Source organism: Vombatus ursinus, unplaced genomic scaffold, assembly GCF_900497805.2.
Source record: "Vombatus ursinus unplaced genomic scaffold, bare-nosed wombat genome assembly UNPS02010284.1, whole genome shotgun sequence".
NCBI classification, from domain to species: Eukaryota; Metazoa; Chordata; class Mammalia; order Diprotodontia; family Vombatidae; genus Vombatus; species Vombatus ursinus.
Window position 1 is genome coordinate 395,508 of NW_020950062.1, and position 72,089 is coordinate 467,596.

At 40.7% G+C, this 72,089-nt stretch overlaps 1 protein-coding gene across 1 annotated transcript; it reads left to right on the top strand.

Moving 5' to 3' along the window:
• The first annotated feature begins 10,094 nt into the window (after positions 1-10,094).
• On the top strand, positions 10,095-50,521 carry FBXO32 (F-box protein 32). Its single transcript, XM_027854066.1, has 9 exons — positions 10,095-10,521; positions 21,594-21,706; positions 23,115-23,164; positions 23,599-23,691; positions 40,882-40,975; positions 41,600-41,784; positions 46,792-46,974; positions 48,027-48,170; positions 49,228-50,521. The coding sequence occupies exons 1-9, from the start codon at positions 10,406-10,408 to the stop codon at positions 49,315-49,317; spliced, it is 1,068 nt and encodes a 355-aa protein (XP_027709867.1). The 5' UTR covers positions 10,095-10,405; the 3' UTR covers positions 49,318-50,521.
• The last annotated feature ends 21,568 nt before the right edge of the window (positions 50,522-72,089 follow it).

The window sequence follows — 72,089 nt, forward strand, 5'->3', positions numbered from 1 at the left end:
GAATAGGCTCTCCAACTTTGGTGTTGAACAACTACGGTCAACCTGCAACAGATACTAGCACAAAGACTCTATCTCTCCCAGCTTTTATCTGTGTCCTATAGGCATCCTCAGAGTAGGAGAAAGGCTATAGGCAATAGTTGGTGTCTTTCTGCCCCCACAACTGCTCTACTTCCATGATTCCGGTAACATAAAGCTAAAAAGGGAGGTAGTCTCAGATTGGGAATGACATCAAATGCCAACCTAAGAAGTTTGAACTGTTTTGCTATAGGAGGTCACTGAGGGATTTCGGATGGGGGAGTGGGGACGGGAAAGGGAGGAGGAGGAGGGACAGAGGGGGGATGGAGGGGGGAGGGAAGGAGGGAAAGAGAGAGAGGGAGATGGGGGGAGGGAGATAGAAGATGAGAGAGAGAGACAGAGACAGAGAAGACTGGAAGTAAAGCAAGATTGGAGAGGAGAAGGAAAGATTGGTTAACAGGCTCGATCAATAGTCCAGTACCTATATTAAGGTAGCGACAATGCTTAGCACAATAGCTGGCACATAGTGAACATTTACTAAATGCTTATTGACTGATCAAATTAATGAATAAGAGGGAATAAGAGTTTGATCTGATGAAAAGGATTAATTTGTGTCCGATATTTCAAATTTGTTATTCTAGCTTTACTTTTAAAGAAAAATCTCTACAGAAACTCAAAGAATTATTTTGTTTTTCTTTTACACAAAGATAAACTCATTTGAATTTCTATTTAATAAAATAATTTTTAATATTTCTATGGAATTCAAATTAACTTCTTACTCTAAATTAAACATGGATCTGTAGGCAACATTGTCCTAATCTTTTGTCCCACCCTTCTTACCCTACTCAGTTCCTTGACCATGTGCCTGTGCACTAGAAATGGCCCTGAAGGGCAAATCAGGAGAACCAGATCTTTGTGAACAAGCCATGTCACATAACCTGTGAGGACAGGGTCTCAGTTTCCCCATTTGTAGAATAGAAGAGGGCCACATTCTAGGATTTTTAAGGTCCCTTCTATCACTAAAATTCCATGAATAGGCTAAATTTCAAACCCAGATTTATAGGGAAATTAGAGTTTTTAATATTTTTTATTGAAGTAACATAATTATTTTGATCATGTTAATCTTATCTGAATAATGAATGACCCAATTAATAGAGCCATAGCACATTTTAAACAATGCCATGTAAACATCTGGATTTGCATAAAAATAAATTAGTGAGTAACATTCCTTTTGCAAAAGGATTTTTCACACACATTTTCTCCCCCTATAAAACATGAGCTCCTTGGGGGCAGAAATTGTTTCGATTTTATTTTTGCATCCCCCAAAACTAGCACAGCACCTGACACATAGTAGGCCTTAATAAATGCTAGTTGATTGATTGATTTTCAAAAGGGTTCACAATAGAATGTTTTAAATAGAAGCTCCCTTAAGTGTTCTTTAAATGTGATTTGTGTTACAAGATTATGAGAATATAATAGGTCAAGGGATCTTAAACTGGGGGCCTTAACCTATGAACTTTTTTTTATATTTGGATAGCTATATTTTGATAAAAAAATTATTTCCTTTACAACCCCATGTATTTTATTTCGTCCATTTAAAAATTATTCTGAGAGGTGTCCATCAACTTCACCAGACTGTCAAAGGCATCCAGGACACACACAAAAAACGGTTAAAACAATAGCTGCCATAGATCACACAGTAGTTTTTATCTATGGAAGGGACTTTCCTCCACCTTATGAGGAAGCTGAGGCCCAGAGGGGTGAAATGATTTCCCCAAAGTCACACAGGAAGATCCTGGTAGAGCTATGATTTGAACCCAGATTTTCTGACTCCAAAGCCTGCCCTCTTTCCATTGCACCCCAATGAATAGAGCAAAAAGGACATCTTTTATTTTGTCCCAGGCAATTTTTGAATCCTGGGACACAACATGTGAAAATGCTCAAATCTATAATTAGCTCATTCCAAGAACAGAGGATAGCCACTCAGTCTGTCTTAAAGACCTGAACACAGAGTTTTGAACTAAACTCATAAGCTTCAGCAGCACAAAAAAATGTGACAGACTCAAGTCTTTAAATCCTTGGTAAAAAAAACCGTTGGGAGTTTGAAGCATCGATGTCAGCTTTTGTGTGTTTTCTCTGCTTTTCTCCTTTATATGAAAGTTTACAGACTTGTGTCAGATGAATGCCGTTCGTTGAGTGCATGCAAAGGCCAGGGAGGGAAGAATTTTCTTGCAAACTGAGTGACTCCCTTTAGAAATAAGGAGGATTATAGCAAAATACCCTTGGCCCTCTCTAGAGAACAGATCAGGCCCATACGTCAGGAATGCCAAATGATTCTCATTAAAAGAATGAGCAGATTCCCAGTGACATGTGTCTGACCAACTTTAATTTAGTTGGCGGGACTTGGAGCCAAAGGTCCAAAAATAACACTCAGCTGGCAGGCTCTGCTCACCCACACCTAGCAAACACCCTGGGCACTGGTTCCAGGATGCCCCGCCCAGAACAGGGGATAAGGTCAGATGCAAATTGTTGTGACATTAAACATACATTCCCTGTAAGTGTTCTGAAGTGGCTGGACGTAATCTATTTACTCACTTCAGTTCCTCCTTTCTCAAATGCAGCCTGTTAGAACTGAGGGAGATGATGGATTTGGTCCACCCCTCCCCCTCCTCCCACACACACTCATGCTAAAGCTATTTTTAACCTACTACTACCACCATTAAATATTTTCATAATAAAATCCCCTTTGGAAAAAAAAAAGAAATCAAGTAACCATAACACTGCATTTCAGTGAAGAATGTCTGTACTTCAACCTGGCTATACATAAAAGACTCCCAAAGTTACTCCAACAGAATCAAATATAAAATGCTCCTTTTGGCATTTCAAGCCCTTCATAGCCTGATCCCTTCCTACCTTTCCAGTCCTTTTATACCTTACTTCCCTCCATATGCTCTGTGATCCAGCTACATGGGACTATTTGCTGTTCCTCGAAGGCAACCTGTCATCTCCACACTCCATGCCTTTGCACTGGCTGTCCCCCACACCTGGCATGCTCTCCCTCCTCACCTCTGCCTCCTGGCTTTCCTGGCTTCCTACAAGATCCAGCTCAAATCACACCTTCTACAGGCCTTTCCCAATCCCCATCCCCCTACCCTCTACTGCTGGTGCTTCCCTCTGAGATTATAGATCATGCATGGATCAAATGAGATAATCACTGTAAAATACTCAGCACAATGCCTGGCATGTAATCAGTGCTGTATAAATGGCAGCTATTATTATTATCATCATTATAGCACTTAGCACAGTGTCTGGCCCATAGTAAGCACTATAGAAATGTTAATCATTATTATTATTATTATAGCACTTAACACAGTGCCTGGAACATAGTAGCACTATATAAATGTTAGCTATCATAATAATAATTATTATTATTAATGTAGCACTTAATATAGTGCCTGGTATACAGTAAGCACTATATAAATGTTGTTATTATTAATATTACAGTTAGCACAGTACCTGGCACATAGTGCTATGTAAATGTTAGCTATTATTATTATCATTATTAGCACTTAACACATGGTCTGGCCCATTATACACTATAGAAATGTTAGCTATTATAATTATTATTATTATTATTATTATTATTATTATTATTGCATTTAGCACAGTGCCTAGCACAAAGTAAGAGCTATATAAATGTTAGCTATTATTATAAAAATAATAATTATTATTGCAGCACTTAGCATAGTCCCTGGTGCACAGTAAACACTGTATAAATGTTGCTATTGTTATTATTATTATTATTATTATTATTACACAGCACAGTGCCAGGCACATAGTCAGTGCTATATAAATGTTAGCTATTATTATTACTAATTTTTATAGCACTTAGCACAGTGTCTGGCACATAGTAAGTGCTTAATAAATATTCATTATTATTATTATATACAATATATTTTATACCCATATGGTATCTCTTCCATTAGAATATGAGCTCCACTAGGTCAAGAGCTATGTTTTTGTTTTACTTGTATCTCCACAACATAGTACAGTACGTGGCAAGTAAGTAAATGCCTAATAAACACTTTTTTTTTACTGACTGACATATCCCCTCACACTTCACACCAAGTATAGCACAGTTAGGGGAGATTAGTGGAATCCCTGATTTACTAGCCCTGGGGACCTCCCATGGAGTTGGACATTCCTCAGTAAAGGGCATGGACCCAACATTCACACTGCTACACACATTTTTCACCATTCAATCCAGCAAACATTTATGAAGCAGCTACAAAGTTCAAGGCAGCCTGGTGTAGTGGATAAAAGTCCATCCTTGGCAGCAGGAAGACGTGGGTTAAAGTCTCATCTGTAAAATATACTAGCAGGGTGACTGACCATGAGCAAGTCATTCAATTTCCCAGTGTCCTCATAATTTTCTAAAATGCTAAGTTTCAGATAAAATGCATGTCTGCTTTTATCATACTGGAAATTGTCTAAGGCAGCAAAATCATAGGTCTGGACATCCTCCTCAAAAAAAAAAAAAATTGTGCAAGATATTGGAAGTACAAAGACAAAAACAAAATTGGTCTTGCCCTTAAAGAGCTTACATTCTACCGGGGGACATCATAATCATGTCTGTGAGCGATTTTTCCAAGCAAGAAGAAATAGACTACTCAATAAATAACGAATAGTAACGTGCAAATTATCCAAGGTCAAGCATCAGAAAACATGGCAATGAGAAAGAGGACTCACAGCAACTTCTTTTTATTTTTTAATTAATTAATTTTAGTTTTAGTTTTCAACAGCGACTCCTAATATGCAGCTGTTGTTTGAAACATTATTAGGTCACACAAGACCCTAAGCAGAATATTGAACAATTTTATTTTGCGCTTGCGATCTACCTCTAAGGTCTAGAGAGGGCTTGGCCTGGTAGATAATGGTTAGACTTAGGGACAGGAAGGCCTTGATTCAAATCTGGTCTTTGAGACTCACCAGCTGTAAGACTACGGGCAATTAACAACCTCTCCCAACCTCAGGCAAATTCTCCAATGGGTTCTCACCTGCCTTGTGAAGTATATTTTGGCTGCCTGCCTCTGTGTTTTACCCTGAAACATATTTCACTGATCTGTTGCCTTCAGAGTGACTCACAAATACTGTACATACAAGATCAGACCCCAATGGCTGATCAGCCCTCCTCCCAGCAGAAGCTTTGCAAAACTGCCAACTTGTGACATAAGAGTCATTGTCCAGAAACATGACTGGGCATGTTTATCTCTTTGAAGGGATAAACATTACAAGGTCTTCTGATAGAAGGGAAGAGGGAACAGCCATTTCTTAAGCATCTATTATATGCCAATATTATCTCATTTAATCCTTACAACAACCCTGGGAAGTAGGTGCAATTATGACCCCCATTTTACAGTTGGGGAAACTGAGGCAGACAGAGTAAGTGACTTTCCCAGGGTCATATATCAAGTAAGTATATCTGAGGTCACATTTGAATTCAGGTCTTTCTCACTCTAAGCCCAGAGCTCTATTCACTGTGCCACCTGGCTGCTCAAGATAGCAGGAGTTTGAGGCTACCCTATAAAAACCTAAGAAGCAAAAGTTTTTAAAGATAAGTCAGAATTGAAGAGTTGAGAGTAAATGATAAAGAAAAAAGTAGTTTAAGGAAGAAGTCACAGATTTAAAGCTGGAAAGGACCTATCTGAGACGTTAGCTAGCCCAGCCCCCTCATTTCACTCTGAATCCCACGCTCTTTCCACTGTACCAGGCTGACTTAAAGGTGAGGTATAGGAAACATGATCAGGAACTTAACCTTGTTCTCTAATAAAGGCAGCTCCCAATTATACTTCCTCAAAGATAAATATTGTTATCTCCCACAAAGACTAACCTAGCAGGGTCTCATTTTTTAACTTGTCTGCAGCATTTAGACCTTTTTATCTGTGCGAATTGCTTTCAAGAGCTATTTTTACTCTCCCTATACAATTATATTATTTATGGTGGGAAAGCTGAGTCAGAAAACTGTGGCTATTTGAAAACAGTCTTCATCCAAAACGCTGCATTAAGAGAATCATAGCTTCCTGGAATAAGGAGGTGAGGGTGCAACTGTACTTCACCCTGCTCAGGATACATCTGGAGGACTGGGTTCAGTCTTGCTCATCAGAGTTTAGGAAGACTGAAAGCATCAAGAGAAGGGAAAGCAAGAGAGTGAGGGTCCCAAAATTCAAGCCATAGGAAGACTACGTGAAGAAATTAGGCATATTTAGCCTAGAGAAACGCCTTGGGGGAAGGTGCAGGGGACACACATGATTCCTGTCTTCCTTCTTGAACGGCTGTCATGTGCAAGAGGGATTAGACATGTTCTAATTTTATTCAAAGGCCTAGAATAAAAAGCAATTAAAAAGCAATTTGTGGAAAAGGAAAAAAGGAAAATCTAATCTTTATGTAAGGAAGAACTCCCTAATGGTGAGAGCTACCCCAAAATAGATTGGGCTACCAGTCTGGGAGGCAGTGGGTTATCCCTCTCATTGGAGGACTTCATGTAAAAGGCTAGACTGTTATATTAATTATGATGTAGAACAGGGGTGTCAAACTTAGTATCTGCTACCTCAAGCACTCATCAAAACCCCTAGTGCTGCAGGACCCAGATTAAAATGTAATTGGGAAATGTTTGAAAAAAGAAATAAAAATATAATATGACATAAATGATTTTGCTTTGTGGTTTTCTCAGTCAGTAGGTGGCCTACAGGCATCTGTTTCCATTTGAATTTGACAGCAGGGACACAGAGGAAATTCTTGTTCAGGTATGGGTTGAACAAACATAGGTCTAGCCACATCCCTCCCCTGCTCTAGAATCTGTAGGGGTTCCCTTTTGCCTCTTGATTAAAATGCAAACTCTTCACTTTGGCATTGAAAGTTCTTATGAACTGGCTTCAGCCAGCCTTTCTAGACTTTCTGCATTACTTCCTTTTACATACTCTCTGCTACAGAGAAACTGGCCCAGAAATTGGAGTTTCCTCTTTTCTATCATGCGTCTTTGCGCAGGCTCTCTCCCCTACGCCTGGAATGTACACCATTCACAACCTCTGAATTTTAGAATCCATAACTTCCTTTAAGTCTCAGCTCAGCTCTACCTCCTACAGGAAGCCTTTCCGGATTCCACTGGTTATGAGGGCTTTCTCTCTTCTCAAATTGTCTTGTATTTACCTATCTGTTTACTTGTTTGTATGCCCTAATAAGATACAAGCTCCAGGATGGTGGGGCTGTTTTTCATTTCAGTCTTTGAATCCCTAACACATAGCACAATGCCAAGGACATTCTTTCCTTGTTTTTGTCCATACTTATTATTTTGTTGGCATAGGGAATACCTGGTATGGAAACTCCCTCTATCAGTGCAGATCAGCAACTTGACTGTAACTTATATTCTTAAAGAGTTACAAAGTGCAAAGGATATTGGTTTTGGAGTCAAAGAATCAGATCTTGCCTCCATCACAGTTTCCTCATGTGTAGAAAAAGAGTGTTATCTAGATGATCTCTAAGGCCCCTTCCCATTCTAAATATACAATTCTAAGGGTTACCTGGGCTACTGAAAAGCTAAATGCCTGGTCACCCAGGTGACCATAAACAGGCCCATAGCTTCAAAGAATTTCCTCTGGGGCAAGGACACTGAGGTGAGTGTGATAGCAACCACCCCAACTACCTATGCAGTTGTGTTAGGAGAAGGAGTACTTTAGCTCTCTTCCTGAGTCACTAGTACTGTAGAAGGTGCAGGAAGGAAATCTGAGCTCTGAAGGAGTAAGTAAATTGCCCTTCCAATAACAGAGCCTAGGAACAAATTGCCTCTTGCTCCATGCTAGTGAAGGCTCTGATGAGGACTTGGACCCATGGTTTTCTACTTCCAGGTACATCTTAAAAATAGTATCATCTTAATAAATGCTTATTGAATTGAATTAACCTCAAGTTCCCCAGCTGCCTTCTACCTTGATGTTTCCTTTTAGGAGCACAGATTAGCAACTAGCAATCCAGAGAAATGGGCAGTTTCCTCATAAGTAGAGCTAGCAACAGTTGCCTAGAAGAAAGTTCCTTTGTCAGCAAGCTTTTGAAAGACCACCACCAGGATCACCTTGAAGCTAATTGGAAGCCACCTCCCTGCCCCCCCAAAAAAAGAAAGTCATGCCATAGCAGGCTAGGAAAGCTAGACCTTGTGAGATGCTCTGACAAGGCAGTCTGAAGTAAATGAGAAAGGTCTGTTCAGCAGTGGCACAAAATTGTGTTTACCTCTGGAGGAGTATAATGAGTGTCAGGCATGATTTGAGTAGTGTATGTTTTCTGTATTTGTTCTTGAGGGTTCTGAGTCCCTGTGGTGTTGTGTTAAGCAGTTTCTGTGGTAGAGGAAATAAAAATCCTGTCCCATTCACAGAAAGAAAAAAACATAGAAATTAGAGTGAAGTCTAAAAGTACCCTGGAAAGGAGGGGGTTCCGTAGGCCTGAAGTAGATAACAAGTCTCTGACTGTGTTGCTTCCTCAAGAGGCATAGTTTCACAAATCAGCAAAGAGCATAAGCTCCCCCACCCCTTGAAGACCTGTTCTGATTGCTCCAGGGAGAGGGAGAGGGACAGGGAGAAAAGGGCCCTCTTCCACATAGCTGCTAAGCGGCAGCACAGGACTCTTCCTGCTCCAACCTCTCTTCTTCCTCCTTCTCCTCCACCTCTTTTGTTTCACTTTTCAAGTACTGTTTCCTGTCTACCAAAGAGATAGGAGGAGTAAGAGATAGGGGAGAGCCAAAATAATCAGGTGTCCTCTGAGATCCCTTCCAACTATGGGAAGTTATGTGTAAAGAGACTGTATGAAGATCAAAATAATCCCCCATTAAACTAAGGGCTTCTCCAATCACGAGGGATACCCATCAATTGGGGAATGGTTGAATAAAATTGCAATGGAATACTATTGTGCTATGAGAAATGATGAGGGGGTGGTTTCAGAAAAATCTGGAAAGCTGTACGTGAACTGATGCTGAGTGAAGTGAGCAGAACCAGAAGAACATTGTACACAGTAACAGCAATTTTGTAAGGATGACCACCTGTGAAAGACTTAGCTTCTCAGATCAATACAGTGATCCAAGACAATTTAAAGGACTCTTGATGAAAAATGCCGTGCCCTCTCCAGAGAGAGAACTGATGAACTCTGAGTGCAGACTGAAGCATATTGTTTTTCACTTTATTTTTCTAGCCTTTTTTCCAAAATGGTTAATATAGAAATATGTTTTGCAAGATTTAACATGTTTAATGAATATCATATTGCTAGACTTCTCAATGGGTGGGGGAAGAACTGGGGGGGGGGAGAGAGAGAGAGAGAGAGAGAGAGAGAATTGGGAAAATTAAGAAAAAAAGACCATAAGACATTAGTTCCTGATCAAATTGAAGAATTCTCCCTAACCTTCAGAGAGTGGACACAGCTTGATGTTTAATATAGGCCATGAGTACGGGTGGCTGAACTTGAGTTTGCCAATCACTAGGAGTTGCTTCTGTCCTAATTGTTGACTTAAAACAATGTCCCCCTCAAAAAAAATCTGGACAACTTGGGAAACTTCTTTAATTTGATCTTTTGGTTGGAAAGATAGGGGAGGGAGAGGAAGAGGATCGGAGGAGAGGGGAGGAGAGGGACAGGGACAGGGAGAAGAAAGGGACAGGGCACGGGAGACGAGAGGCAGAGACCAGTTTCGTGGTGACCACAGGCGCAGCTGCCTCTCTGTCAGCAGCTGCTCCTTGAAGGGCCGAAGAAGAGGAGGAGAAGGAACCTGGGGGTGGAAAGGGGGAGAGGGGAGAAGAGATCTTCCTTCCTGGTTTAAAGTTTCCACTGGTGCGAGGTTGTGCAACTGCGAAGGGTGCTGTAGCAGTGGCAGCCACCAAAACAAGCCGAGCCCATAAACAAAGCCACGTGTCCTCCCAGGCCGGGAGGCAGGGCTAAAAGGCAGGCAGCTCTTCCGGCAACAAAGAGCAGCCGCCAGCGGGCCCTTGATAAATACTGCGGCCCCAGCGTCCAAGTCAGACTCCCTGGAAGGAGCAACGGACACCGAAGCTCCGTACCTCCTTCTTCGCCCCTTGCTGCCCCCGGTCTTCCGAAAGCCCACCAGGCCAAGGGCAGACAACTTTCCTGGCCCCCACACCCCACACCTCATCCTCCTCTTTCTACGCCCCCCTCCATCCCCAGGCCAGCACGACCCAGCGCATCCCCTAGCGTCCCAGTCTGCGGCATCCTCCGGGTACCTCCTGCCCGAGGGTTCTCCGAGCGCCGCGCGCTCTGCAGGCCGCCGGGCAAGTCCAGGTGCATCGCATTGCGTGTAGTCGCTTCTAGTCCCGTCCCGTCCTCCCGGCAGCCGCTCCCTGGCGCGATGCCATTCCTCGGGCAGGACTGGCGTTCCCCGGGACAGAACTGGGTGAAGACTGCGGATGGCTGGAAGCGGTTCCTGGACGAGAAAAGTAGTGGCTTCGTGAGCGACATCAACAGGTGAGGGGAATTCCTCTTCTCCAGCCCCCTAGCTTCTTCCTTCTATCCTATCCCATCCTGTCCTGTCCCGTTCCGTTCCGTTCCGTCCCGTCCCGTGCAATCCAGACAGCGCTCAGAACCTTGCTGTGCAAGCGCTCTTGTCTAGCCGGGACGTCCACACTCCATGATCCTGGTCCCTCATTGGAGCTGGGGAGAGGAAGGTACGATCCTGATGCGAGAAAATTGGGGGTGGATCTGGGACAGCGGGGACGCAAGGGCGCGCGGGGAACGTAGCTCAGCTTAGCCCTGTACAAGTGTTTGGAAGTAATGTGTAAGGTTGGAGGGGAGGAGGGGGTTTTGAGAGTCATCTGTGCCCCATGGAAGACATGAGATAGAAATCATAAAGATGGCATTTTTACTTGAAAGGCTTGACTCTCATGGCCTGAGAAGCTAGTTTAGATGAAGCGCAGATTTTGTCTGTTTGCGAGATCCAAGGCGCAGAGAGCAGCCGCGGGCTGCTCGGCTGTGCCCTGCGTTCTAATGTTTTCTGGGCTCAGTTCTCAAAAGAGATGTGACACCGCGGGCAGGTACGCGGGGCCGGCCTTGGCGGAGCGCGCCCGTCCTATCTCTTCTCCAGCCTTTTCTGCTCTTCGGTGCAGAGTAGGAGGCGGAGGAGAGGGGAGGAGAGAGGGGAGCCAGGAAGCAGCCTCCAGCCTTGAGGATGGAATCTGGGATGGCCAGCTGATCCCACGGGAAGGGGTGCTCTTAATGGCTGTGCTTGTAAAGCAGGGGGTGATTGGAGGGAGGGGCAGCATCTGCACCTGCTTCCTCAGCTACCGTCTTGTGTTTGTTTAATGTCTCTGTAGTGATTTAAAATATATATATCTATATATATATATATATAGATATATATATTTAAAAGGGAGCCCATCTGAAGAAAAAAAAAAGACCACTAACCTTCTGTAAATCTCTCTCATTCCAAGTCCACACCTCATTTGTTCTGGGGAGAAAAATATGCCATCTGTCTTCTGCTGAAAAGATTCACCTTGTTATACTGATAACCAGAAATCCTATTCAAATAGCTCCTTTTTCTCACCACATGTGAAGTGTAGGTAGTAAAGGCCTCTGTCTTACAGATGAAAAAACAGGCCCACAAAGCAGTGAAGTGATTTTCTCAGGGGTCATACAGCTAATGAGTGCAGGAGCTAGGACTTAATCCCAGATATTCAGACTCTGGAGTTCAGACTTCCCTGTGTTACAGTTAATAAAAAGGATTATAAGATCATAGATTTCCAACTGGAAAGAATTTTAGAGACCATCCTATCTCTTTGGAGGAGGGTGGGGGAGGCTGGATCTATGATTTCGGCAGGTGGGGAATTCCCAGTGTGCATACTCCCTACATCAATGAATATCTGCCACTCATCAGTCACTAAATCATCAGTTACTGGGTCACTAAAAGGTTAAGTGACTTGTCCATGATCACAAAGGCAGCATATGTCACAGGAAGGTCTTCCTAACTTCAAGACTGGTGGGTCCTTTTTTCAACTATGTCATGCCGAGGAAACTAAGCCAGAAAAGGAATGACTTGCCTTAGGTCCTACAGGTAGTAATGGCTGAGCCCATTTATGTGGCCTAGAATATCTTGGGAGCCCTGAGCCTCAACTGAATGTTTTCACAAACCATCCCACTGAACAGAAGGAAAAGAGGGTTGGAATTGAGCCTGTTGCCTGTGAAGAAGTATACTGCCTCAATATGGTCCCCAAGTTTAGTTATAATAGGTGATCTCCAAGGAACTCTGCAGCTCTTAAATTCTTTGATTCTGTTTTCACCTATCTTTCAGGATGGTTGTGAGGATAAAATGAGATATTTGCTAAGTGCCCCAAAAACCTTAAAGTGCTCTATAAATAAATGGCTATCATTATTATCATGATCATTATTATTATTCTTCCCTTTGCCCTTATGTTCAGTTAAACCCAGCATCTTCAGTCCTTTCCATCAGTTGGAGATGGGGAGTTGTCTCTCTGAGCCAGGTTTCTAATTATTCAAGCCTTTGAAATGGTTGTTTTGGATGAGTGCTTGGCACCCAATCCTAAGAAAACTATCGGGAAAATGTGGTTATTTTGAAGGCTTAACCTCCAGAGCCCCCCATCTGTTTGTTGTTTGTAACAGATCAACCTCTCTTTGTCTTGCAAGAAAGAAGGACAAGTTATTTAATCTGGGGGGTTAGAGAAAGCGAGAGGCACAAGCTATATTGATTTTTATTTTGTAAAAATACATGGGGGTAGTCACAAAGGGAGTCTACTTGGGAGCACGATTAAGAAATCTCTTGTTTATGAAAGATCCGATAACAATTTAATTACAAGGAAAACTATCCTAACTGGTGTCCTCTTTCTCTGATACCAAAGTCCATCTTATAGGAACTCAAGTTACAAAATGTGTGTTGTCTCACAATTTTTTCTTCTCATTAGATGCTTCCCTCCAACCCAGGAAACTTTCTCTTTGTCCATTATTTTAGCACTAGCTTCATTTCTGAAGAGTGTGTAAATTGACTTTTTCTTGAGGAGTAAAACATTCTTCAGGCGGTACCCATGGGGTTCCTCATCTCTCTAAATAGAGCCCTCTGCCTATATCTACCCCTCAGTGGAGAGAAGGCTGTTAGTTTCACCTGTCCTTACATTCCTGTGCTAGGTAGGTTTCTAGCCTCCGATTGAATTGCTCCGAGTGAAACTTTTCCAGTTTTTCTCCACCTCCACCCCCTCTGGTTTTTGTGAACGCTCTTACTGTACCTCGTCTGGAAGATAAGTTGGTATCAGTCTCCCTTAGGAAACAGTGGGTGCCTCTCTCCTATTGGTGTGGAGGAGCCTGAAGGGAGTTTCAGTTTACCAGAAAAGCTCAGATCCAGGCCAGGATCAAATGGCCACCCCTTAAGCCCACTTTGTTCTCCCTTTCTCCTGTCTTCCCCGTCCCTGACCAGCACCTTTCCCATTGGCCTGTCCAAGCCTGATGAGAAGGTGATCAGGCGACCCTGCTGAAGGTCCCTTGCATGAGTCAGAGCCTGGGATCTTTTTGGTAGCCCTAAAGCAGCTGGCTGTTAGCACTTAGCTGTTTGTTTTTACTTCTTTTTTTTTTTCCCATCTGTAAACAACTCCGGTCCTCCCTGCTCAGAATGCAAAGACTGCCAGCCTCTTAAAGGCATTTTTGGCCTTTAGGGGCCAGGCTTTGGAATCTCAAATGTCCCCACTGTTTTCAGGGCCCTACTGACTGAGTTATCTGTGATGTCAGGTTTGGGCTGGGTGCCTAGGCAGGTGATGGTTTCTTCCAGCTCCTGTAGAGAGGAAACAGAAGGTAATCCCTTTAAAAAAAAAAAAAAAAAGACCTATCTGTAGGGTGACACAAAAGCCTTGGTAACCTCCCCAATTCCACTTAAATTTTTGATGAGCAGATGAAGTAAGAGGCCATGCACGGTTGATGTGGTAACAGTACAGATTTTCTGGCCCCGGGTCAAGCATTCTGACAGTGTTCCAAGGGCCCAGTCTCACTCCAACAGCCAAATGCCAGTCAGTCAACTTACAAGCAGTTTGGTCTGGTGGAAAGAACACTGAATTTGGAGTCAGAGAACTTGGCTCCTGCAACAGCCCTTTAAAGACTGAGCCTCAGTCTTCTTATCACTTAAAATGGGACCTAAATGGTTGTACTGACTCATGGGGTGGTCATGAGAAATAGGTGAGTCAGTGGATGGGAAGAACCCTCTTAACCTGGTGGTGGCTCGGACCCCCTTCTAGACATGTGACATTATTTGAGCATTGGGAAGGAAACCTAAAGGGCATCAGAACCAATCATCTCAATTTACAGGTGAGGAAGTTGTGTCTCAGAGACATGATGTCACATGCCCTAGGTCATACAGGTAGAAAGTGGCAAAGCCTTTCAAAGCTAGATCCCCTGACTCCAAATACAGTGTTTTTTCCACATTACTATACTGCTTCACATCACTAAACAAATCTGTGCCTCAGTTTCCTCATCTGTGATATAGGGATAATAATATTGGCATGGCCTACCTCATAGGGTTAAGAGAAACATATTTTATAAATGTGAGTTACTGTTATGTTAGTGTGCCAGTTATGGGCCCAACATGATGTTGGGTCTTGGAGAGTGGTATATAACAGAAGTAACATGGTTTTTTGCCTATGCTACTCATGCCAGGGATACCATGAATATTCAAGTGACCTTCTATCTCTTTCCATTTCTTCAGTTTAATAATTATTAATTAGATTGATTGGATTGGATTCTTCTGTGATCTTTGCCTCATTTTTTGGCTTTGAAGAGTCAACTGGGCAGCATGGTGGTATTTGGATAAATTTGTCGGCAGTGCTTAGTGGAGTTAGGCCTCACAGGTTATAGCCTGGCCTAGACAATTACATATCTAAGTACATTTTAAAATCACACTGGGAGTTTGTAAAATGGCAGAGCAAATAGACAAAGGAGAAATGGGGCTTTCGTCAGGGCTCATTTTTTCCCCCTTACTTATTCCCCTTTACCTCTACAGCTGTAGTAGACTCATCTTGCCATCTTTCCCACTTTTCTCTAAAGTCTCCTTAAAGTATCCTGTCATGTAAAAAAACCAGTTGCCCTCATTATAGATCACTGCCCACAAAGGTTGGGAATAACTAATGCCGACGGCTAGCATTAAAATAGCCACTAAATCTGCCGTGCCTTCATTTACAACGCATGGAGAAAGAAGCTTTACACAATGGTTCTGCTGATTTCAGATTTTGGAAAAACAAATAAAAATACTGTGGTTCTTAAAGTGTGGTGTCTTTTCTTGGGGAGGGGGGAGGGAAATCCTTTCGTAATTTTCCATTGGCTTTCAATTTGCCTGAAACGGACATAATTGAACTCTTAAAATAGCATAGAGCTGAATATATTATTGCTTAAAATATAAGCAGGCAAGACAAATAAACCTCATCGCTTTTCCCATCCTGTCCCTACCCCCTGGAGTCCGAAAGCTAATACTGAGTGAAAATTGCAGGGTTGGTTCAATCTCTTCTATGCTCTGCAAAGGAAGATCATAATCAACTGTATTCTTAAACTTGCTTTTATAATGAGTCCCTCTGTCTTACAGCAGGTTATTTTATTTTCTGTGAGGGAGAAGATTCAAATACCTTTGGGGGCTGTTTTAAATTAAGAAGGAATAAAATGAAATATAAATATTTAAAATTTCCAAAGAATAGTAACAAGCTATGTCCTAAGCTTATGAAAATGCTTTGTTAGGCTTCGCCTGGGCGTTTCTGTGATGGAGCAGATGACAGCTTAGTTTTATGGTGCTCTTCACGGGGGTGGAATGTGTACTGCGGGTTTGTTATCGAATAATAGGACTTGGTGTAGTATCTTTGCATACACGGCGTTCTCAGTTTTCGAAAGCAATCCATGGACCATGCTTGGGACAGTATGGACAGCCAAGTGACCTTCCATCTCTTTCCATTTTCTTAACTTTGTATGGTGTGCCCAGGTTACTGCCTAGGACTCAAGAGTTCTAATTCCTTTTCCTACCCCCCCCCCACTCTCCTAGTCTTTGCTTCTGCCTTATTTTCTATTTATTTATTCACTTATTTATTGGTCTGGATGGAGGGTTTCATTGAAGTCAGAAAGACCTGAATTCAGATCCTGTTTGAGACACTATTTATGCAAGCCACACACCAGTCACTTAACCTCTCTAAGCCTCAGTTTTCTCGATAATAGCGCCTAACTCACTGAGGTGTTTGTAGGAATCAAATGAGATAATGTTATAAAAAGCACTAGATTAATATGAGCTATTATGGAAACAATTCACTCCCCACTGGTCGTCTGTAACTCTAGGCCTATGGAACTTATAGTCCTAGGCAGATGCTTGGGTACTGAGAAGCTAAGAGACCTAGCTTTGGTCACAGGGCGAGTATATATGTGAGAGAGGATTTGAACTCAGCTCTTCTTGACTCCAAGCCTAGTCCTCTACCCCCTATGCTATATTGGCTGGCTAGCAAAAACAAGAGAGGCAAGGTGTTACAGTAGAAAGAATACTGGATTTGGAATCAGAAGACCTGAGTTCGAATCACAACTCTGTCACTACCAGTGTGACTTTGTGCACCTCAGTTTCCCCCTCAATAAAATAAGAGGGGTTGGACTAGATAATCACCAAGGTCCCTTTTCTGCTCTAAATCTATGAATATGTGAGGTATTCAGCTCCATCTCTGAGCTGCTACTATTGTTCCTGTGAGAACAGAGTCAACAGCAGTGCAGGAAACAAAATTTATATTCAGTTCACTTGATTGATAGGCCTATAAGAAAGCAATCTGAAGGAATAGTTCTCCACAGCCGTCCACCTGGAACCTAAAAATAACCTCTCCATCCTGTATGAAAGGAAAAGGGCTGAAAAGATTAGGAGGCTTGACAAAGCGTATTTGAGTGGCATCACAAAAGGAGATTAAGTCAAACCTACCTCTGCCTGTTCAAAAATATATATATATATATATATATATATATATCAGCTGATAGGGCCAGTAGCAAGATACCTATTATATTAACTGATATGGTGGAAAGCCATTGACAGGACTGGGTACAAGAAAGAATCATTTATTTTGAAGTAAATACATATTTGTGTTTCTTCCTCTGCACTATGTATGGTATATAGAGTCTAAGGCAGGGGCATGCTGAAGTCAGCTTGTATTGAATTGAGAGAGCCAATTGTTAAATTTTCAATGGGATCATTTCCACCTCAGAAATCAGTGATTACTACAAATTAGGACTTAATTTGTTGTTTTATTGTTCTAGACTCGAGAAACTGATGGCAAAATGATAATAATGCATACAGAACTTTTTTTAAAAAGTGTCACATGTATATTTCCCCCCCTCAGACTGGCTTTTAAACATTTACCAGCACCCCCCTGGTCTGAGATGCCCTTCACAGGACAGGTATATCACATGTAACTCAGTGAATGAACTGACAAGTTATCTTTAAATCACGTCATATTTTAAATTCTTCCACTAAAGTCTCAGACTCACAGAATCTCAGAGTTATAAAGGACCTCAGTTATAAAGGACCACCAGATATAAAGGACTATCTGGTGTTGCTCATGTTAACCCAGAAAAGAAATCCCTGTTTGACGTGTCCAGCCAGTGGTCGTCGACATTTTGCTTACAGACCTCCAGTGAGGAGGACCTCCTTACCTCCCAAGAGATTCCCCTTCCACTTTTGAATAGCTCAAATCATTAGCATCTAACTGAACTGGCCTCAAAGTCAGGAAGACTTGAGTTTAAGCCTGTCTCTTACCTACTGGCTCTGTAACCCTAGGCAAATTCCTTGACCTCTCAATCCTCCAGGCGTATCTCTGAGACTCCAAGGTGTAGAGAAGATGCTGACCTGTATCGATGGAGAAAGTATCCTCTCCCTGGAGTTCCTTGTACCCATAAAATCACAGGTCCCTGTTCCTACAGCAAGCCTTATTTTCAGCCTTTGCTTTTTAGTTCTGCTCTCTCTCGAGTCAGAAAGGAAATTCTAAATTCCGTTTCTTAGTGACTGCACTTTAAATACTTCAAGTCAACTAACTGTGTGTCCCTTGAATCTACTCTTCTCTGTGCCAACCATCCGCAGGTCCTTCGAGTGATCCTCAGATGGGACCCACAGGAGCCTTCCATCCAGGTTCTCTGCTCTGGAAGCCCTCCAGCTTATCCATGCCTTCCTTATCCTGTGGCACCTCAAGCTAAATCCAATACTCCAAATATGTTCTGACCAGGACACAGTACAAGTAGAATTACTCGCCTTATTTCTGATAGATAGTTAAGGCTCTCTGAACAGAGCCTAAGGCTGCTGTATTACATCGTTGACTCTAGTTGAGCTTAAGGACCACTAAAGTCCCCAGATCTTTTTCATGTGAACAGCTGACTAGCTTTGCCTCTTCTTCTTGCTCCTATGAAGTTTCTTTTGTGAACCAAGCCCCATTTCAATGACCCAAAAGCCTAAGTTCTGTCGGGACCTGCCAAGCTGGACGGTCTCAGAAAACAGGACTGGTGACAGGCTTGTTTTGGCTGTCCAAAGACCAGCCTCGTTAATAAATTCAGAGAGGCTCCTTGCCAGAAGACTGGTCAGCCACCAGGTGACGATTTTGCGGGGAGCGACTGGGAGAGGCTGGAGCCATAACAATTCTTGAATAATATTTTTTTAAACTCTCATTTATATAGCACTTTTTGCAAAGTTTTTTTTTTCTACTCAAAACAACCTTGTGAGATAAGCGCTGTGAATATAATTATCCCCATTGTACAGATGAGGAAAGTGAAGCTCTGTGAGGATGTGACTTATGCCCATCTGGCTAGTAATTGTGTCTCCAGACTCCCAAATTCACCTCTTTCAAGACTTGAGGCCAGATGATGGAGAGAGTAACACACAGACAAAATCCACAAATCTTTTTAAATATTGGAAGTATTTTAAATTCAATTGGGGGAACTTGAACATTAAGGAACTCTGTGTGGAATCCTTTTGTAACATGACCAGTCACACCCCAATTCATCTTTTTTGCAAGTTTGAACTTCCATACATTCTGTTATTTAATTGTGGAACATATTGACAATAGCAGATCATCGTGCCTTCATCTGCCTTTAGGGAAGCAGCGTGTTAGAGAGGAATGAGTGCTGAACTTGCAGTCAGGAAAACCTGGTATCAAATCCTGTCACGACTAGCTACTAGCTGTAGAAACTGAGGCTCAGTTTCTTCATCTGTAAAACAGGGATCATAATACCTATGGGGAACAATTTATATAATAACAATAGCACTGTAAAAAACAAATAACTTTGAAAGATATAAGAACTCTGAACTGTCCAATGACCAACCATGATTCCAGAGGATCAGTGATGAAATGTGCTACCTTCCTCTTGTCAGAGAGTTGATAGACTGAGGATGCAGAATTAGAGAGAGAGAGAGAGAGAGAAAGAGAGAGATGTTTTTGCACGTGGCCAATTCAGGAATTTGTTTTATTTGACTAAAGATTTGTTTTTATTTTTTTAGTGGTGGGGGAAGGGATGTTGAAGGAAGAAAATAGATTTCTGTTAAATTTAAAAATATTTAAACTTTTAAAAAATAACAATTCTTACAGTATCTACATCATAGCACTGGGAGAATCAAATGAGCTAATGTACATGAAACACAACAAACCTTGAAGCATTATGTAAATGCTTTTGTTTTGTCTCATTCGCCAAAGCTGCCCTGTGACTTACTTACTGTACGGGAAATCTGGCTTGTCTCTGGAAATAGAGCCATTAATATCACCAGATGATGGTTAAAACTATCAAGAGAAGTCCACAAATGTGACCCAGCTGAACCTGCCGCCGCTGAGTGACATGTACGATAGTGCAGAATGTTCTTTCTCTTTCCACTCCTTACTGGAATTATCTTGTCAACATGCATCAGGGTCCCAGATCCTGAACTGGCACCTGCTCCTTATGCTTAATAACAGAATGCCCCTTCCCCTTTGGAGACCCCACTCCCTTACTGTATTCTATAGTTTTGTTACTCAAAAGTTGAGAACAAACCAATTTTTTGTAAGTTAAGTCAGACTTTAGATGAATGCCAGGAGAATCATTCAAGGAGCCCTGTGGTGAAGCCTTTTGTAAAGTGATGCCATTTTTGTCTTCTCTTGTGAGAGGTGGAGTGGCATTATGGATAGAGAGCTGATCTTGGAATTGGAAAGACCTGGGTTCAGGTCTTGCCTCTGACATGTATGTGGTAGCCATGTGACCATAGGTATATCACTTAACCTTTCAGTACTCCAGGTAAGGTATATCACTTAACCTTTCAGTACTCCAGGTAACTCCCTAAAAGTATAAATTACAAATAAGTTGTAAATCTCCACAGGCGAATGGAGTTCCTCATATCACAAATCTAGACTGTCATTCCGCCCCCCACTCCTTCCTCCCTTTTCCCCACCTCCCTTCAAATGGTAGAGACAGAGGGGCAGCTAGATGGCGCAATGGATAGAGCACTAGCCCTGAAGTCAGGAGGACCTGAGTTCAAATCCAGCCTCAGACCAAACACTTGACACTTACTAGCTGTGTGACCCTGGGCAAGTCACTTAACCCCAATTGCCTTAAAAAAACACACACACACAAACGTTAGAGACAGTAGAGGATAGTAGGCTGGCCTTGGAGTTAGTAAGATCTGAGTTCAAATCTTGACTCCTATATTTACTAACCGAGTGACTCTGGGCAAGAAATAAACTCTAAGATTTATGTTGACTAAGGTGGAGCTTACATGATTGAAGGGAGCTCCAACAGCTAAAACAACAGATCCTTCACTGATACGAGCAAGCCATCCTCCAGGTACAGTGAAAAGAGTGCAGGATTTAGTGTTAAAGAGCTGGGTTCAAATCCTAATTCTGACACTTGCTACCTGTTTTACCTTATGCATGCCAGTTTACATTGCTGAGCCTTTATTCCTTCATGTGGAAAAGAAAAGCATTGGATTGTATGGTATTTGAGGTCTCTTCTACAACTAAGCCTATAATCCTATGATATTTCTTTGAATCAAGTAACAATGTCGCAGTCCACCGTTTTCTCATTAAAGGCGCATTTGCTGAATACAGAACAAAGGGTTACTGTGGGCTAGAAGAAGAAAAAAAATTCATAATGAGAAAAGATGAGAAAGTACACTCCTCCTTGAAAGTGGAGGTATTATGGGGTACAAACTGTTTCATACACTGTCAGACATGGAGGTTACTGTTGGGGTTTCTTTATTAACAAGGTCAGGGATGAATAAAACCTAAAAGGCTTCTGATATAAAAACAAAATGCATCATTGCATTTTATTTTAAGTCAAAACTTTAATTAAAAAAGAAAGAGAAGCTCTTGACTCTGCTTTCTGCACAGATATAAATATTCTAAAAAGAGATTAGTCTGTGAATGTATGGAATTCGAGGGGGGGGAAGAAGGACAATTTGCCTTTTTTTTTTTTATCTGTTCCGTGCACATGTTTTATACCAGAGCCAGTCATTTCTAAGAACGGCTTACCTTGAAAAAGGATAATTGTTTACACTGTCCCCGAAATCATACTTTCTCGTCTTCCATTATTCATAGTTACTGCCCCAAAGACGTGCACAACAAGGAGAATCTTTTCAACAGTCTGAACTATGATGTTGTGGCCAAGAAAAGAAAGAAGGACCTGATGAACAGCAAAACCAAAATTCAGTGTAAGACACCATCTTTGGACTTGGGGAATGGGTTTGAACAGTTAGGAAAAGGTTTTAAGAACTCGCCAAGAAGAGAACATAGCAGCCCTCTCCATATTTACTAATGATTACTTCACTAACATATTCATTATCCCCACAATTGCTAGTGTTTCCCCTCCAACCCCAGAAAATTATTTTGAATTTACTTATCTTTATACATTTCTTGGGGCAGCTAGCTGTCACGGTAGATAGAGTGCCAGGCCTAAAGCCAGGAACACTCATCTTCCTGAGTTCAAATCTGGCCTCAGACATTTACTAGCTTTGTGGCCCTGGGCAAGTCATTTAACCCTGTTTGCCTCAGTTCTTCATCTGTAAAATGACCTGGAGAAAGAAGTGGCAAAACCCAGCTAAGAAAACCCCAAATGGGGTCACAAAGAGTTGGAACACAACTGAAATGAGTGAAAAATAACAACATACATTTCTCCCTTTCTCCCTTCCTTAATAGAATGTAAGTTCTGCGGGCGGGGACTATTTTGTTATTTGCCTTTGTATCTGGGGCACTAAGCATAGTGCTTGGAACACAGCTGGCACTTAATATTTGCTTATTGAAATGAATTTAGTTGCACCTTTTTTATGTTTATTTGGGTGTTCTTCAAAGGTCATTTGTGTCTCTGCATTCAGGTTTAAGCTAAGTGAGGAACCTGACTGCGTATTTAATAAGGAGCTGTAGACCCATTTTTGTTGTTAATTTCTATCAGCCTTCCTGCTCCCTGTGTTGTTGCTTTTTTCTTTTTTTTCTTTCCTTTTTTTGTCCTCCATGTCATTTGTATTTGGCAAAGCTCAAATCATTTTTCCTAGGGCACATTCAATAAAGACCACTCTAATGTTTTTGTTTTGAGTTGTGGTTTGAAAGTTTTGAAAAAATATATTCTGTTCTTTCTTCTTTCTTGTGGAATTGATATTTACATTCCGTGAAGTCTCAGATCCTAAACACAAAATATAAAATCTCTAGTTTAATCTTTACTGTGAGGTTTTGTACTTTGTAGTCTCATCTGTTTTATATCTTCTTTCTTGTGGCCCTTGGAAAAGCTTCACATTTGGCACTTAATACAAACACCCTACCTAGTGGAAGAGGTGTTTCGTTTTGTTTTTAATTCAATAACAATTCTGCCCTTTCGTATACTAAAGCTGGCTATCAGCCATACTTGGTGCCTGCAACCCAAGTAAATTGAAATTCTTCACTGTATTTATACACTGTAGAGATTAAACATTTACATAGTCATGGACTGAGTCAGTAGAGCACATGCCACTGCTTAGAATCCTGGCTTTTCTTTCAAAACTTTTGTTAAACCTGAGAACAGATGCAAAAGAAATGCACCTAAGATGTTGAGCAATTCTATAAAGTACTAATGATGTGTCCCTTTTTCAGATTTCCACCAGGAAAAATGGATCTACGTTCACAAAGGAAGCACTAAGGAAGTAAGTGCCCCCTCAGAAGGCAGTAGGTCTCCCGTCATTGGGGTCCTCAGGAAGAGGTTGGATGTCCACTTTCTGGGTGGATTGTAGTTGGGATCCTTTTTAGGATATAGGCTGGACTAGATAGCCAGCTGAGTTCGCTTCTAATTCAAATTCTGTGATTTGGGGTAGATAGAAAAGGAGGCAAAACGATAGCCTTTCAGGTTATGTTCTGACAAGTGAGTATCCGTCTTTCATGTGATGATCCAGCCGATATTTGAAGACGCTTAGCTATCATGCCTCTGTATTTTCTTTGCTGGAGACCTCTTCCAGCAACAAAGGAGCAGGGTGGTCCCAGGCTAGTTGAAGATTAATCAGAAATTGGTTCTGAATGGATTGCTGTTCAGAATAAGCTGTCTAACCAAAAAATGACTCTGGTCTTCCTCTCTCACTCTCAGCGCCATGGATACTGTACATTGGGAGAAGCTTTCAACAGGCTTGACTTCTCCACTGCTATTCTGGATTCCAGAAGGTTCAACTACGTTGTGCGGGTAGGCATCCAGGGCAAAAGGTCTTGCCCACTGATCTGCTATTGCTATTGTTCAGTCGTTTTTCAGACAAGTCTGATTCTTTGTGACCTCATTTTGGGGTTTCTCTTGGCAAAGATACTGGAGTGGTTTGCCATTTCCTTCTTCAGCTCATTTTACAGATGAGAAAACTGAAGCAAACAAGGTTAAGTGACTTACCCAGGGTCACACAGCTAGTAAGTGCCTGAGACCAGATTTGAACTCAGGAAGATGAGTCTTCCTGGCTTCAGACCTGGCACTCTATGCACTATGCCCCCTAGCTGCCTCAAACGGTTGTGTTAGAATTTTCTAACTGGTTGTGAATGCTTGTGGCATATAAACCAATAGCTTAAATGCTTTTATGCCTCTCTGATAGAACATTCCTTAGGTCAGGCTCAGAAGGGTGGGTCCAACACAAAATTTACCTAAGCTACTCTTTTTAGTGAGAGATTTAAAAATATTTTTTCCACTATTTTTCGTACTAAATCTGTCACACGGATAAATGGAAAACACTGATCAGGCAACCCAAAACTCATGGCAACAAGTCCTGAGCCAAAGATAACACTTAGAAAAAGGGGAAAGGCAAAGGTTCCTTTAGTACAAAATGAATCAACCACCCCAAAGACAGTCTTTCAGCAAAACTTAGTGAACTGAGTGCCAGTCTTAGAGCCAGAGACCTGGGTTCAAATCCCTCCTTAGAAACTTTCTAGCTAAATGACCCTGTTCAAGTCACTTAATTCCCCTCACCTCATCAAATCCTAATCTGTCAAATGGAGATAACAACCAGAGCACCTACTTTAGTGAGGTTCCCCCCGAGATGTTCTTTTGTGAACCTTAAAGTGCTGTATAAATGCAGATTAGTATTATTTCCAAAGAGTTATGCAATAATATTAAACAATATCTAGTCTTTTTAATGTAATTTCCTTACTACCTCTATTTGAATATAGTCAATGATGAACTATGGGCCATAGTGGCTAGATAACTAGACTTACATTCAAGGACATAGTGGCTGGAAACACACAGCATAGTATAGTGTGAAGACTAGAATCTAGTCACATTTCTTCACTAATTGTATGACCTTAGGCAGGTCACTTAGCATCCCTGAGTCCCAGTTTCCTCAATTAGAAAATGAGAAGGCTGGTCTAGATGGCCCCAGTGCCTCATCCAAGTCCAGTGTTCTGTGAGACTAACCAAAGAAGGGATTCAAGGGTAACCAAGTTGATATGCACCCTGATGACTTTCTCTGCCCTCCCTCTGGTCCCCTCTTCAATTTCAACTCTCAGCTGTCCTAGATACATTCTTGGCTGGGGCAGAAGAATTATATCAGAGTCCAAATCATATGAGTGTTTCTTCACCTCCACCCCATGTGATGCTGTATCCAATACCAGTTTTACCTAAAGCTGAAATTACCTGTTTTCGTCTGCTGCTTTCCATTCCAAACTGCCATTTGCAACAGTACAGAATACTAAGAATTTGATTTGCCTGAACTGGAGTGAATGATGGGTGGAAGAAAGCAAGAACATTTATTTCACTGAGCAGTTTCCAGGCCAGGTTGTTTTCTGTTGGTGGCATTTTCTGTTTTTGTTTGGGTCCTTTTTTCTCCCCCTAAGCTCCCTTTTGCATTTTTGTCAGTGGTTCAACCTGGGAAGCTGCAGCTGTTTGGGTTTTAGGTTCTGGGAGGATTTTTTGGCCGGCTCATCATGCTTCCCAGGGCAAGCTCATTGAGTCAAATGATTCCAAACAGCCAGCCAAAGAGATGACATTCAAGAGAGTTCAGCCTTGGATCACTCACCTGTTGTCTAAACAGATGCAAGCCAGGCCTCCTGCACAAATCTGATCAAACCTGGCTTTCCACTTTAGGTGCGGGCTCTTTGCTAAGGCCCTACAGTTTGGCCGAATGATTCTCTCTGTTTGACTCACTAAGACAGCATTCTTCCAATACAAGTGATTAACACAAGACGTGCTCTTGGTAAATAATACTCTCTATTTGAGTCATTAAGTTGTTTTTTCAGTACAGGTGACTAAAACAAGACACCTTCTCAAGCCCAGATAGTTGCAAAACTAAGCATGAATGTTGTTGGGCCAGGCACCGTCACTGAGGGAGGTGTAGACACAGTGCTCAGGGTAGTCTGGAGTCTAGCCTAGAGGATTGGTTTGCAGCAGCTCTATGACAGTCCAATATCTTCTTTGGCTTAGGGAGTGATAGTACCTCCTTTCTGGTTATTATATGAGGACATCCAACCACACAAAGTCCTTCCCTATAATATTGGAAGTGTGGCTGTTAAGAAAATTAGTATCTTCTCAGCATCACATTTCATGTCTGTTCCTCCCTTCCATACATATACTTTTGCCATCACACATGAGTACACTCAAGTACACACACACACACACACACACATACACACATACATACAAAATCATATAATAACTGCACATTCATGCTTTTGCCACCACAGGCCCCACACATCATCATGTATGGAAGAAAATAATCACAGATGACATGAGAGAGTAAGAGAGGGAGTACTTTAAATCCATCATCTCATTTGATCCTTATAACAGCCCTGTGCTGTAGATAAATATCCACATTTTATAGATGAAGAAACTGAAGATCAGAGAGGTTCACACAATCAGTGACCAATGTAGGACTAGAACTCATACACAAGATTGAACTTAACACATGCTAACTATGACATTGGTTTAAAGACTAGCTTGGACTCAAGGCTTGGACATCCCAATTGTTCACTGCTAAACTACAGAAAACCTTTCTGCTTTATCATGAAAGGGAAGAATACCTAGCCTGAGCAAACTGAAATTTTTTCTCTGTCCCTGCTGGCACCCTAGTTTCGGTGGGGCAGCGAGGGACATAGTATATAGAATGTTAGACATCATCAGGAAGGCCTGAATAGGAATCTTGCTTCAGACATTCATTAGCAGTGTGACTCTGGGCAAGCTGCTTAACCACCATTTGCCTTCTTTCCTCAACTGTAAAATGGGGATAAAAATAATAGCATCTACCCGCCATGGTTATTGTAAGGATGAAATGAGATAAAACATATAAAGCACTTTGCAAACCTTTAAAGCACTATATCTATTGTTGTTACCAATGCCTTGGATTTTTCTCCTCCTATTAAAATCCCACAAGTATTTATTAAGCACCTAGACAGTGCAAGTCACTGTGAATATGAAGCAGAACAAATCTTTTCTTTCCCTTAGGGAGCACCCATTCTACTGAGGGAGGTATAACATTTACACAGATAAGTATATTCATGATAATTTGAAGAAGGAGAGAGGGCCTCAGGAACGGCTTTGAGGAGAGAGCTGAGCCTTAAAGGAAGCCAAGGACCCTAAGAGGGAAGGAGGCTGTGCCTTCCAGCCATGGGGGAATCACAGAATGTCCACTTTTCTCTAGGTACTCAGTCCTTTCAAACGAAATTACTGTAAAAGAAGCCAACTTTTCTCAAGGAAAAACTGACAGTGACTTAAGATGCATTCACTAGCATGAAAAAAATTCTCATTCACTCCAGGACTCAGTAAAAGGAGTGTGTTTGCTTCTTTTACACCAAACCAGTGGCATTCTGGATGCAATGCTCCGTGGGACCTGCTCTCAACTATTTTTAAGGTCACAAAGGAAAAACTGCTGAGTGCTCACAAAGGTGTTTTGGTTTAGAAGTGTTTGAAGAATATTTTTATTTTTATTTGGAGAAGGAAGAATTTTTTTTTTCTTCTGCTTAGACCCTCAGCAGCTTTTGGAATACAGTGTTATTTGATTAAGACCCTTAGAACATTTTCATAATAAGAGGCACTATGTTTCTGTTTTGAAGTTTGTTTTTTTCGTTTGGGGAATTAAAAGCATTTTACAGAGGGCCTCTTTTGAGTCATCAAACTAATCCTATGAGATAGATATGACAGTTAAATTTCTTGAAGTCAATTCCCCACCCCACCCCCACTTCCTAATTGCTTAAGGCTAACTAGCTACATGACCCTGGGCAAGTCACTTAACCCTGTTTGCCTCAGTTCCTCATCTGTAAAATGAGCTGGAGAAGGAAATGGAAAACCACTCCAGTATCTTTGCCAAGAAAACACCAAATGGAGTCACGAAGACACAACTCAGCGTATGACCACTCCTAACACACATTACCCACAAGGTGGCGCCACAGTGGGACTACAGTAAGGAAGACCTGAGTTCAAAAGTGAACTCAAACACCAGCTGTGTGTAATCACTATTTATCTCAGTTTCCTCATCTGGGGGTAATAGTAGCACCTCCTGCCCAGGGTCACTGTGGGGATCAAATGAGATAATATTTGTAAAGCATTCAGCACAGTTCCTGGAATATAGTGGGTGCTATGTAAATGCTTATTCCCTTTCCTTACCATAGCCTGGTAATAGGTGTACGCATAGTAGAAAGTGTCGGACTTGGAATTAAGAGAACTGGGTTCAAATCCTGCCTCAGAGGCTTATAGTTGTGTCATTCTGAGCAGGTCAGCCTCTCAGAGCCTCAGTTTCCTTATCTGTAATATTTTACTACCTATCTCTATATCACTGTGTTAAACATTTAAGGACTGTAGAACTGTGAGCCTTTCATTATTTCTAGATATCATTATCAGTTTTTTGGGTTAAGGATTCTGAAATGCACTAAATCACTTAAAAGACAAAGGAGAGGTTAATGGGAGGTGTGAACCAGCTAAAGCATATCACACAGGAAAATTCCAAGGCAGGAGCACCATCAAGGATGTCATCAGAGAAACATATGACTGGGAAAAAAAATGATCAGACTGGTTGGTCATATGGTAAAAACAAAGGAAGGGACATAGACTCTTTCATTAGAGGGCATAGGTTCAAATCCCCCTTTTGACACAGTGCCTGTGAGACCTTGGACAAGACACTTATTCCCCTGGGCCTTGGTGAGCTTATCTGTAAAATTAGGAGTTTAGAATAGATGGCCTTAGAGGTTCCTTGCCCCTCGAGGATCCGTTATACTTTGGTACCAATGGACATCTTACATTCTGCCAAGAGTACTATCAAGAAGGCCATCAGCATGTGGGGTGGACCCTTGTTATGAGTAGGCTCAGACAAGGGTCCAACTAGATGGGCAGGCAGGGATGGTTTGACATCTTCATCACTGAAGGGAACAGCTGCATCAGAGAGATCACAGATCTCTTAGAGTATTGGAGACTTAACATATTGCCATGTAGTCACTCTAATGCCCCATCCTCTGATCCACCAGATTTTAATCCTCTAAGCTTTTCTGATACAGTTAATCCTTAATTCTAAACTAAACTATTATAAAGGTCTAACCAACTTTTAAGTTCATTTAAAAGAGAAAAGTCTGTGCCTCTAAAAAACATACATTTTTTAAAAATCTGATTCCATTCCAAAAACCTATTTAGTAAGCATGACATATAAGAAATTCTACAGCTTTTGAAATTTTCCATTTTTTCAAAATCCATTTTGTAACAAAGGTATCACGTACAAAAAGCCTATGAAAATGAAAGTATTACAGAATCGCAGAATATATTTGGGACATACACGTTATTTGCATGTTGTCTCTCCCATTAGAATGGAAGTTCCTAGAGGGCAAGGACCGTATTTTGGCTCTTTTGGCCTTTCCTTGTGTCCGTAATACTCAGCAATGATCTTTAACCATGAGTTTCCCAGATCATTTCTGAGCTATTTAGAATGTTAAGAAAAATCAGAATACAGCCTACCTGTTGTTGTGACAGTCTGAAAAGCTTTGGTTTGCACCATGACCCAAAGGTCAACACATTTGGGTTCTGCCCCTCAAAAGATGGAAAGGGAGTTTCAAGGACTGGGACCCTTTGTGGAGTTGGAACGTAATTACCATTAGGAGGAGTTCGCCGAGAGACCCCAGCCATCATAAGGGCACATAGGAGACACATTATCTCCAAGGTAATCAAATAATTGCACGGCCCTTCTCGTAGGGTTGCTGTGAACAAGGAATAAGTTTCATGTTCATAAAGAGCTTTGTAATCCACACATATCAGTCAATCAACAAACACTTATTAAGCATCTACTATGTGCCGGGCCCTGTTCTGAGCACTGGGGATAGAAAGAAGAACAAAAGAGACAGTCCCTGCTCTGAAGGAGCTCACGGGTCGAATAGGGGAGAAAACATGCAAACAAGATACCAATCAGTCATCATTTATTAAACACTTAACTATGTGCTAGGCACTGTGCTAAGCACTTGGGATACAAAAAGAGGCAAAAGACAGTCCCCATCCTCAAAGAGTTTACAGTCTAACAGAGGAGACAATATCTAACCAAGAGATAGAATTAACTGAAGGTAATTAATAGAAGGAAGGCACTAGCTTTAAGGGGGAGCAGGAAAGGCTTCTTGTAGAAAGTAGGATTTTTTCGGGGAACTAAAGGAGGCCAGGAAAGCCAGGAGGCAGAGAGGAAGAGGGAGGGCATTCCAGGCATAGGGATAGCCAGAGAAAACACCCAGTGTCTGGAGTTGGAGTATCTAATTCAAGAAGCGGCCAGGAGACCAGTGTCATGTATTGAAGAGTATGTGGTGGGGAGTAAGGTGTAAGAAGACTAGATGAGTGGGAAGGGTCCAGGTTACAAAAGGCTTTGAAAACCAAACACAGGATTTTATGTTTGCTCCTGGAAATAACATCGATCCACTGGAGTTCATTGAATAAGTAGGTGACATGGTCACACTTTAGCAAGAGCAGTTTGACAGCTGTAGTTAAATTGTAGCATTCTGCTCTAGTTGAGACTTCTGGTATCTGACTGCTCCATGAATAATAATCACTCACTTTTATGTGGAGCTTTAAATTAGAGAGTGTGGGGGGAGAGGTAGAATTGTCAAATACTTCTCTCCTCACTCTGAGTAAGGCAGTCCAAGCATTACTTTGCAGATGAGGAAGATTAGGCTAGGAAAGCTTAAGTGATTTGTTCATCCTCACGTAGCCAATAAGTCTCTGAGGTGGGATTTGAACCTCGGTCTCTTGACTCTTTATTCTACACCTGCTATGTGGAGAGCATGGGACTGGAAGGGGATACAAGGATGGGGAGCAGAGATGGGAGGCAGAGTTGAGGGAGGAACTAAGACTTAGGTATTTTAAGAGGTAGTTGACAATAACTTTCAGTGGACAGAATGCATGCAGTAAGGATGAATGGGAATTCCTGTTGAGAAGGAAGGGACTTGGGAGCAGCTAGGTGGCGCAGTGGATAGAGCACTGGCTGTGGAGTCAGGAGGACCTGAGTTCAAATGTGACCTCAGACACATAACACTTACTAGCTGTGTGACCCTGGACAAGTCACTTAACCCCATTGCCTAGCCAAAAAAAAAAAAAAAGAGAAGAAGAAGAAGAAGGAAGGGACTCCAGTAGGCTGTGGTGGGCAGAGGAGTCTTCACAGAGGTGAGGTCTAAGCTCAGTCTTGGAAGAAGAATAGACTTCAACCAAAGAAGGAAGAAAGGAAGAGCATCCCAGGGCAGGGGAATCACACATGTGAACACGCAAAGGCAGAAAAGTACAGGATGCATTCAGGAATTGTCACCAGGCTGGTGATCTTAGGGGAGCAGTTTGATAGATCGGACCTTATGAAGGACCTCCAACGCCAAGCCAATTAATTGGACTTTATCCTGCAAACAATCAGGAGTTATGGGAGTTTTTTTGAGCAAAGGAAGGATCGGATGAAAGCAGCAGTGTAAGAAAAACAGATCTGGTGGCGGTCTATCTGCAAGGCTGACTGTTGGCTCCTTATGATACTGAAGTCCAGAACTGTTCTCTTTGTTCCTGGTTCCCTTGACTTACCTGTTAAGTAAAGGGAAATACTTTGTTCAATTTTACTTCAAAGCTCTGTTATTTCTTCACTGTGGGTCCTTCCTCCACTGAAATAGCTCCCAGCCCCTTCATGCTTTAATGGGCGGTTTCAGAAGTTATCATGGCCAAGAAAAAAAAAAAAAGATTGCCTAGTGGCCAACCCTGTGATGATGAGCCTCTCTGAGCTTAGCTGGGCTGGTCCTTGGACACCAGACCCAGAGCCCTTTGCCAAGCCTAAACTTGAAGCCCTTCCAGATTGAAAGAAACTGCCAGAGCTTATGTTTTTCTGGCATAGTCTTTGAGCACCCAGGGTCACCTCCATGCCCAGGAAGGCATTAAAGGAGGAACAGGGGGGATAATGCAAGGATCCTGGAATGTACACACCCCAACGGCAGACTTAACGGGCCTGTGGGGTCTGGGTATTTGGACTCAAATTACCACCCTGCCCCACCCATTGTTCCCTGTGGAATGAGAATGAGGCTACTGTTTTACAGCTGTATCCACAACCATCCAAGTTCTTGGAGGCCCTTGCCCCAGCTTATTCCTATCCAGAGGTACTGATGGATCAAATCAGACAAGTAGGGAAGCTTGTCGATACCTTCGCACCAGTACCCTGAAGCTGAGCTTTCTGTGTGAGAGCTGTAACCACTGCATATTCTTGGGGTGTTTTTTTTCCTAAATTGCCACCCTCATATTCTTTTTTTTTTCCCTAATTCTTCCAACAAGTTGCCGCATTCCGCCTCCTAAGAATGCATTTCTCAAAACTTGAAATGTTTTAGCTTAAATTGACCAGTGGTTTGGCAAATGAATTGCTGAAATATGGTCCTGTGATCCAAAATTTAAACTCGATGCCTTCAATTAAAGCCACTCATAGGTTAAGTTTTTGGTAGATGGTGACTTGCTTGTGCATTTTGCCACCCTGAGGCAGGTACTTCCCCTAGAATGACCTCGAATGAGTTGAGCACTTCTGCCAATGCAGTTCCCTTCACCCTTCACTTTAGCATGGTCCTACAGGTTTTCAGTCCTCATCTGTTGTGTATGGGAAGAATACACCTCCAAAAAGCCTTCCCTGACCCCAGCAATGAAGTGCAGCCTTTCCCCCAGGAGCTCACATAATATTGTGTTTAAGCTCCCTTTTGTTATTTTGTGTCTCTATGTGTCATATTCCACGTTACTAGACCATAAACTTCAGGAGGGCAGGAACTTTGTCTCATCTAAACTTTATATCTCTCCCACTACCCAGCACAGTGTTCTACACAGAATAAGTGCTTAATGACTGTTCTGTTGAGCAGAATTGAAATCAAGTGAATGGAATTATGAAGGGCCTTGAAAACCAACTGGAGGAGAGGAGATTTTCAGTATTTGACCAAAGACAACCATTTTAGGCTGTTAAGTAGAAGGACTGAAATGTGTTTTCATCTGTAGCAGCATGCAGGATGAATCAAAGGGGTTAACTTTGGCTATGTTGAAAGTACAATTAATTCTTCTAGACTTGACTGTTCTTTAAAAAAAAAGAAAGAAAGAAAGAAAGAAAGTCAAAGGGATATTTTACTTGCAAATAATATTTACCCAATCTTGACATGCCCTAAGATTATTAATGTGGTTGAAAGTGATTCTCATCCAACCTGTCAGTGTTCGGGCTCAAAGTCAGCCCAGAACTTTCCACGGTTTTAATTTGTGTCATCCATTGAGTAAATAAGGGTTTTGAAAGAACAGAGTCTGATGGAGAGAGAACAGAGCAAAATAAAAGTGGGGGTTTATTTTTTAAAAGACAAAGATTTCTTAAGGGTGTTTAACACTGGTATTAACAGAAGAGCCACAAGTGTGAGAAATTATATGCGATAAAGTGAAGCTTCTCAAAGCTGGGATGATGTCAGGCCTTTGATATCATTATGAAATGTTCTCTAATCAACCACGTGAATAGTAGAGGCCAGAGAAATCTCATTGTCACATGAGGGGAATTTGGGAATGAATCTATTCTGGTTCCTAACAATATTGTGTATAGAACACACTTGGGAAACTGCTTCTAGAGTAATTGTCAGATAAAGAGGTCTCAACTTGGACTTGTATACAGCCTATGGTTCAAGTAACTGCCACTTACTAGAATGTGACCTTGGGTAAGTCACTTCCCACGTGAGCCTCATTTTCATCATCTGTGGTACAGTGGTTAGAGCACTGGCTTGGGAGCCACAAGGTCCTGAGTTCAAATCCTGCTTCTGACATTTACTAGCAGTATGACCCTGTATTTAGCCCCTATTTCTTCCAAAAGAGAGAGACAGAGAGATAGAGACAGAGACACAGGGAGGAGGGGGTGCTATAAGATAAAGAGGAGATTGAATGAAGAAAATTAAGAGATAGAACTAGTTATCTTTAAGGTTCTTTCCAGCTCTGTCAGTCTAGCTAGGTAGTGTAGTGGATAGAGCAATGGCCTGGAGTCAGGAGGACCTGAGTTCATATCTGACCTCAGACATTTACTACCTCTGTGACCCTGGACAAGTTATTTAATTCCCCCCACCTCAGTTTCCTCAACTGTAAAATGAGGATAATAATAGCACTTACTTCCCAGGGTTGTTGTGAAGATCAAACAAGATAAGATTTGTAAAGCACTTAGCAAGGTGCCTGGCACATTGTAGGTGCTTAATCAATGTTTGTGCCCACCTCATTCCTAAGATCCTGTGAGCCTTTCTGTAACTTTAAAAGATAGATAGATAGACAGACAGACAGACAGACATTTGCTGCTCTAGTCTCTCTAGGCTTGAGTCTGCTTTTCCTACTCGAATTTGTCACACCTTTGAATAACAACTAACTAGGTCCCAGTATAGCTATGTAAGAGCATCAGTTGGCTTCATGAATTAGTAGAATAATGTTACAGGGGGCTGTTATTAAACTCTTTTAAAAGGATACTCCATAAGGAGGCAACACAGCCCCCTAGAAAGAGCACTTTCTTGTAAGAAAACCTGGGTTTGAATCCCAGTTCTTCCACTTACTGTTTGTGTGATCTTGTACAGTGTCCTTGAGCCTCTTTCTTCATTTGTCAAATGAAAGAGTTGGACTGTATTACTTCTAACCCATCCTTCCAGATCTAACATTCTAACACAGGAAAAAACAAATGATGACATTCCTTTTAACCTATGTGCCTAATGGTGGACGCACCAATTCATTTCTGAAGGTTCAAGATCTCCCTCCTACCCATTAATCTTGGAAGCTATTTCAAACCCTGGTGGTCTCTCTGCTGCGATTTGTGACGAATCTCCAATGGCAGAGCAGTAGCAATACCCGAGGCTCAAGGGCAGGATGTGGTTTTAGTTTGTGGTAACTATCATTACTTCATCCTGTTTCTCAGAAGCATTTATCTTACTGAAAAAAAATTAGTCACGACTGATTGTGATGAATATACAATAAGGACAGGTGGTAATAGCAGCATAGAGTTCAGGAGCTGTGACCATACCTACTTCTCTTCCTTCCTCACCTTCCCTCCTTTCTTCTTTTCCCTTTTGTTCCCTCCTTCTATCTTCCCTTTCTTCTCCTCATTCCTCCTCTCCCTCCCTTTCTTTCCTTTCCTGTCTTGTCTCCTTCCTTCTTCTCACTTTCTTCCTTTCTCCCCCTTCATTTCTCCCTCTCTTGTTCCCCATTTCCCTCCTTCCTCCCCTCCTTTTCTTCCTCTGAAATCTCTCCCTCCTTTCTACTTCCAGCTCCTTCCTCCTTGTCCCATTCCTGCTGTCCTCCCTCCCTCCCTCCTCAATTCATTCTCCTCTCCTCTTTTTTCTACATCTTCCCTCATTCCTCCATTTATTCCCTCTCTCCTTCCCTTTTCCCTCTTTCCTCCTCCCCCCATGGATATCATTAAACATAATAATGACTAAAATTTGTTTAGTAGAAAATGTTTATCTGTTTTGTTTGTTTTTGCCTTGAGTAATTGCTCAACCCTTACCAGTAAATTCTCCTAGCTCCTACATTCTCTTCTGTTCTCCTTTACCCCCACAAGGAGGGGAGGAAGGAGACACATAGTCTCAGATATTGAATCAGCTTGGTAAGCAAATGTATACCAAATTAACATTCGCCCTGTATATTCAAGCACATACACAGCCAGAGTTATACAGAAAGTAAAAATGAAAGTTGCATCTCTTTTCAGCTGGTCCTCAATAACATATTCTTGCTAGCCTGTGTAACAGGAAGGTAGAGCCTAACAGCTTTTGCCCAACATAATAGTCTCAAGATACATGCTTCCTGGCCACTATTTCTTTCTTAATGTTAAAACCTCCATTAAAGTTCTCCTCTGGTGCCTCATTTTGGTGTGGAAATGATCCTGAGCTTTTGAAGGCAGTGCCAGAGAAACACAAACTCAGGCAGGATCTTCCCATCTGGGAAAGACCCAGTGCCCTGTGCCCTGTGACATCAAAGAGCAGCCTGGTTTAGTTCAGAGAGGCTTATCTCTAGAGAGTTAGCCATCAAGTGAAGGTTTCTGGGGTTGTTTTGGTTTTTGTTGCTCCAGTGATGGGGATAGGAATAGTAGCTGAAATTTATTTAATGTTCTAAAGTTTTGTTTGTTTGTTTTTGTGAGGCAGTTGGAGTTAAGTGACTTGCCCAGAGTCACACAGCTAGTGAGTGTTGTGTATCTGAGGCCGCATTTGAACTCAGGTCCTACTGACTCCAGGGCCGTGCTCTATCCACTGCGCCACCTAGCTACCCCTATTCTAAAGTTTTCAAAGAAGTTTACATAAGTGATCTCATTTGAGACTCACAACAGGCATTAGTAATAGCCTTTTATGGAAGAGGAAACTGAGGCTCAGAGAGGTCAACTGACTTGCCCACGGACATATTTTTTATTATGGGAGGCAGAATTGGAACTCAGGTGTACCTGACTCCAAGTGTAGCACTCTGTTCACTCCATACACCCTATTGCCTATGTTGGCCAAGTACCAACACTGATGAAATTGTAGTGCTTTTGAAGAATTGAAGCATGCTATCAGAAGCAATCAGAAACCTTGGCTTATTTTCTCTCTCATTCACCATTTTTAAAATGGTATCCACAGTCACCATTTCATCCTTTCCTTCCTTCCTACTTTCCTTAATTCATTCAACAAACATTTCAAGGGAAGCTCATGTGTGCACAGGCACGTAACACCAATGCAGTGGTCAGCCCAAGCCCCTGCAACTGTTGCCCTGTTATGCCATGGAATCTGATAACCCCAATGGCTGCTATTCACAGCATACTGTTAATATAAGCTTTCAGACTTTGTTTTTCCCAAAAGCGTCGATACATAATTAGCCTCTTATTTTCAGAATGTAAATCGATCCTGGATTAATGAAAGGGAAAAGACATGACCTGTATCTCATCCCATCAAATTCCATGTTGATGGGACTGTGGGTCGTCATATCTTTAGGATGTGTCATGGCAAGATACACGGCAGATAGTTTCCACATCTGTAAAATGAGGAAAGGGTTTGAACCAGCTCAAGTATCAAGCCAAGTGAACACTAATGGATCCCAGGTCACAGGATTTATCACTGGAAAAGAACCTTGGAGATTACCTGCTATTTCCAATACTTCAAATGCAGTTTTCACCACACCCTATTTTACTGATGAGGAAACTAGGGCACAGAGAGGTTCAATAACTTCACAGAGGTCACATAGATCATAAGCAGCAGACAGCCAGGATACAAACCCAGTTCTTTTTCTAATTGTAAAAACTATATTTATGTAACAGTTTGCAAAGTACTTTACATTTATTATCTCATTTTGGTCCTCACAACAACCCTGTGAGGGAGATGATATTGTTATCTCCATTTTACAGATGAGGGAAAGTAGGGAGAAGTTAAATGACTTGATTGATTGGGTTATAGCTAGAAAGTGTCCGAGACAGGATTTAAACTCCAGTCTTCTTGACTTCAAGTCAACACTCTCTCCTTTCTACTGTACCAGGTAGCTCCTGGTTCTCCAGAAGCCTTTAAATCTGTAATATGATTGACAGTGATGGGGTAGGAAAACATCAGCTACATGAGACCCAAATCACATTCCTGTTAGTTTCCTTCCACTTACTTCATTCCTTAGAAACTTCATGATTTCACCAGCATGGGCAATACCTCTAGCAATGAAGATACTAAGCCATCCTCAGCTTAATTAAGATTCTTCCTGAGTTGCTATGCACCACTACTCTCCCCCTCAACCCCCAATGCAAAAAAAAAAAAATCACCCAAGAACCAACCTTCCGTAATGAGTCCGTCCTGAACTCTGCTATGCGGGGCTTCTCGGATGACAGTAACATAACTCATCACCAGCCTTACAGCCTGCTAGGCCTTGCCAGAACTAGAGCTCCCCTGGCATTGCCCTTGAGAACCCAGGGTCACCTCCGTGCCATGATGAAGAGACACTGGGGTAGGACTTTGGTGGAGATTTTCTCAATGGCCCTCTTCAAAACCAGAAAAAAACCTCTGTTCAAGCCTGATCAGAAAAAGGCTGCATAGGCTATATATACTAGGACATAGGGTCAAAGCAAATAATAAAAGTGATCACTAAATTGTGCTAGAGCTTAGACATCCAATTTAAATATGCCAGCAAACACTCCTAGGTATGCACACTTTATTGAAGGGAAAAATTCTTCCAGGCCATTAAGACTTAATGGTATAATTATCATTGTCATCAAGGTGATCTGTAAATAGCGCCACCTACAGGCAAGAGAGGCTACCTAAGGGCATTAATTGGTCGCACAAATAGGAGAAACATTGTTACAGGGGGCTATTAGAGCTGTGTTGGAAATGAGACAGGAAGCCAACTGGTAACTCTGGTGTTACTGGTACAAATCAGGTGATTTGCACTTCTAATCATCCAAGTTTATCAGTATTCTGTGTGTCTGTGAGCTTAAATTTACACATATTTTAGTCTCTGTGTTAATATTCCTATTTTGTAGGTTGGGAGATAGCTGAAGTACAGAAAGGACAATTACTTTGCACAGGAATGATGAGGATTAAAATACAGAGATGGTGAATCCTAACACCCTAGAGTTTAAAGGGAACTTAAAGGTCATCTAGTTGTGCATGAATCCCCTCTTCTTTACTCCTGACAAGTCATCTAATCTCTGAACACCTCCAGTGACCCGTTCCATTATGGGAAGCTTGGATAACTTAGGTCATGCCTTATAATGAACAAAAATATTCCTCCTGTAATTTCTAGCCATTACTGAGTTATTCAAAAAATATTTATTAAGCAACTACTACATTCAATGTATCAGATGGGATAAGAGATAAAAGGATATACAAAGACACATAAAACATGGAGAAAAGAAACTTGATAGACTGAAAAGAACACTGAATTTAGAGTCAGAAGACCCAGGTTTTTCAACATGTAGAGAGTAGCTGCTTAATAAATGTTGAATGAGTGAGTGACTGACTGAGTGAATGAACTGGCACTACCTGTGTGATCCTGGGTAAATCACTTAAGCTATCTGGGCCTCAGTGTACTCATCTGTAAAATAAGGAGGTTGGACAGATGATCTCTAAAGCCCCTTCTGGCCCTAGATCCTAAGGTCCTGCCTCAGAAGTATGTGTGTTATATTTTGATTTGTCAGTTAGCAGCTTTGACCACCAAATACTTTTTCATTCTATTCTTCCTTCTTTCAAAGCAACCTCTCAGACCAAAGGCCTGAGGGCATAACCCCTTCCTCGATTGCACAGTCCCCACACCCCACACTCCACCCACCTACACCTTGTGACTTGGAGCATTTTTAGACCAGGTTTAAAATAGCCTATTACTGTTAAGTGGCTGATGGTTACAATGGACCTTGAATTTGGGATGGGCTTCTCAGTCAGAATCCTTCTTGGTGTTAGGGTTTTTTTTCCCCTTAATGATGAGTCACAGTACAAGGCAGCCTGCCCTTCTGAGCAATGATCTAGGTTTTTGTTTTCTTTCATCTTACTTTTTGAGGGTCATATGAGGTGCAGGATATTAATAGAACATCAGCCTTCTGGTCCGGGGTGTTGGCCCAGCCAATAAGTAGAAGATCTGTCACTTTTAACTACTCCAGCTCCCCAGTTGACAGTCACATGCCTGGGGAAGAGTGCTGAGCAAAATAGGCAAGTAATAGAAATAAGTTTCTTTGCTGTGAGCTCACAGCACACGACCATGTACAAACCCAATGTTTATACATGCTGGCCATTCTTTGTTGCATGCAAAACCCATAACTTGAGTGGTAATCTAGACTAGACCAAAGGTTCTTAACCTCAAGCCCGTGAACTTTTTTTTTAATAACATATTTTTATAACTGAATTTCAATCTAATTGTTTTCTTTGTAATCCTATATGTTTTGCTTTATGCATTTAAAGACATTATTCTGAGAAGGGGTCCACAAGCTTCACAAAATTGCCAAAGAGGTCCAGGATATCAAAAAGGTTATGAGCTCTTGCTTTAGGTGAATCAGATATTAGGGAGGCAGCATGGTCTGGTTAAAAGAGCAGCAAACAAGGAGATGAGAGGAGACCTGGTATGAGTGCTACTTTTGCCAGGAATTTGTTGCATGACCTTGAGCAAGTTGTTTAAATTCTTTAAGCCCTTCTTTCCCTTATCTGTAAGAAAAAAAAATTATAGAGATTGAACTAAATGATCCTAAGTCCATTCTAGTTCTCAAAATTATGTAAAAATTTCTTTCATAGCCCTCCCTCCTCCATTCCCAGTAACAGCATTATAACATTAGCTATCTTGGACTTGGGGAAAGGAAAATTTTCATTAGTACCTTTTATTCTTCTAATCACAAATGTAATTATATTCAGACTCCTTTGGAAAAGTATCCCTACTTTGGTTTACTTCAAAAAGACTCGATAAAGGTTTAAATTATATAATGAAACTATAATCCACTTGGTAATTTGGAGCTGGTTACCCAGAAAGCTTGATTCTCTCCCATCATCTTCCTCTGTTCATATTTTGAACCTTTCAATGTTCATTGCTAGTTCTTCATAACATTAGGGCTGGAACAAAGAGAAAAAGGCAAAATTCAAGTCTGTTTCTTTAGCTACTTGGGAGGTGATTATGCAGAAGTAAAGCATTAGCAGCAGATCCCAGCAAACTTGTTTCTTTTCAAAAGGCATGAACTTCATGGGTGCAACAAAAGGAGGACAAATGGGATGGGGTGGTCCCAACTTAAGCCAAAATTCTTTATATTTTCAAAGAAAAGCATCTGATTCTTCAGCCTGCTTCCTGTGCTATGGATTTTTAATTACTCCCATTTATCTTTTATTTTGAGCATCTGCTTCTCACTGTGGCTGGCCTGGCCTGCCATTTATCTCTTTAGCCGTCATTGTGGGTCTGTACTGTGTCACATGACTCAAAGCACAGATTAGAGAGGGGAAAAAACTTCTGTATTCTAAGCCTGGCAACTTCTATTTTTATCCACAGCTGTTGGAACTGATAGCGAAATCACAGCTCACTTCCCTGAGTGGCATTGCCCAAAAGAACTTCATGAACATTTTGGAAAAAGTTGTGCTGAAAGGTAAACCCATTTTAATATATATATATACACATGTATACATACATGTACATATGTACATTTATGTGTGTTATCTGTATATACACATGTATGTATCCATGCATGCATGTATCTATTTTTAAAGGCATAAGGAGGATACCGATGAAGCATTAAGATCACTTAATTTCTTAAAGGTGGGTGATAAAAAATAACACCACACTGAAAAGCTCAAAGCATTGCTATTATATGGAACTTATCAGGACCTGATTCATTGAATTTTCCAATGCCCTTATCATGCTCCATTCCTTAATAAGGAACCTTTTCCTTCCCCTTTGAACCCCATGGTCCAATCTGTTCTCATTGCCAGCATATATCACAACCTTAGTTTGTGAATGGCCTCTCCAGCCTTTAACATAAACTCCTTGAGGACAGGATCTGTTTCCCTTTGGTTTTTATATCCCCAGCACTTAACAAAGTATCTGGCACATAATGCACTTAAGAAATCCTTGTTGGTTATTAATTGACTGATTGAAAGCAGAGCTTCCTGGAAAAATAAAAACTCAAGGGTCATACAAAATATAGAAAAGAGGAAGAAGAGGGAGAAAACACTAAATCAATAATTGTTTCTTTATTTTTTTTTCTCCCAAGTCCTTGAAGACCAACAAAATATCAGATTGATAAGAGAGTTGCTGCAGACCCTCTACACATCCTTGTGTACCCTGGTCCAAAGGGTAGGCAAGTCTGTTCTTGTCGGGAACATTAACATGTGGGTGTACCGAATGGAGACCATTCTACATTGGCAGCAGCAGCTGAACAACATCCAAATCACCAGGGTGAGCAGGAAGGCTAAGGCGGGGAAAGAGCCATTGTAGTTCCTACATTCAGGTGCCTGAGCACAGCTGGGGCTCAGGGTAGGGGCCACACTAGGGCTTCAGAAGCCTCTAGTTATGGCAGGATCTCTATTGTTATGACTTGATATGTTAACACGGCCCTCAACAAGAAAAAGAAAACAGCCAAAACATTCTCTGATAGAGTAGGCTAGGGAGGGAGAGCCAGGAAAGGGGGGAGTAGATGATCTGAGGGAAAGGGCAAGAAAAGCATGATGAGAAAATTGGAATTTCTCCCAAGTTTGTAATCACTGAAATCCCTGAGAAGTGTTTGAGGAGTTCTCTTTTCTCTGACCCTTTTCTAACGAACTTCTTATTCCTAGCTTCAAGATACTGTCAATACAATAGAGCTGGGATTCTATTGACTTTTTCCTGAAGTAGGATTTGGGGCTGGTACTGACCTGCAAATTACAGTTCTATGTATTCATCATAAAGACAAAAGAACCTTTCAGTACAGGGTTTGGACACAAATGTAGATCAGAGAAGGTACAGGGGAACTCAGTCCACATCTGTAGGCTCATTTTTCTATTTTAAGATAAAACTGTGGGTGTGGAACACTATATATGATATCAAATTTGGTTGATGTGTTGGTTAGTTTTGCTAAAAACTTCTTTTGCTCTTTTTATTTGTCATAAAACATGGCTGTCTGGTAGGGGGAGGAGGAGAAAATCTATTGAGAAATATATTAAGGAGAAATCTATTGAGCAGCACATGCAATATAAAAACTAAATTATGTCAATGATTTTTTAAAAATAAATAAATAAAACTCAAGCCTAAGTTGTCACCCACTGCCAATATGGTTAATAGCTAGCAAGTACTGTCAGAAAAACACATGAAAAAGAAATTGGTGGATTCAATGCGATGAGGTGGAAGATCAGTCTTGGACTCAGGAAGACCTGTGTTCAAGTCCTGCTTGCCTTTAAATGTGTGACTTTAGATAAGTCACTTAACCTCTCAATGCCCCAGACCACTCCCTAAGACTATATATTACTATATATATATATATTGCTGATTTTCATATGTAAAGAATTTCGACCCTAGAGTTCCCTACATAGATGAAAACACAAGTCTGGACACAAACAAAGTATCTATATTGGCATCTTCCTTCTTAGTATGTTAATCATTGGAATAAGATTGCTTATAGTGGTTTACTGGACCAAAGAAAGTAGAGTCTTGTCTGTTTCATATTGACCAGAAGTGGTGTGAAGAGACTTCCTGTGCATCTACAAATAATTGTTACAGAAATAACAGTTAATCACTGAAGTAGCTGTGTGGAGAATTCAAAATACCATGTGTGTGTTCTTCCTCTTATCTTGTCACAATGTCTCTGAGGCTTAATTTCTGAATCCTTAAGAGTGAAAGAATAATTCTATCAACTACAAAGTCAAGTGGAAAATGGAGGCTTCTCAAGTATTTTTTTTTTAAAAAAAGCATTTGGCTTAATGATATAGATATTTTAGGGGAAAGTTCTTTGGGGTTTTTATTAGTTTGGTGTGAATTGTCTTTTTGATTTTCCCATTCTTCCCTTCTCATGCAATAAGCCTAGTTTTCCCAGTCCAGTTCAGAATGAGATAAGGAGTACTTCCCTCTCACCTCAGCATCCTCTGGAGCTTGGGGGGTATGGGGATGCAAGCTGGGTGGAGTTGTGATGTTGCTTTCAAAGACAGCCTAGGTGCATGCTTGGGGAAGTTAGAATTCTCTGTTGACTTTATATGACCTGGTAAGGTTTACAAAAGTTTGTAAATACGTGATCTTTTTTGAGCCTTATAACAACCCTGTGAGATTGTTTGTATCATCATTTCCCCTTTGCTGCAAAGAAAATTGAAGCTCAGAGTGGTCAACCCTCTACTTACTAAGTGACCTTTGAGGTCCTTTCTAGCTTTAAATGTCTACAATCATCATTAATATTAACAATAGCCCTAATTCATTATCAATAATAACCAAGGAAAGGTTAATAAACTATGGAAAGAGAACTTGGTTTTGTAGTAAAAGGGCCTCATTTCAAGTCTCAGCTCTGCTACAAACAACCTGTGTGAGCTTAGGCAAATCCTTAAACCACCCTGGGCCTCAGTTTCCTCATCTATAAAAACAAGAGAGTTGGACTAGATGACCTAGTCTAGATCCCTTTCAGCTCTGGATCTGTGATCCTAACAATAGCATAATTCTATTAAATACCTGAAGGCTTTCGAAGCCCTTTCTTTCCAAAAATCCTCTGAGGTAGGGAGTGAAAAATAATCATACCCATTTTACAGAGGAGAAAAATAATACTCGGAGGAACCGAATGACTTGCTCTGCATCATACAACTGATATGTCAGAGCTGGGATTCAAATTCATATCAGTTTTTTACCTCAAGTCTTATCATACTAGCAGCTTTCCACTATATCCCTGGTGTCTCTGTTTTAGGACCTGAACCCACAGCTCCTAATGCCTACCCCAGCATGCTTCCCCCTCACCATAATCTCTTGTGTACTTCACTTTACCCCTCCGTGGCTCTAAAGTAAATTGCTTTGAGAGTAACATCACAGCTCCACCCAGTTTGCATCCCCACAGCCCCCAAGCTCCAGAGGATGTTAAGGAGAGAGGATTATACGCAGACTGGGAAAGGTAGGTTTATCACATGGGTGCCCATACAAAGTAAGAATGCTTGGCCAGTGTTCTGTTAGCATCCTTGGGTTCCCATCCCTTTTTGAACTCAGCTCTTTCCCAACACACACACACACACACACACACACACACACACACACACACACACAGAAGGAGAGAGAGAGAGAGAGAGAGAGTCATTTATAGTACAGATAAACTTTCAAATCGAATCCCATGGAGACAATTTTTATAAGCTGAGATATGCAACATTTAGAAAAGCTAATGAGAAGGCTAGGACAATCAAGAGGGATTGTTGCTCTTGTTTTCTGGAAGAACAAATCTGAGGCACCTGGGATGTGTGCAGCAAGGCAAGGTTCTGCCCCATACTTCCACATACTGCCAAAGGCAGAATTACATTGGGGGGGGGGGGGGTCAAGAGTGGGCCAGCATGGCTTCTAGCCAGGTGCTAGCTTGGAAAAGAAAAAGAACGGCTCTTGTTTCCTTGGTTCATGTTTATATTCAGCAAAAGTCGATGAGCATGTGAACTGTTAACCGTTAATAAGGAGGCAGGGCTCTTCTGGGGGTTGAGACAAAAATCTGGTTAAAAGGTCAGGTTTGAAAAGCTGAGAGTCCTCACTGCCTGCCTGCTGTGCTCCCCTCCTAACAGAAGCGAATGTCATAATTGGCCAGTGGGTTTTATCCAAAAAAAGTAGATACTTTGAAGCTCACTTGGAAGTTGAAAAAAAAAAATCCCCAGGCAGTTTTATGAGCTCATTCGATCCATAGTAGATAAAAAATGACAAATGGGCTTAGGGCCTTCTGCAGGCCTGCAAAGCCCTCACTGTGGTAAACAACTAAAAGTTCTCCTCCACAGACCAAGGAGAAACAGATCAGCCAGTCAGTCAATATACCAACACTGGTTAATGCCTTCAGTGTGCAGGGCACCAGGCTGGGCAAGGAGACCCAAAGCTTAGAGATAACATGGTCTCAATGTAATGGAAAAAGCATTTGAGTTGAGTTAGGAAACAGTGAGGTGCCATGGAAGGAGCTCTGGTATGAAGTCTCAGAACCTGATTCAAGTTCTTCTAGTTAATTACTATGTGACCTTTGGCAAGTCATATCATCATATCATCACCACCACCACCACCACCATCATCATCATCATCAAGCTAGCATTTATTCAGATTTGCAACTTGTTATCCCATTTGATCCTTTACTGTTGTAAAGTACTGTTGTACTGGGAGATCGATGCTATTACTATCCCCATTTCAGAGATAAAGAAACTGAAATTAGGTGAAATGACTTGCCTAGGGTCACACAGCCAACAGGTGTCTTGAGATAGGATTTGAACTCTGGTCTTCCTGATTCCCAGGCTATCACTCTATCCATTGTGCCACTTAACTGGCCTATTTCTATAGGGAAACAGGGAGAAATCTAGCTGGAAATTCATTCATTCATTCATTCATTCATTCATTCATTCATTCATTCATTTATTTTTATCCAGACTTGTAATTTCATTGATATGGGGGAGATCCCTGGTGCTCCTCTCCCCTTCCCAGCCCTCCTCCCCACTGCTGACCTCATACTCTTGGAAAATATCCCACAGTACTGAGAAGTTAATGAAGTGATTTACTCAGGTTCCTACAGCAACCATGTGTATGGGAGGCAGGAGGGGGGTGTATTTAAACCCATGTAGTCCTGATTCTGAGGCCTGTTCTTTATCCAGCACACCATACTGCCTCCTATGTATTCACATATTGCTTTTGAAAAGTCTTGTAAGATAAGGTAGCACACATCTTATTTCTGTTTTGCAGATGAGAAAAAAACTCTATCTCAGCACTTGCCCATGGTCACACAATTTGTGAATGGGGGGCAGGGGGTTGCACCCAGGTCACCTTATTCCCAAGTCCAAAGGGCTAACCACAATACCATATAGATTGTGACAGATTTTTCCAGATCTGTCCACTCTTAGGCACTAGACACCATTATGGATGGAGGAACTCTAAAAATCGTATGGAATACACCAAACTAAGGTAGCCCTTTTAAGCTGTTCTGAGACACCCTGTCCTTATCCCCAGTGTGTGCTTTCTGAAATATGCAACACATCTCAAGAACCCAAAAGGCAAGTTTTGTGAAATTGAAGAAACGTCACAGACACTAATCAATTCAAGGTGGTCTGCACTATTCTCACTTGGCCTCCACAGCTGGGGCCAATTTAAGTGTTTAGAATGAAGAGAATTTTTGATTCCCTCTCTGTAGAATAAACCAGCTTGAGAGTGGAGGGTGGTTGGTGGTTGGTGATGCCTTTACCTCTTGGTTGGTTGGTTTTCCCTTCCTTCTCCATGTAACTGAATCTTCCTTGGTTCCAGCCTGCTTTCAAAGGCCTCACCTTCACAGACCTGCCTTTGTGTTTACAACTGAACATCATGCAAAGGCTGACGGATGGAAGGGACCTTGTCAGCTTGGGCCAGGTGGCCCCAGATCTGCACCTGCTCAGTGAAGACCGGTTGCTATGGAAGAAACTCTGCCAATATCATTTCACAGAGAGACAGGTAACTGAACAGCAGGTTTTCTTTTCCTTCATCTTCATGTCCCTACTTCCACCTCTCCGTTCTTAATATCTCTCCCCTCCAGAATTCCATAAGTTTATTATCCAAGTACACATGCATAATACCCAAAGTTGGTGCCCCACCCCGTTCTGACTCTCAAATCATAGAATCATAAAATCATAGAATCTCAGACTTGGAAGAGATTTTCAAGGCTAACTAGTCCAACCTGTACTTGAACAGAGGGTTCCCCCTACAACATCTTGAAGAGTGGTCACCAAGCTTCCATAGGAACACCTCCACTTGAATAGCTCAAGTGATGGAGAGCTCACTACCAGCAAAGGCTGCCTGTTCCACATACAGAAGACTCTATGTATTAAAGAACTTGTTCCTGTCACTGAATTGAAATTTGCCTCTCTAGTCCTCCTACTCATTGTTCTTAGTTCTGCTTTCTAGAACCAAACAAAACAAATTTTCTCTACCTTTCAAATGACACCCCTCCAAATATAGCTCTCATCTCCATCCACCCACCACTACCAGCACCACTGCTACTTTTCTTGAAGTTGACCATCACCAATTAGGTTCAGGGCCTACCTCTGATACTTAAAGTATGTGTGACCTTGGGCAAGCCACCTCTCCAAACCTCAGTTTCCTCATCTGTAAAAAGGCAGTAATAAGACCTGTAGCACTAACTTCATGGAGCTGTTGTAAGGATTAAATCAGTAAAGTATGTAAAGCCATTTTCAAACTTCAAAGCACTAGAGGAATGCCAAATATTATTATTATTCTTACATAGCATGATTTCTGGTCCCCCATCCCATCCCACTTGCCTTCCCTGAACAGTATGGAGTTTGTTTTTCAATACCTTCCTTACGCTAAGTCAACTAAAACTCAACATAGTCCTCTAGTTGTAGCCTTAAGAAGGAAGTTTTCTGGTTTTGAACTGTCTTCTGTGGGCGGATTGGGTGACAAAGAGAGTTTGGAGAAAGCATTTTCAGAATCTCTCAAATCATAATCCCAGGCTCCTACTTACTCCACTGTCACTACTTTAATTTTAGATTCGCAAGCGATTAATTTTATCTGATAAAGGACAACTGGATTGGAAGAAGATGTATTTTAAGCTTATCCGATGTTACCCAAGGAAAGAGCAATATGGAGACACACTGCAGCTCTGCAAACATTGCCATATCCTTTCTTGGAAGGTGAGTTGAAGAAATGACCCTAACAGAGGCCTAGGAAGACTCTGTCCTCTCATAGAGATTGTGCAAATAATATTTTTATTCACATGCTTAACATAAAACTAAGACTTTTTTACTTCTGCAATGACCTGAAATGTAATGGTGAGGGAATGAAATCATAGGTGGGTGCTTTATTAGCACAAATAAAGTATTCCCTGAAGCAGTCGCATATATTTGAATTCGTACTATTTTAAGTTATGATTATGTGAAATTTGATCATTGAACCCAGTGGAAATAAACAATTGAATTCAAATAATGTAGCCCCTTCAGGGGATTTCTTATTCACACTAATCTGGGACTGGCTGCATTTGGTCCCTATGAGGAAAAAATCCTGAGTCCCTAGGAATGCACCATAGAGCTCCTTCCCTACTTTGTGCTAATGAAGGAGACCTTCTTTCCCAGTGTGAGTGAGATTTATGCTTCCTAATATACACATATACTTTTCTTTTTTCTTTCTCTTTTTCTCTATTCCTTTCTTTCTCTTCCCTCCTTCCTTCTTTTTTTCTCTCTTTTCTTTCTTCCTTTCTCTCTTCCTTCTTTTTTCCTTCCTTTCTTCCTTATTTTTTTTCTTTCTTTTTTTTTTGGTCTAAATCTGTGGTTTCATCAACATAGGAAGTTCCCAGGTATGGAAATTCTCTCCACCAATGCAGTTGTGCAATTCCTCTGTCACATGGGCCTGAAAAAACAAGGGTTGGTGTCTAGATAGCCCCAAGCATCTAAGACTCTAGTTTAGAGTAAGAGACTTGTCTCAGGCACTGAAAGTTTAAGTGAATTGCCTATGACTACAGACCTTGGATTTATCCAAGATAAGACTAGGTCTTCCTGGTTCTAAGGCTGACACACTATTAACTGGGCTTGCTGTTTCCATTGTAGTTCCTTGCTTTTCCAGGCCCATGTGGCACTCTCCCATGGCATTCTCTAGAAAGGGTTATTGTTCCTATATTAGCCAGTGCTTTGCAGTGCTAAGAACAGAAGAGATACCTCTGGGAACCCAAGCTCAACTTCTATGTTCTTTTTGCAGGGAACCGATCATCCATGTACAGCCAATAATCCAGAGAGCTGCTCTGTCTCTCTGTCGCCCCAGGACTTTATCAACTTGTTCAAGTTCTGAGCCCTCACATGGGACAGCCCTTGAGAATGTCCAGTTCTCATGAGATGCTTTGTAATACCCAATATGGACACTTCCATTGTAAATAGTGTACATTTTTATGTTGTTTTGAAATTCCTGAGTTGAGTAAATGACAGACAGGACCCTGGAGGAGAAAGATGAAATTGCTGACTGGCTATTTAGGATCATGGACTTTCTTAATAGAACTAGTGTGGAAAAACAGTCAGACTGTAAATAAACTTTTTTAAAAAATGATTAGCCAGCAAGGCTATAGCAGCATCAGTGCTATATTTCAGAAGTCACATTGAATTTGCCTTATGTGCTCTGAAACCCCTATTTGATTTCCAAAGATTGGGAAAGCATCAAAGTTGAATTGATAATAGAACAACCTTGACCTGTTTACAAGATGGAAATTTGGGAAGAAACAGCATATCCAGATGAAAAAGTCAATGTTTTGGTTTTCTAGTTGGGTTTGTGGTTCTTTGTTGTTGTTATTAACTGTCATTGTCTTAAAGCAATGGAAAAACCCATTTAACAGATCTGAACATTTCTTAAGCCTATATTGTATAAAAGGCCATATCCTGCAACGTGAAATTCACCACACCATTTTCTACCTCTGACATCATAAAATGCTTTTTTTCAGCACACACACATACACAGCACGTTCTCTGCTGCACATTGTAAATTTTCATGTCTATTTTTAATCACTGTAAAAGTGACTTAAAGGAGAAAATATCGACCACAAAGTTTTTCTTATTTTGAGCTTACTTAATCAGAGGAGTAGGATAGTCTTTGGAGTTGCCTCTTGAATGGGAAATCTAAAATACTAGGTTCAAAATGCTTTTTTTTTTCATGCCACTCACTGTGGAGAGAACAGCAGGACAGAAATCCACTTCTGCAGCTCAGCTATAGAAACTGGAGAACTACTGATGAAGAAACTGAGGCTGAAAGAAGTAAAGAGGGTCCATAATAACCCATGTCCAGGAAAAGACTTATTCCTGTTTGTCTTCAGGGTATTTCTTATGCTTGCTCCATCCCAAGTACCTTCATAAAACAGCATAGTTCAATTGATAAGCTGAATCCTGGAAGGATTATGTGTTCCTGTGGCCTTACCAAGCAAATCCCAAATATCTATGGGCTGATTCAGATATATTACCAGTTCCCTTGCCCTTGGAAGTTTACTGATCATTAAATCAATCTTCTCCTCTATTTGTCCAACATGAATTTTTTGTCAACCCTGACTAATCATTTCTAAGGCAGATTTGATAAAAGTCCATAACTTCTCCAATCAATAAATATTTAAGTGCCCACTAGGTACCAGGCACTATGCTAAGTGTTGGGGCTACAAAAAAAAAAAAAAAAGACAGACCCTGCTCTCAAGGAGCTCACAGTCTAATGAGAGAGACAACATGCAAGCAACTATGTACAAACAATATACATACAGGATAAGTTGGAGATAACAGAGAGAAGGCATTGACGTTGAGAGGGATCATTAGAAAAAGTTGGGAAAGGGTGGAGAAAAATACCGTATGTCCTCATACCAAACCCAGAGTTCACATTGAATGTTTCTCAGTGCTGGGACTGGTATACATACGCAAGGGGATTTTTGAAAGGCAATTATAGGTGGGTATACAGTGAAGAATGAGGAATCTCAGGACTTCATGAGTTAATTTTTGGACTTTTTGGTGTATGTATGTGTGTTTTTTTACTTTTTATGAGATCTTGCTTTTTGACAGCAACTAGGTACTTTTGCCATTTGCCATTACATTTACATTTTTGCAAATGCAAACACCATCTTGTATAGTTTTGGCAAAAAAGAAAAACAGAAATAGTTTGGATTTGGCATTTGTGTTACTGGACAATTTGTCCTTTGGAGGTAAAATGCTAGTTGTAGTCTAGTATATGTAAAGATAACTAGAAAGGTATGGTAATGAGGTGTGTAGCAAAAGGGTAATCTCTTTACCTTTTCTCCTAATACACAGGCCAAGCACCATTGTGTTGTAAAATGGTGCATGTGTATTTCCATCTACCATTTGAAATATTCTTACCTAGACTCTTACAATTCAATGTTGCCTTTAGCTTTCTCAGGTTCCCTGAAGATGGTCTGTTGCAGTGTGTTTCACAAATTGGATGTGTATTTTTAGGTTGAAGGTATAGCCTTTCCTTTACTTCTTTCCCCATCTGTATAGTCTTTACTGTCACATCTATGAAATAGATGAAATTCCCAAGTTCCCTATTAATTTGCAAACAGCAAAAATACTCTGATGCATTGCTCCTATCAGCAATTGTATACCTCATAAAATCATAGAATTGAGATCAAAGAGAGACCTTATTGATCATTAAGCTCACCTTGCTCATTTTACAGAAGAGGGAACAGACCCAGAGAAAAGAAGTGGCCTGCCCAAGGTCACCTAGGTATTTAGTGATAGAGCTGAGATTTGAACCCAGGTCTTCTAATTCTACATCCAGTGCTCATTTCACCATCCCATGCCGTCTTTAAAACCGACCCACCTCAAGAATGGTAGTATTGGCAAACTTATATGGCAGACTCTAAAGTGATTGGGAAGTTAGATATACGTTTAAACCCACCAACAAATCTCAGAATTGTGTCTGAGATATTTGCCAAATTTTGGTTAAGAATCATTTGGTCAGCCTAGAAAAAAGCATACAAGAGTGGGAAAAGCAGGAGCCAGGGGTTGAATTGTAAAAGCGAAAAAAGAGAAGAAACCAGGCAATGTTCTGATAGGAAAGGAGCAGGCAAGGGAATGGTAGGTTGTTGGTGAGGGGAAAGTAGGAACTAAAGGGCATTTTTTAAATCCTGTACTAGGTGTCAGACATCAGGGAAGGAGAAGCATGAGTGCAAGAATTCAAAGTGTCACAACTTCAGCTTAATCAAAAATGTGTTAAGTACTCCATGCCTGCTGACCTGAGCACCACACAAAAAATAAATTGGACACAATCCATATTCTCCAGGAGTACAGAGGTGGATTTCAGCTCCCTTTGAGAAAGAACTTCCTAACAATTGGCGCTATCAGTAGAATGGACAGCCTCCTGAGGTAATGAACCCCTGTCTCTATAGGGATTCACTCAGAGGCCAATGGCTCCTCATCAGAGATGTCACAGGAAATTAATGCTTCAGATAAACATTAAACTAAATGACTTCCAACGTCCCATCCTGCTCTGAGATTCTGTGAGTCTGTGAGTTTACAGTATTAAAAAACGTTTTTTTCATTTTTACAAATGCATCCTTTGATGCAGTTTTGGCCAAAAAAAAAAAAAAAAGCATTGGAGACCTTCTTTCCTAACAGCTAGAAGCTTTCTATCAAAATGGGGAGTAAAGGAGGGAACGGTACACACCTCTGCCTCAGTTCCAGGCCTCTTCCCCACCCTGACACCTGCAGGAAACTGAATTTAATAGAACCCTGTACTCAACACAGACTGAATATCAGAGAAAATGTGGCCATGTCCTAGACACCATGAGCCTATTAACAAATCTAGCACAGTGTGGTCAAATCGAAAGGTGTAAGCAATAATAAATAATACCTACCTCGCACGAGGGCTTTGTGAAGAAAGGACTTTGTGAGCCTTAAAACAAAGTAAATGCAAGTTGTTAGTGGCAAATAAGTTTACAAGGTCATTTCTTCAAAACAGCTCTATGAGGAAGGTACTACAAGAGTTCTTGTCTTCATTTTGCAGATGGGAAAACTGCAGTTCAGAAATGAAATGATTTGGCCAGAGCCCTCCTCTCTAGCAAGAGGATGAGCTGGGACTCCTTGGTCCGTTGCTCCTTCTCTATTAGCTGGGCTGCCGCATGGATGAATGCCAACCCTTGAGGATGTTGGCATCTTATCTTTGGGAGATCTGCACAGTGAGATATACTTTAGCATGGAAGGAGGTTTTAAAATGAGCTATACTGAGTCCAGACTTAATTTTTTATAGGATAGTTTCACAGCACCATTCTGGCTTTAATTAGATATGGCATTCCATAGGAACATCCCTGTACCCTATTTACATGACAGGAAGAACTGAGCAGAGACCCAAGAAACACAAGGTAATAATCTTTCACCCAACATAGGAAGCCTCCACCAGGCTTCCTTGCATTGGTTGTTAATATGATTCCATTTGCCTGATGGGGATTTGTTTTCTATTGAGGTGGCTTGACATGTAAAGCTGATCTTTTCAATAGATTTAGTTTACTGAGTAAGACCATCCTAAAACAAGGATGGTTTTGTTGTTTTGTTTTGTTTTTTTGCTTGTGCTCATGAAGTAACCCAGTGATTACTATGTCCTCATTACAATTCTCAACTCTGTAGATTTAGGGGTATTTCACACAGAGAGTTTGTGAGTTCTCTGTGTGTTAAATGTATTTGTTTGTTTTTAACATGGGAGACCTTTGTATTTAATTTGTCAAGGAAAGAGGAAATGACGATTTGCAATGATATAAATCATTCATTTCAAGGTAGATTTTGTTCAATAACATATAATTTTTAGTGGTTTCAGTATAACTATGTTTATTATAAAATGTGCACCAGAATTTATATTTTTCTGCCAGGCTTTAGGGAGATGACGTCTTTGCTTTGTGCAGATGACCTTTTTTATGTGTGATGTATTTTTTTAATGCACCACATCATTGCCGTGTATCCCATCTTCTGCTGTTGATTTCTCTTTTGGAGGATCTGCAGCAGGGAACAAATTCCCCAACTCCAGCTTGTTGCCCAGAGAGACTGTCTGTCTTGAGATACTGCAGATGCTCAGAATGCATGTTTGCTCACCTTTGAATTCCACTGTCTTTTTTTTTTTTTTTTTAGGCAGTTGGGGTTAAGTGACTTGCCCAAGGTCACACAGCTAGTAAGCGTCAAGTGTTTGATCTGAGGCCAGATTTGAACTCAGGTTCTCCTGACTTGAGGGCCGGTGCTCTATCCACTACGCCTTCTAGCTGCCCCCCTGAATTCCATTGTCTTTAACAAAAATTATCAGAAACATGTTGGTAAACTTTCCACAGCCTATGTTTTATTTTCTAAACTAAACGTGCATTTTAAAGGAAAGGGAAAGAAACTAGTAACTTCCAGCTTATTTCTTGCGACAAGACACTTCCTGATATTTGTCACCCTTTCTTAATAAGGATACTTAGTAGATCTTCAGCTACAACCTCCTAGATGCTTTTATGTTTTGAATAGGTCACCCTACCCATACCCTCAACACAATTTGCTGTAATATAAAGTAATGCTTATTTTCCCCTTAATTCTTCCACTTAATTTGCAGAGCCTGTGTTCTGAGGCAGGCCAACTTCCCAAGGCTATGATTCCCAAGTGTATTTTTATTCCCAAACTAACTGTGGCTCAATTTATCAGTCCTTCCTTTCCTTCCAAATAGCTACCAGCTGTAAGATCCTGGGAACTTCACCCTCATTTTAAGCCTGATCTCTTGGCTACCTGCCATATAATCTTTTTGATTACAGAGAATTAACTTCTAGGAGCTTACTTGTCCTCCCATCTCAGGCAGCAAGGTGACCATCTTGGAAGTACTTGGTTGCCTAGGACCCTGAAAGTGTTGAAACCAGGAGTGAAGAATGGTTGTGGAAAGCTTTCAAAATCCAGTTTACACCTGAGACTGCCAATTGAAGGATGTTTTGCCTTTTTTGGGCTTTTGATCCTTAGACTTCCTCGGAATTCTATCCCCCACCACAAAGTCTGGAGTGGCTTAGATGAGATCATGGCCCTTTTTGTTCCCATTCCTACTGTGTGGCATGTAAGTCTTCTAAAGGGAGGACTCCAACCATTCCTCTAAACTTGGGAATCCTTGGACAGATAGCATTATTTTCCCTCAGAGTGCCAACCAGCCTCCTCGAAAGGTAATGCTTCTTGCAGCACACGTTCTAGCACGGCTAGCTTTTCTCCAATGCAAAGACAATGTAGAATGAAAAAACTCTTAGAGGAGTTGAAAATTATAAATAGAAGTGTGAGGCTAGCCCAACCACGTACTATGCTTCCTTCTTAATACTATTGTGTGAGCTGAGTCCTTCTGTGTAAGTTATTTGCACACCTTCCTTGCATGTAGAACTGATTTTTATAGCTGTTTGGTACAAACAGTGGCGTATTTTTGTAAAAAATATTTTGACACTGAGCTACAATAAATGTTGTTTCAACAACAACCTTGATGTGTTCTTTGTGAACTTCAAGTGGGGTTTTACAAATACCTGGGTTGGGGGTGTGGTCTTTCTTTGATTTTGCTTTGGGCTGCGCTCTAGTTGGTCGTGAAGGTTTCTGTTTCTTCTTCCATGAATATGTCACCATTATTTTATTATTCATATGTAAATAAATGGTCAGAGGAGGGAGTTTACAGCTGCGCACACATCTAGACCAAGAAATGTTGTCCTTGATTCGGGCACGCCTGTGGTCTAAGTTTGCCTAAGCCACCTCAGGTCCAGAAGGCAGCAGCTTACGTGGGAAGATGGCAAGAAAGCTGGACTCTAGTGAGAACACTGGCTCTGCTCCTGTTGTGTGAGGCTGGGCAAACTACTCCAAACATCGGAATCTCGGCTTCATGGATGCATATGCAGAGTACCATTGGCTAAGAGCCAGAAAGAACCTGAGAGTTTGTCCAGCCCCGCCCTCTCATTTTATAGATGAAGCAAAAGCTTCTTCACCTGGTGCCCGGAAAGGAAATGACTTACCCGTGGTCACACAGCCAGTGTTTGAATCCAGGTCTTCTGACTCCAAATCTAGCACTTTCTAACATGCCAGTTTTATCAGATGCTCTTCAAGGACCCTTCCAGCTCCAAATTTTGTGATTCTCTTTCAATCTATGACCTAGAACATAAAGGGACCTTTTTTCTTGTTGTATCTGATTCTTTGTGATCCCATTTGGGGTTTTCTTGGCAGAGATACTAAAGTGGTTTGCCATTTCCTCCTCCAGCTCATTTTCCAAATGAGGAAACTGAGGCAAACAGAGTAAAGTGACTTGACCAGGGTCCTACACGTAGTAAGTATCTGAGGCTTGATTTGAACTCAGGTCTTCCTGACTCCAAGCCTGACACTCTATCCACTATATGTCAAACTCAAATAGAAATGAATCCCTGCAGGTCCTACAGATTGACTCAAAAAACCACAAATTAACATCTGCATTGATCTATGTAATATACATGCATACATATATATCCATATGTAGGTCTATGTATATACACCTACATATAAAATTTCATTAAACATTTCCTTGTTACACTTTAACCTGGTTGGGCCCACCCAATGGGCTGTATGTTTGACACCTCTGGAGACCCAGAGACAAAGTTACAAGTTCCTGATATCCACCCAGATAGTGAGCAATAGAATCAGAATTCGAATCTTAGTCCTTTAGATTCTAAATTCAGCATTGTTTCCACTTGATCTTGCAAAGGTGAACCATGCTGCCTCTCCCAAACCCACATTAAAGGCTCTTGGGAGTAAAGAGAACAAAAAGAGCATCGTGGGAGTCGGAAGATCTGGGTTCAAGTGTCACCTCTGATGGTGACTACCTCGGTGAGCGAGGGCCTCAATTTTCTCATATGTAAAATGGGAGGGATAGACCAGATGGACTGTCTGAACCTATGATCGTAAGTGGCTAAGACGGGACCAAAGAGCAAAAGGGCTCTTGCCAGTCTTAATGAGCACCATTTCTCCCTCTCTGGGGCCTCACACCTCACGACGAGAATAGACGTACACATCTGGCTTTGGAAGGGGTCTTAGACGTCTTTGGATACAACCCTATCATTTGAGGATAAGGAATCTCAACCACAGAGAAATAAATGGACTTGCCTGTGGTCACGCAAGCAGTAAGAACCAAAACCAGGATTCCATCCCTGCTCCTGTGACTCCATGTTCAAGGCTCTTAGGCCGTCACCTATGGGTGGCATAATCTGAAGAGTGTCCAAAAGTCTCTCTCTCTCTTTCTACCTTTCTCTCAGATCTTTTGCTATAAGAAGTTATGTCCCTGAAAACCCAGTTTGCCATTTGAAATGGAACAAAAATTCAGAACCAGCCCAATCATGAAATCTCTATGGTTTAATTTAGCTACACATGTCTAGAATTAAGAGAAGCTTGGAGGGGCATCAGAGAATTCCCATGGGTCTAACCCTCTTTTTACAGGCAACTAAGACCATGAGGGATTATAATTTGCCCAAGAAAGAGCAAGGTATTTCCTATCAAATGTCTGTTTGGCAAGTATCACCTCTACTGGATAATCAGGAAAGTAAAGTCAGAACAAGAGAATGGGGAGACCACTGGGAAACTGGTGAAAGAACTAGGATACTGGGAACCCCAAACTACATGCCAGTATTGAAATTAACTTATGTCAGGAAACAGCTGTAAAATGAAGGGAGATAGATTAAATTATCTCTAAGATCCATTCTACTTCTATATAATATGATTTCATAAAATTAAAATATATTAATAATAATATCAAATATTCAATCAACTATGTTAATCAAATATATTAACAATATATCAAATATATTAATAATATATTCAATCAAATATAGTAATAATCAAATTCAATTCAATCAAGTATATTATTAATTATATTGTTAATAATTATTAATTATATTGTTAATAATTACAATATTATTAATGATTAATTTTTATTGTTAATCATTAATAATGACAATAATAACAGCAGCTAGGTGGCACAGTGGATAGGGCAATGGACCTGGAGTCAGAAAGAGCTAAGTTCAAATCCAGCCTCAGACACTTACTAGCTGTATGACACAGGACAAATCACTTAACTTCTCTTTGTCTCAATTTCCTTATTGTAAAATAGGGATAATGAGACCTCAAGGATTGTTGTAAGGATCAAATGAGATAACATTGGTAAAACATTTCATACAGTGCCTAGCACATAGATACTTAATAAATGTTTCTTTCCTTCCTTCCTAATAGTTAGCATTTACAGAGTGCTTTAAAATTTGCTATGCACTTTAGGCACCAGCAATATAAGACAATAAAAAATATCCCAACCCTCAACCTTAGAGTTCACATTCTAATAAAGGAAACAACAGGCACATATATAGGTATATGCAGAACATGTACAAAGTAGATCTAAGGTAACCTTGTTGGAAGAAGGCAGGAGCAGCAAGAGGGAGAGAGCAAGGAATGAGAAAGGTCACCTGCTGAAGGTAGCACTTGATCAGAGTTTTAAGGGGATTCCAAGAGGTGGGAGTGATAAGGATGGCCATTCTAGACGTAGAGAGAGGAGAAGGAGCATCACATCTGAGGCTGGAAAGGCAGGACAGTTCTGGTTTATGGAAAGCTCTAAATGACAAACAAGTTTATTTTTGATCCAAGAGATGACATGGAATTAGTGGAGTTTACTGAGTAGGGGGAAATTGACATAGAATCACTGAATTTGAGAGTTGGAAGGCACCTCAGTAGACATCTAGTCCAACTCTTACATGAAAGAAATCTCCAAGGAGGGGGAACCTGCCACCTCTCCAGGATGACCATTCCACTTTTGAACAGCTCTAATTATTAGAAAATGTTTCCTGACATCAAGCCTAAATTTGGCTTTTGGTGACTCAGTTGCTCCTGTTTCCACCCTCCGGTGCCAAACAGAACAAGTTTAACTCATCCTCCCTATGACAGCCCTTCAAATACTGGTGTCTCCTGAGTTCCTTCATGAATGTCAGATTTGTGTTTTAGGAAAATTACATGGATGGCTATTAATTAAAAGACTATTGCAATAGCCCAGGCAAGAAGGGATAAGATCCTGCCCCAGGGTAGTGGCAATGTCAGAGGAGAGAAGAGGGTGAACATGAGAGATGTTGAGAAGGTACAAATGACAGGACTTGCCAGGTGATTGGGTATGAAGGGTGAGAGGGAGTCAGCAGTCAACAATCACACCTAGGTGGTAAGCCTGAAGGACTGGGAGGATGGTGGTGCCCTTCACGATAATGGCAAAATTTGGAAGACGGGAGGGTTTGGGGGAAAAGATCCAGTTTGGGGCATGGTGACTTTAAGATGTCTATGGGACATCCAGTTCAAGATATCCAATAGGCAGTTGAAGATGGGAGTCTGGAGAGTTGGCAGAGAGGTTAGGGATGGACAAAAAAATCTGAGAATCAACTGCATGGAGATCATAATTGAACTCAGGGCAACTGATGAAATCACTAAGTAAAATAATATAGGGAAGAAAGAGAAGAGGACCCAGAACAGACTCTTAGGGAACACCAATAGCCACAATGAGTATGACCTAGATGAAGACACAGCAAAGAAAACCGAGAAGGAAAAGTCAGACCGGTAGGAGGAGAATTTTCAGTGTCACGAAAACATAAAGATAAAAAAGTATTAAGGAGAAAAGGGCGATCAATGGTGTCAAAGGCCACAAAGAGGTCAAGAAGGATGAGGACTAAGAAGCCATTAGATTTGGCGATTAAGAGATCATTGGTAACTTGGGAGACAGCAGTTTTGGTTGAAGGATGAGGTCAGAAGCCAGACTTCAGAGACTTGGAGGGGAGGAGGTGTGAGTGAAAGTGAAACCAGCACTGGAAAGGGTGGCCAAAGAAGCTGTGTTATCAGGAGGGAGTCCAGTAAGTAAAAAAAGTAAGACAGGTGAGCAAAACAAGATGGAAGGAAGCAGAAAGGACAAGGTTGAAGATGAAGGTTAGTTTGCTACCTATGGAGCAGGCATTCCAAAGAACACATTGTGAAGGGGGCGGAGCTTCTGGCTTCATTGGAGTTGGGAGGGACCTCAGAATCCATCGAGTTTAAGCAGTGCCTCAGCAGGGATCCCGTCTACAGAATCTTTGACAAGTGGCCATCGAGTCTCTGCTTGAAGACCTCTAAGGAGGGGGAAGCCATTCCCTCCTGAGGCGGTGCATCCTATTGTGGGACAGCTCTAGTCATTAGGAAATGTTCTCTATATTGAGCTAAAATCTGCCTATCTGTTGCTTCCATTCATTGCTCTTAGTTTACTGTTGAGTCTTCTTCCCCTTCTCCTAGTCTTCTCTTCTCCAGGCTAAGTCCCTCAGTCCTTCAACTGATCCTATGGCACGGTCTCCAATCCATCCTTGTCCTAGCCACCCTCCTTTGGATGTGCTCCAGCTTATCGATATCCTTCCTTTTTTTAATTGTATTTATTTAATTTTTAATTTATAAAATAAAAAAACATTTCCACAACATAGCGGAATTTAAAAAAAGATGATTGAACATATCAATATACTTCCTAAAATGTCAAGACCAGAACTGAACATAATAGTATAGATGTTACCTGACCAGGATCAAGTCCACAGGAACTTGTTCTTTCATTTGAAGCAAAGGAGTTTAAATCCAAACACATATTTTCAAGTCATTTAGAAGGGTTAAAGGCAAGGGTTACCTGAAATAATAAGATTCCATAATTGTAGCTGAGTGAGGGACATTCATATAGTCCCTCGATGTTATAAGAGTACTTTATGTACATCCCTGTACATAGCCCTTGACACATTTTTGCAGGTTCTGGTGCAATTAGTTCTTATTTCTGAGCTGGGAGCCAAGAACTCGGGTTTGGAAGTCAAAGTCTCACCACCACCATCCCCCATTCAGTGTTTCTGGAAAGAAATGGTTTCTATAAAACTTTAAGTTTCAAGTATGGGGTAGGCTGTAGACACAGGATCACTAAGATATCAGTCATGGGGTCAAGTAGCCTTTTACAAACTAATCAGTGGCCTCAGCTTTCTCCCAATGCCTTCCAGATGGTCCCTGGGAAATGTAGAGTGCAGCAGAAGTCTTCAGGAGGAAAAAAAAAATCTCAAGACTAAACATCAAACAAGGGCAAAGAAAAAAAAAAAAAGAAATCCAGAAGTAGACTGGTATCCAATAACCACATGAGATCTTTGGCCAAGGATCACATCCTTGAAAATTACATTTGGCAGAAGCACTAAAATACATATTCTTAACCATCCTGAGAATTTGTGCCTTCCTCTCTATTGCCTCTCTATTCTTATTCTTTTTGCTTTTGTTTTCCAAAGAACTCCTACTTTTTTTTTCTTGATCCATAGGATGAAAACACTAGAAGAAACCTTAGAGATCAACACGTATGACTCCTCATTATAAAGATAGAAAACTGAGTCTCAGAGAGAAGTCACCTCTCCAAGGTCCTGCAGCCAGCCAGTGGCAAAATTCAGTTCTCCACTCCCAAACCAATCCTTCTACTACTATACTACTGTACTGTACCTACTACTATACTACTATACTACCTCTATATTGCTTCATCTTCTCCTTTATTCTTTTTTTTTTCTCCATGGGCTTTAAGGAGGAAAAGTACATTACTTAATATAATGGGGAGAGTTCTGAACTGGTCATCAGGAGAACTGGGTTCATACAGCATGGTGCCAGCTCCTAGTACAATGCCTTGCAGATAACAGGGATAAAGACTAGACCTGTGATTTTATTAGTATAGGGAGCTTCTAGATGAGGAAACACCTCTACCAATGCAAGCTGGCACCCCCTCTTCAACTTGTAGAGTTGCCTTGGGCACTAAGAAGCTAAGTAACCTGCCCATGGTCATACAATCAGCATATGTCAAAGAAGGAATTTTAACCCTAGATGAACTAGATGAATGACTTTAAGGAAGTCTGTGTGTGTGTGTGTGTGTCTGTCTGTCTCCTTCTCTCTCTGAGTCTCAGTTTCTTCTTCTATCCACGAAGGGGTTAAACTACATGATATCTAAGTTCTCTTCCAGCTCTAAAATTCTATGATTCCAGGAAGGGAACTGTGTTACCGAGAGGCAATGAGACATAGTGGATAGATTGATGTAAGGAAGAGCTGGGTTCAAGTCTGTCATATACTAGCCGTATGTTTGAGCCTGAGAAAATCATAGGATATAAGATTTAGAAAGAACATTAGAGGCCATCTAATCTAACCCTCCCATTTTACAGATGGGAAACTGAGTAATAGTGATTAAGTGACTTCCCAAGATTACATAGTTAGTCAGCATCAGAATGGGATTTGAACTCAGCATTTCTAGACTCCAGGTTCTGAACTCTGTCGCACCACTTAACCTCTGAGGCCCCGCCCTACTCCCAACCTCTCTGAAACTGTGTTTCAGAAAAGGTGCCAATTTATGATAGAAAAAGTTCTTTACTGAGAGCTCCCTCCACCAATGAAGTCACTTATCTAGGCAAAAAAAAAAAGCCCTATCCATCACCATATGTAAAAATAGTTCTATCACTCCACTGCTGCTGCTTATTACCATTAGCAGGCAATTCTTCTACTCTATTCTATTCTGACTTTCTATCTCACTCCCCACAGTGCCAGATCCAGAATTTTTCTCTTCCTCCTCCTCATCCTGCAAGATGACATCAGCCTTGGTATTCATACCTCATCAGTGTCCTCTGCTGTGGGGCCCCTCCCCCCTCCCTCTGATTGGAAGGCAGAAGGAAGAACTCCTCCCCAAATTTCCATTGAAAGAGGACACCTAGAGCTACAGTCAGGATCACACAAGATTTAGCAGCTTCCACATTAAAGGAGCAGAAGGCTTGGAATATATTACAAAAGGCAAAGGAACTAGGATTACAACCAAGAATAACCTATGCAGAAAAACTGAGTCTAATTCTTCATGGAGGAAAAAATGGGTATTTAATGAAATAGAGGACTTACAAGCATTCCTGATGAAAAGACCAGAGTTGTATAGGAAATCTGACATTCAAACACAAGACTCAAGAGAAGCATAAAAAGTTAAATATGAACGAGTAATCATAAGAGGCTCAATAAAATTAAACTATTTACATTCCTACATGGGAAGATGATACATATAACTCCTAAGAACTTTATCATTATTAGGAGAGTTAGAAGGAGTCTACATAGATTGAGGATATGAGCGCAAGTTGATTATGTTGGGATTATCTCCAAAAAAAATGAATGGGCAAGAAAGAGGAATGCACTGGAAGAAGCAAGAAGGGAAAAGTAGAATGGGGAAAATTTTTCTCACATAAAAGAGGTACACCAGAAGAGCTTTTATAGTGGAGAGGAAAATAGGGGGGAGGGTGGTAGGCAATGCTTGAACGTCACTCTTATCAGAATTGGTCGAAAGAGGGAAGAATATATATATATATGCATACTCAGTTGGGTATAGAAATCTATTTTACCCAACAGGGAAATAAGAGGGGAAGGGGATAAGAGATGTGGGGAAGGGTGACAAAAGGGAGGGTAGATGAAGAGAGGCAGTGGTCAGAAACAAAACAGACTTTTGAGGAGGGACAGGATAAAAAGAGAAACTGAAGGATAAACAGAAGAAAATAAGATGGAGGGAAATACACAGTTGGGCCACAGAGATGGTAGGATGTTCTGGGAGAAGACCTCAGACACTAAGAGAAATTCCAGGATAAGATAGCAGCAGAGGCATGGTTTTGAAATCCAAAAGTCAGGAACAAGACCAAGAGGGAAACAGGTTTGGAGTTTTTTTTTTAAAGTATATTTCTAATTAGTCCCCCTGCCTCAATGAATACATGAATGAAAAAGGAATCTATTAATAACTTACTATGTGTCAAGCATAGTGCAGAACTGGGGATGTAAATACGAAAGTGAAACATTCCCTGGCTCCAAGAAGGGACATTCTAATAAAGGAAGGAAAAAAATATGTATGTATGTATGTATGTATAGGTGCGTGTGTATATATAATTACATACATATACACATACATAGATACACATACATACACACACACACACACATATATATATATACATATATATATATATATATAGTGACCAAGGAAGGGTTTTTGGGAAAGCACAGGGACAATGAGTGACATCAAAGAAAAGTAGATAGACAATTCCTTTCCTTTTCCAATTCATCCTCCACCCAGCTGCCAGAGTGACATTTCTAAAGCACAAGGCTAACTATGTCATTTCCCTGCTCAAAAACATCAGTTTGCCCTATTGCCTATAGGATCAAAAATGGAGATCTGTTTGGCTTTTAAAGCCAAAGAATCTGGCCACAACTTACCTTTGCAGGCTTACACATTATTGTAGTCCAAGGTCAGGCCAAACTAGGCTACTTGCCAACCTTCACACACAACACTCTATCTCCCGTCTCCATCCATGCTTTTGCACAAGCTGCTGGAATATACTCCCTCCAATATCTAGCTCTTAGAATCAAAAACTTCCTGCAAAGCTCAGCTCAAGTATGAACTCCTACATGAGAACTTTCCTGATTCTCCCAAGCATCTAAGGCTTTCCCCTCTCTCTCACACACACCAAAATTACCTTGTATCTACTTTGTATATATCATTAGATGAAGTGTTTCCTGATAGGGACAATTTCACAGATCTGCATCGAGAAGATTGGAGAAGAGCTAGAGAGCTAGGGAGACCAATTAGAAAGCTAATGCAATAGTCTAGGTGATAGGTGATGAAGACCTAAACAGATGGATGCTGGTGCCCCTGACAGAAACAGAAAAATTATAAGGAACTCCAACACCTAGTACAGTACCTGGCAGTCAGTCAACAAACATCTATTGAGTATTTATTATGTGCCAGGCACAGTGCTAAATTCTGGGATACGAAAAAGGTAAAAACAGACAAAAAAAAATATACCTCAGTCCCTGCTGAGTCCAATGGCGCTTGGTAACTGCTTAATAAATGCTTGTTGGGGCAGCTAGGTGGCGAAGTGGACAAAGCTCTGGCCTTGGAGTCAGGAGGACCTGAGTTCAAATCCGACCTCAGACACTTAACCCTCACTAGCTGTGTGACTTTGGGCAAGTCCCTTAACCCCACTGCCTAGCCAAAAAACAAAACAAAACAAAAAAATAAATAAATGCTTGTTGATTGATTTATTGATAATAGGTGGCTAATAAATATTAGTTGGACGACTGAGTTATTGAACTAGGCTACAACTTAGTCATATTTTTCATGCAAAAAGTTTTTTTACTCTGGTCTATGATAGTCTTATGGTAGTTAAGATGAGAGCAATGCCAGTGAGTAAGTAATTGGAAAAGAAAATTTGAATCGTTCTTTCTCATGGCCCTGACATTTGCAGAATGGCAATGGATTATACATAGAACAAGCTTTGTTCTCATTCTTCTCATGCATAAAGACACAGTCTTAATTGTGTTGAGATTTGCCAATCTTTCTCTATGTGATGTCTTACATAGTACAGGGGTACTTAGACACATGCATCTTTTGCTTCAAAAAGTCCAAAATATGTAGGGGAGAATACCCTCTTTTCTCCAGAAGCATAGAACTTCAGAATTGGAGTCCTAGATTTCAAAAGGACACACATGAGGAAACTGAGGTTGAGGGAGGTTAAAGTAACTTACCCAACATCACACAGGTAGTAAGTTTCAGAAGCAGAAATTTTTTAATCAGTTCACAAGCTCTTTACTGGCTGAAAATTTACTAAGAGTAAGTACAATTTTAAAACACTAAATGCAACTTAGATTTTTTGTGAAGGTTGTTTTTTTTAAAAAAGGTCAAATAGAAGGAGAAGGAAGTCCTACAAAATCAGTGGATCCCAAATCTTTTAACTATTTAGCATAACAAGTTTTAACTAAAGTTCAAAATGTTTAGTACTGTATAAAAATGCAGTATAAAGTCATCACAATACAATTGAAGAATGTGAAAAACAGAAGTGAATACTATATAAACTCAAAATAATGTCTAAAAGTAAAATAGTTATTGTAAGCCAATAGGCAGAATTCTTCCAAATAACAAGAATTTTTACTGTGACAATATTATGAACTAGGTCTCAATGCTACTTAGTATATAATTCATTTATGAACAAAGAAAAAGAAAACTTTGAGTGCATGAAAAAATACCCAATATTCTGAACTTTAATCTCTGGCAAATACATTTATTGAAATTTTTGCCAATTCATTAGTTTTGTGGCAGTGATTGTGAGTGAAACTTCTGTCATCCAAAAACTTGATCAATTTTTCATCCATGACTTTATTCAAGTCATTGATAAAAATGTCCAATAATACAAGGCCAAACACAGACCGTATGGGGATATCCTTGAAAGCTGACATTGAACCATTAATGACTACTCTTTTTTTTTTTTTTTTTGGTTAGGCAATTGGGGTTAAGTGACTTGCCCAAGGTCACACACCTAGTAAGTGTCAAGTGTTTGGTCTGAGGCTGGATTTGAACTCAGGTCCTCCTGACTTCAGGGCCCGTGCTCTATGCACTGTGCCACCTAGCTGCCCCATGGCTATTCTTTAAGTACAGTTGTTTAACCAGTTAGATCCATCTAATTGTAGTGTCATCCAGTCTGCATCTCTCCATCTTTTCCATAGGCATAGCTTGAGATACTTTATCAAATACTTTGCCAAAATTTAGGTAAACCACAGCTACAGCATTCTCTTAATTTACCAGTATGGTAACCCTTTCTTTTTTTTTTCTTTTTTTTATTAATTTATTTTTAGTTTTCAACATTCACTTCCATAAGCTTTTGAGTTTTAAATTCTCCCCCTCCCTCCTCACCTTTCTCTCCAAGACAGCATGCAATCTGATATAGGCTCTACATGTACATTCCTATTAAACATATTTTTACATTAGTCGTGTTGTAAAGAAGAATTAGAACCAATAGGAGGAACCACAAAAAAGAAGAAATAAAACAAAACAGATGAAAAAAAAAAGAGCAAATAGTATGCTTCAATCTGCATTTAGACTCCATAGTTCTTTCTCTGGATGTGGATAGTGTTTTCTAGCATGAAACTTTTGGAGATGTCTTACATCTTTGCATTGCTGAAAAGAGCTAAGTCTATCAAAGTTAGTCATCACACAACATGGCTGTTCCTGTGTACAATGTTCTCCTGGTTCTGCTCATTTCACTCAGCATCAGTCCATACAAGACTTTCAAGGTTTTTCTGAAATCTGCTTGCTCATCCTTTCTTATAGCACAATAGTATTCCATCACATTCATATACCATAACTTGTTCAGTCATTCCCTAATTAATGGCCATCCCCTCAATTTCCAATTCTTTGCCACCACAGAAAGAGCTGCTATAAATATTTTTGTACATGTGGGTCCTTTTCCCATTTTAATGAACTCTTTAGGACACAGCCCTAGAAGTGCTATTGCTGGGTCAAAAGGTATGCACATTTTTATAGCCCTTTGGGCACAGTTCCAAATTACTCTCCAAAATGGTTGGATCAGGTCACAATTCCACCAACAATGCATTAATGTTCCAATTTTCCCATATCTTTCCAATATTTATCATTTTCTTATTTTGTCATGTTAGCCAATCTGATAGGTGTGATGTGGTACCTCAGAGTTGTTTTGATTTGCATTTCTCTAATCAACAGTGATTTAGAACATTTTTCCATATAACTTTAGATAGCTTTAATTTCTTTATCTGAAAACTACCTGTTCACGTCCTTTGACCATTTTCAATTGGGGAATGACTTGTATTCTTATAAATTTGACTCAGTTCTCTATATATTTTAGAAATGAGGCCCTTATCAGAGATACTGGCTGTAAAATGGTAACCCTTTCAAAGAAAGTAAAGTGAGCAGAACCAGGAGAAGATTGCACACAGTAACAGCAACACTGTGAGATGATCAACCATGGTTAACTTAGCTCTTCTCAGCAATACATTGATCCAAGACAAATCCAAAAGACTCATGACAGAAAATGCTATCCACATCCAGAGAAAGAACTATGGAGTCTAAATGCAGATTGAAGCATACTATTTGCTCTTTTTTTCTTCTGTTTTGTTTTTTTTCTTCTTTCTTATGGTTCCTCTTATTGGTTCTAATTCTTCTTCACAACATGACTAATGTGAAAATATGTTTAATAGGAATGTATATGTAGAGCCTATATCAGATTGCAGACTATGGAGTCTGAATGAAGATCAAAGAATATTATTCTCACTTTTTTGGGGGGGGGTTTCCCTTTTGTTCTGTTTCTTCTTTCACAACATAATGTGGAAATATGTTTAACATGATTGCACATGTATAACCTTTATCAGACTGCTTACTGTCTTGGGGAGGGGGGAGGGAGAGAGGAAGAGAGAAACATTTTGAACTCAAAATCCTATTAAAAATGAATGTTGAAAACTATCTTTACATGTAATCAGAAAAAATAAAATACTATAGAAGGAAGAGGACAAGGGGGAGGAGGAGGGGGAGGAGGAGGGGGAGGAAGAAGAGGAGGAGGAAGAGGAAGAAGAGGAAGTAGAGGAAGAGGAAGAAGAAGAAGAAGAAGAGTTAGTTTTGCATGACCTATGTTTGTTTCAGCTATACTGGCTCTTTGTAATTACTGCTTCCTTTTCTAAAGGTTCACTGAAGCAGAACAGATGGTACAGTGGATAGAGCCTGGGCCTAGAGACAGGAAGACCTAAATTCAAATCTGGCTTTAGACACTTAATACCTTTGTGACCCTGGGCAAGTCACTTAATCCCTATTTGCCTTAGTTTTCTCAATGGGGATTACAGTAGCACCTCTTTTGCATAATGTTGTGAATCTCAAATGAGATGATATTTGCTTTTTAAAAAGCACTTAGCACAGTGCCTGGAACACAGTAGGTACTATACAAATGCTTATTCCCTTCCCCCTTCCTTAATATTCCAAGAACAAAAGTTAAGCTCATAGGTTACAATTTACGGACTCTATTTTTTTCCCTTTCTGAAAATTGGAACATTTGCTTTTCTCTAGCCCCTCTACCTCTCCTAGAAATTCTCCAGGACCTTTCAACTGTCACTCATTGATCACATGACAGTTCTTTCAGTTACTGCAGCTCATTTGCACTGGGTGACTGAACTCATCAAGGACAGCTAGGTTCTCTCTTACTGCCTTATTACTTATATTTGCTATCAACTACTTATTACTCATTTTTGTTCTTCCTTTTCCTGTCCAAAGATCATTTTTCTTGGCAGAGAAAACAAAATTAAATTGAGAATTGAACAGTCTTACTTTTTCTGTTATGGTCATCCCACATTCATCCCTAAAAAGTGATCCTGTCTCTTCTTTGATTCTTTGTCCCCCAATAAAGCTAGAATAAACATATTTTTTTTTGTCTTCAGCTTTTTTTGCCAGCCTCAGCTCATTCCCAGCTTTAGCACTCTTGACACCATTTTTCAGGACCCTGCCCTGCTTCTGTATTCATCTTTTGTTATCTGCCCTTATTTCAACCTTCCAAGTGTATCTTTCTTTGAAAAAATTCTAAGTGAGGTGATAAGTTCTTTACATCCACATTGGTCTTTTTAGACAATTCCTGTTTTTCCTCCACTGGAATTGTTTCCCTTTATGTCTTCAGAATTTTGTTTTTTAGTTTTCTATTCCTCCTGGGTTGACTTCCTGTGTAAAATTTTAACCCACGGGATCCTAGCTATCCTTTTTCTGAACCCTTTGAAATTTGCTCTCCCAAAACCTAGGTTGCATGGGAGACTATGTTTGTTTTGTTGTTCAGTTGTTTTCAGTCATGTCTGACTCTTCGTGACCCCATTTGGAGTTTTCTTGGCAAAGATACTGGAATGGTTTGCCATTTTCTTCTCCAGCTCATTTTACAAATTCGAAAACTGAGGTAAACAGGGTTAAGTGACTTCCTCAGGGTCACAAAGCTAGGCTTGGCACTCTATCCACTTTGCCACCTAGCCACCCAGACTGCAACTTAACCACCTCCCCTTCCAGTCCGCAGCTTTCCTCTATTACAAACTCTAAGAGGCAGCAGTCACTTCTCCACAAGGTTCCCATCATTCTACCTTAGCAACTCCTTGTTAGTGAAAATCAGATGCGGAATAGAATTTCCCTTTGTAATTTTAGAAGGATGAAAATGTCATTAAAGCAATCTAAAAGTTCTTTTAGCAGAGAACTCCAAGAAATGTCTACTCAATGGAAGTCTCCTATCACCACTATATAATATGTGTGTATCAAGTTTGTCATCCATTTCCCAAACGCTTCTCTTTCCTCTTTCTGTTCCAGTGCTTGTAGTATACTCCAGGGACGGAAGCACTTCTGTTTCTTCCTTCATTATTCTTCGCCTAAATACTCTCCATCACTCTTTCCTCCTCTAGTTTGGGGCTTTTATATATAATGTGATGTGTGAGCTACTCTCATTTTACCCATATGATTATGTGTATCCATATAGGTCTGTCCAGATGAAGCTCAAAGGGAGACATGAATAGATATCGCTACATTTTCCTTCTCCCACTCTTCTCCAAGAGAGACTTTGATTTCTGCCAGGAAGAGAAGCAGGAGGTTGGGGCAAGAGGCTGGCCACTTTGCTCTCCTCAGAGAGAGGGTGGACTGGGCCAGAATTATATCTATATGATCCTTTAAATATTACTATAGGGGAAATGGATTTTAAATTCAAGCTGCATTCCCAGTCATTATCCTTTAAAGGGGAAGGCATGCCCTAAGCAATATATTCAAGGCTTGACTCCCTTCTCACTAGATGCCAGTTCCATAATGAACACAGAGCAAATAGCAATAAACCCATTTATACAAATTGATAGCAAAACAGAATCAGAGGAAGTATACATATGGGAACCACACAATAGACAAAGGGAATGAACTCTCCCATTGTGATTGAAATTATCTCATTTCAACCAGGAGACATAGAACCTCAGATCTCATTCAAGAGGAAATTCTCCAAAGTCTCTAGTGCTGAAAGCTAGAGATGGGCACATGATCAAAGCTGCCAGCTCCTCTACCTTACTGCTTCTTCCTAGATTCTTTCTCTCCTTTCAAGGACCTGAATAGAGTCTGGAACCACATCTTTTCTCTCAAAGCTGAAAGCCAGAAGATCAAGATCTCTCTTCTCTCTACCCACATGCATCAAGTAATCAATCTTTACTAATGAGGACAGTCACACGCAAATAGCCCTTTAGGCCAAGAGTTCCACTTATCTGAATATGTCTTCTTAATATGCAGTGCTACCCTACCTCATCATTTAGCTATCCTGTTTTGTTTCTGGTTTTTTTTTTAATACAGCCTATCCATCCAGAGCCATGATCCAGTCATGGCTCTTATCCTATCAAGTCTCAGTAATAATTTTGAGATCAAATTTGTCTCCTTGTGATAAAACTTCTATTTTATTTTGTCTGTTGCTTAAACTTCATACAATTCCATATATAAATTTGAAACCAGAGATTTTACTTCTAGCTACTTTATTGTATTTTGTAACCCAACTAACATAGTAAGTGCTTAATAAACGCTTTATTTATTTTGTCTCCTTAGATTTCAGTGCAATTCTTCTTCCTACATTATACTTACTTTCTACAGTATCTAACAATGTATATATGTAAGTAGTTTTCTCTTTACTCTATCTTTTTGTTGCCATTGTCTGAAGCCCTTTTGATCTGATTTGCAAGGCCTCAGCCAAATATATTCTAAAGTACACTCCATTCCTGGTCAGGAGCCTGTCATTCCTATATTTAAGATATGGTTCAGAAATCCATATCCTATGCTCAGATACCATCTTTTTAAGTTATCTTTATACTACTTTAGACTGCTTTAGACTACCTTGAATTGTGAGCTTAAAGTGCTAAGTGCTGGTTCTATCGTCCATCTATCTTGTCCCTTCCAAATCTGATTTAGTTTTATACAGAACCTCCTGGAATATGGAGCTACAATAGTTGACTCTCTTGTGTGTTGTGCAGTCTATATTTATTAGCCATTTTCTATTATTTTCTTAGAAAAGAAGTAAACGTTGACAGTGTTATGATTATAAGCTATTAGGGTCATGTCTACCTCAGAGATTAATGAGGAACACTCCCACCTGGTGGCAAAAAAGAAACTTTTTTCCCCAAAAAACATGGGATTTTTTTTTTCAGAATAAAATATTCTACTAGGCCAAGTCCTCAGGGATTACATTCTGGGAGCCCTGTTTT

Coding starts and splice junctions, on each gene's coding strand:
- FBXO32 (XM_027854066.1), top strand. CDS start 10,406: ATGCCATTCCTCGGGCAGGACTGGCGTTCCCCGGGACAGAACTGGGTG. Junction 40,976..41,599: donor GGAAAAAGTTGTGCTGAAAG/GTAAACCCATTT, acceptor TTTTCTCCCAAG/TCCTTGAAGACCAACAAAAT. Junction 41,785..46,791: donor ACAACATCCAAATCACCAGG/GTGAGCAGGAAG, acceptor CCTTGGTTCCAG/CCTGCTTTCAAAGGCCTCAC.